The sequence below is a fragment of the Populus alba genome, chromosome 14 (genome assembly GCF_005239225.2).
Source record: "Populus alba chromosome 14, ASM523922v2, whole genome shotgun sequence".
Classification (NCBI taxonomy): domain Eukaryota; kingdom Viridiplantae; phylum Streptophyta; class Magnoliopsida; order Malpighiales; family Salicaceae; genus Populus; species Populus alba.
Window position 1 is genome coordinate 16,586,103 of NC_133297.1, and position 60,517 is coordinate 16,646,619.

General features: G+C 33.3%; 5 protein-coding genes across 9 annotated transcripts; 3 read left to right on the plus strand and 2 right to left on the minus strand.

Annotated features, from left to right (window-relative positions):
- Positions 1-12,348: 12,348 nt before the first annotated feature.
- On the plus strand, positions 12,349-18,882 carry LOC118053904 (flowering time control protein FPA). The gene is made up of 4 exons (XM_035065338.2): positions 12,349-12,554; positions 12,642-12,980; positions 15,100-16,319; positions 17,097-18,882. The coding sequence occupies exons 1-4, from the start codon at positions 12,552-12,554 to the stop codon at positions 18,343-18,345; spliced, it is 2,811 nt and encodes a 936-aa protein (XP_034921229.1). The 5' UTR covers positions 12,349-12,551; the 3' UTR covers positions 18,346-18,882.
- Positions 18,883-19,783: 901 nt separating this feature from the next.
- LOC118053820 (uncharacterized) lies at positions 19,784-29,513 on the minus strand. The gene is made up of 22 exons (XM_035065242.2): positions 29,264-29,513; positions 28,582-29,184; positions 28,270-28,487; positions 28,074-28,163; positions 27,638-27,772; positions 27,396-27,517; positions 26,935-27,099; positions 26,447-26,552; positions 26,005-26,110; positions 25,805-25,915; positions 25,299-25,462; positions 25,073-25,190; positions 23,477-23,701; positions 22,917-23,107; positions 22,389-22,556; positions 22,092-22,197; positions 21,724-21,861; positions 21,382-21,540; positions 21,095-21,301; positions 20,553-20,747; positions 20,388-20,459; positions 19,784-20,297 (listed from the first exon to the last, which is right to left on the minus strand). The coding sequence occupies exons 1-22, from the start codon at positions 29,309-29,311 to the stop codon at positions 20,139-20,141; spliced, it is 3,606 nt and encodes a 1,201-aa protein (XP_034921133.1). The 5' UTR covers positions 29,312-29,513; the 3' UTR covers positions 19,784-20,138.
- A 1,496-nt stretch (positions 29,514-31,009) lies between these two features.
- Positions 31,010-36,747, plus strand: LOC118053688 (uncharacterized). Of its 2 annotated transcripts, none has more exons than XM_035065050.2 (6): positions 31,010-31,872; positions 34,934-35,010; positions 35,131-35,185; positions 35,414-35,483; positions 35,615-35,678; positions 35,997-36,747. In XM_035065050.2, exons 1-6 carry the CDS (start codon positions 31,314-31,316, stop codon positions 36,507-36,509), a joined length of 1,338 nt encoding a protein of 445 aa, XP_034920941.1. In that variant the 5' UTR covers positions 31,010-31,313; the 3' UTR covers positions 36,510-36,747. The 2 variants fall into 2 exon arrangements, with proteins under 2 accessions (XP_034920941.1, XP_034921020.1); XM_035065129.2 differs by having other exon boundaries at positions 35,423-35,483.
- A 394-nt stretch (positions 36,748-37,141) lies between these two features.
- LOC118053602 (transmembrane 9 superfamily member 12) lies at positions 37,142-40,167 on the minus strand. The gene is made up of 2 exons (XM_035064937.2): positions 39,897-40,167; positions 37,142-39,462 (listed from the first exon to the last, which is right to left on the minus strand). The coding sequence occupies exon 2, from the start codon at positions 39,433-39,435 to the stop codon at positions 37,471-37,473; it is 1,965 nt and encodes a 654-aa protein (XP_034920828.1). The 5' UTR covers positions 39,436-39,462; positions 39,897-40,167; the 3' UTR covers positions 37,142-37,470.
- Positions 40,168-54,216: 14,049 nt separating this feature from the next.
- LOC118053424 (elongation factor Ts, mitochondrial) lies at positions 54,217-57,788 on the plus strand. Of its 4 annotated transcripts, none has more exons than XR_012167816.1 (8): positions 54,217-54,374; positions 54,596-54,908; positions 55,013-55,185; positions 55,304-55,393; positions 55,562-55,736; positions 55,937-56,121; positions 57,150-57,271; positions 57,482-57,788. XR_012167816.1 is itself a non-coding variant. In XM_035064706.2 (8 exons), exons 2-8 carry the CDS (start codon positions 54,617-54,619, stop codon positions 57,602-57,604), a joined length of 1,164 nt encoding a protein of 387 aa, XP_034920597.1. In that variant the 5' UTR covers positions 54,217-54,374; positions 54,596-54,616; the 3' UTR covers positions 57,605-57,786. The 4 variants fall into 4 exon arrangements, 3 of the variants coding, with proteins under 3 accessions (XP_034920597.1, XP_034920678.1, XP_034920746.1); XM_035064706.2 differs by having other exon boundaries at positions 57,146-57,271; positions 57,482-57,786; XM_035064787.2 differs by having other exon boundaries at positions 54,218-54,374; positions 54,615-54,908; positions 57,146-57,271; positions 57,482-57,786.
- The last annotated feature ends 2,729 nt before the right edge of the window (positions 57,789-60,517 follow it).

Below are 60,517 nucleotides of genomic sequence, written 5' to 3' on the forward strand. Positions count from 1 at the left end.
CAACCTATACTGGTTCATGGTCCAAAACTACCATCTCAAAGTCAAATAAGCCACCTTACAAAAGAATAGCTCATAAATATAGAAACCATTTCTATACCAAAATTGAGTCTTACTATAAAAAGACCATAAAAACACCCATAAAACCTTTCTAGTAAAAATCAAAACCCAAGCAAAAAATTGACCCTGAAAACATTACATGTTACAAATATGGTAAAAAAAAAAAAGCCATACCTTTAGATTCTATTGGATTAATATAAATTTACATGAACTACAAATAAAAGAGGAAGTCATTCACCATATCCAAAGCCTTTTGATTGAGGCATCTGATACTGATTACAACCCATTAGATCCTTTTGAAGAACTTTTCTAAATAGATGAGTTAGCAACATCCAGTTCTAACTTAAATGCATCAAACCACATCACTTTAAAACAAATAAATGTTTTAACCCAATACCAAAAGTTTATTCTTAAAGCTATCAAAAAACTTGATGACCTTCAGCTACAAAAAAACCTACCTAGACAAACTCTTAACTTCCTTTAACATTCTAGAAACACCACAGCATGTCTAAAGACCATAACTATTGCCAATAACTAGTAAGAACACTTATGACCTTACCGAAATTCTTAACAAAAAGAAAAAAAATCTAAACTTCTTGTTATTATCCCAGATCTACAATTTGAAATCAAAACCCTTAAGACTAAACTATAAAACCTCAAACAAGCTCGACAAAATGACTGATATTTTACAACATCTTTTCGCAAAATTAGAAATCCAATCTGATTTTGAACCAAAAACAAAAGACCAAACCTTAGAGAATCATGCATTGTCAAACATTAAGTATGTTCCTGAAGATTTTCTGCATGTTTTAACACAAATTACTTCAAAAAATATATCATAAAAATTACATTAATTTTTTCAAATTATTTTTAAATAGACATTATTGTCTTGTTTGATATAGGTGCAAATTTGAATTATATTAAAGAAGGAATAGTTCCAAAACAGTTTTTTACAAAGCACTTCTAAAAAACTTTATGTAGCAAATAATACTAAATTAGTTATTGAATATAAAACTAAAGCGTCAGTTTTTAATAATAAGCTTTATCTTAAAAAATTCTTTGTTTTTACTAATGATATTAACCATACTATTATTGTTAGCACTCATTTTATTAACATGATTACTTCTTATAAAATTAATCATGAAAATATTATTTCAAAAATCGATAGTTTGAAACTTGTTTTTCCTTTAATATAAAATCCAAAGACTAGGAATTTAAATTTAATGAAAGCATGTTCTATTCACACCTATTACATCAATGCATTTATCTAAGGAAAAAAAAATCATCTCATGCATCTTAGAAAAGATGCCTTTTTAAATTAAAAAACTAAGCACCAGTTACAAAATCCATTTTACAAAAAAGAATTTCAGAATTTCAAAGCAAGATAAAAAAAAAAAAATTGTTCTGATTTACCAAATGCTTTTAGAAAAAGAAAACAACATGTTGTTGATCTTCCTTATGATGATAGTTTTAATGAAAAACAAATTCCTACAAAAGCAAGACCTATTCAAATGAATGCTGAATTAGAATAACATTGTCGTCTTGAGATCAAAGATTTAGAGTCTAAAAGTCTCATGCAAAAGTTTAGATTACCTTGGCCGTGTATAGCTTTTTATGTTAACAAAAATTCTGAGATTGAATTAGGCATATAAAGGTTTGTCATAAATTATAAACCTTTAAACAAAGCTTTAAAATGGATTAGATATCCAATTCCAAACAAAAAAATATTTGTTACAAAAATTATATTCTACATTCATATTTTCAAAGTTTGATATAAAATCAAGAATTTGGCAAATTAAAATTCATCTAAAAAATCATTACAAAACTATATTTACAGTTCTATTTGGTTAATATAAGTTGAATGTCATGCCATTCAAAATAAAAAAAATGCTCCTTTTGAATTTCAAAGAATCATGAATGATATTTTCAATGCATATTCAAAATTCTGTATAGTAGACATTGATGATAATCTTATTTGCTCACATTCTGTAGAAAAACATTTCAAACATTTACAAATATTCTTTTATATTGCAAAGAAAAATGGTTTTGTTGTTTCAAAAACAAAAAATTCTCCTTTTCAAACTCGTGTTTGTTTTCTTTGTCATTATATCTCCCAATAAATCATTGCACCTATAGAGAGATCCCTTATTTTTGCTAGTAAATTCCTAACAAAATTCTATATAAAACCCAGCTATTAATATTTTTAGGAGGTTTTAATTATGTTTTATACTTCTATCCCAATGTGAGCAAAATAACAAAATCATTACATGATAAACTAAGAAAGAACCTTGTTTCTTAGTTCGATGAACATAATAAAATCATTCGACAAATTAAAAACAAATCAAAAAGATTCATTACCCACATATTGCCAATCCATTAGCTCCCAAAATAGTTGAGACAAATGCTTTTGAGTTGGGGTATGGGGGTATCCGCAAACAAATTAAGGAGAACAAAGAACAAATTCTTCAATTTATACCTACATATTACAATGATTGTCAAAAGAATTACTCTACTATTAAAAAATGAATTATTCCTATTATGTTCTGCATTACATAATTTTAAAGTGATTTATTAAATCAAAAAAAAATTTTATGCATTAATTGTAAATTTGCTAAAGAAGTTTACAAAAAGATATTCAAGAAATTGATTCAAAATAGATTTGTGATCAATCACAAGTTATCTTAAGTATTTTTTATTTTGATACAGAATATATAAAAAAAGATACAAGTTATATTCCTGATTTTCTAACTAGAGAATTCCTCCAGAACAGGTCTTGATACCTTCCATATTCAAATTCAAAGACCCACAAACAAAGTCTGAGTCTTCAAAATCTTAAAAATATCAAAACCCTACAAAACTACCTATATCAACAATTTACTCTGCAAAACCAATCAAAAGGTTTCAAAAGAAAATTTTGGTTATATTGAAAAACCAAATTATCAAATTAACTATAGAAAATAGATTTTTCCATCATGATCCTTCTAGTACAACCACAAAAATCATTTTCAATATGCCTACTCCACATATATTATCCAAAATATCCTTCATCATTCTGATTGGAAACAACCCCTTCACCAAACAATCTATTTTTTTTATCAGAAGCCATGTCAAACTTGGTGATTCCATTGCGTGTTCTTATTTATACTAGGATTATCAATAAGCATGATTCAATACCTTTTTCCTTCAAAATTATAAAGGTAGCCACTCCAAACTATTCTATTACAGCAATCTTATTAAGACTTCAAACTTACCAAACTAGTTTCTTTAATGGTGGGATTGCTTTGGTTGTATTTACAAAGTAATAAAACATTACCCTTTAATTGAAAATGGCTACATTTACTTCAAACATGATTTTAAATCTTAAGAAAATGAGAAGAAACTAACACCAATTCTCATGTTCTATTCTAAATTTTGTCCCTTAAGTTTGTTTGTGGTATTTTGACTATAATACCTAGCATGGGCATCCCATCCTCATTAGAAGAGACAAAGTAAAATGATGGGACTCCTTTACAGCAAAAAATAAAAGTTCAAAACCTGTTGTAATGGAATGGATTCAGTAACACTAGAAGACCTAAATTATAGATCTAAATCCTCAATCCAAGTTTCTAGCCCGAAGATCTCATGTTTTTGCTCTTGTTGCCTAAGCAAAATCTAAAGAAGAGCATTTTAAAATCATGAAATAACTCCTATAAAGCATAAAAATAATGATTCCCCTCCATCTTCATCATCTTCAGCTTCTATGGTAGGCCTAGCCGATGAAAATAAAGATGATTGTTATGAGATTCTTTCTTGTATACCAAAATTATAGGCACTCACTGACCAAAAAAAAAAAAAGTATTTTTCTAGACCTAAAATATTGTGGCCTATTCTTAAAACTTGCAAGCCTAGCTCCTCCCGTTGGTGTAAGTGGTTAAACCAACAAGATTTCAATTCAAGTTTTCAAAATGTTTATCCTCCACTTATAAGAGTGATAAACAACTTTCAATGCAATAGACAACTTTTCTAACTTTTCAAAAAGAAAATCATTTGCTTTACAAAATTTTCAAAAAGTCAATCTCAACCTCCTTTATATAAAAAGCCTCCTCCCAAGCTTTCGATGCAGAACTACATAGACGAGTTTCTTTGCAGAAGACATCAAATACTATCCTTTTGTAATTTCATGTAACCTTTTGTATTGCCATCTATTATCCTATAAACATATCTATATTTTTGGATCTAAACCACATAAAATATATCTCTCGTATTGGTTTTTATACAGATTTAAGTAAGATTCCTTTAAATCTCATTTTAACATATATATATATATATATATATATATATATTTTGTTTGTATCCAATATAATATATAAATCAATACTGACAACATAAAGCACGTGTATATGTATAATATTTCTAATTTTATCATTTAATATAAATATACATGCTTTAAATATTTATTACTATTTATTTTTTATTGAATAATAAATAATAGTCATAAAATATATATATATTTGGATACCCAAAACCCAATGAATAGGGTATAAATATCTAATTTTTTTACTTGATGTTTAATGGATAAGGTATAAATATAAAAAAAAAACTTAAACTATAAGTACCATTTCCATCCTTAATTGTCATGTTCAATATAAAAAGTCAATCTCAACCTCCTTGATATAAAAAGCCTCCTCCCAAGCTTTCAATGCAGACCTACATAGATGAGTTTCTTTGCACAATGCATCAAATACTATCCTTTTATAATTTCATGTAACCTTTTGTATTGCCATCTATTATCCTATAAACATATTCGTATTTTTGGATCTAAACTACATAACATATATCTCCCGTATTGGTTTCTATACAAATTTAAGTAAGATTCCTTTAAATCTCATTTCAATATATATATATATATATATATATATATATATATATATAACATTTATATTTTTTTTGTATCCAATATAATATATAAATATATCAATACTGACAACATAAGGCACATGTATATGTATATGTATAATATTTCTAATTTTATCATTTAATATAAATATACATGCTTTAAATATATACTACTATTTGGATACCCAAAACCCGATGGATAGGATATAAATATAAAAAAACTTAAACTATAAGTACCATTTCCATCCTTAATTGTCATATTCAATATCAAGGTTGGGGCTACTAAAAAGAAAAGGGAGTGTTGATTGATGTTTTAAGACCAAAGGATCATATGACCTATCACAAGTATTAAAATTTGAGAAAACCTTCTCGTGAAAGATTGGTATATGTTGTGACTTTTTTAAGGCCTTGTTCCTGTAATTTTAAAATTTTATAGTCATTTAATATGGGGAAGGCCTTCAAAAAAGGCTAAAAAATTATTGTTCAGGATTTTTCATATTTTCTTAGATGATTTAGGATTCTTTTTCATATTTGATTTGAAACTCTTTTATTATTTTTCTAAATTTGTTTAGGACATTTTTTTAGTATATAAGTAGCCTAAAAGAGTTGAGAAAATATTCAATAATAAAATTTTAAATTGAAGTTTTTGTGTAATGACCTTTATCGCATATGAACATGCGACGTCGAGGGGTCGTTGGGAGTTATCACCTAGTTATTTGGTTAAGGGTCACTAGGAAACCCAAATATATTGGTCTTATAAAAAATTTAAAGGATAAGAGACTGATTATAGTTAGGGAATGTATTAGCACCTTACCTAAGGTAAGCTGTATTGTGTGGTTTGAATGTAGTTTAAAGGTTTCAATATGTTTCTAACCGATAGTCTATCTATGGTTTAGGATTGAGATTTATTTGTGTGAATAAATATGATGTTAAGAATTTATTATGGTTCGTGTATCCAATTAAATTCATATGAAAATGATTCATGTAGGTGCTCTGATAGGGTTCATCTATCTTAGAAGACAAAGGGGTATTTTCATAACTCATATGTTGTGGTGAAAAGTACTCCCAATTAAAATTGATAAATATTTAGGATAAATTTGAGAATTTTCTGGTCAACTCTTATATTTAAATATTAGCCTCACTTGTAGGTCCAATATTTATACTAAAATATTGACCAATAATTCATGAATTAAAATTTTAGTGATTATTGAAATATTGATAAAATTCTAATGGATTAAGTAAACTGATTATTAAATCTAAAATACATGCAAAGAGATATTTTTTAATTTTATAAAAAAAATGATAAAATACCATATATATGTGCAAAATATAATTTTTTATTTTTTCAGAGACCTAATTTTATGCAATTTAAAATGAAATTGTATTCTTTAAATTTATTTTTTTTGTTTTTTTTTGAAGTTTAATATTAAAAAACACCTCACGTATAGTTCACCATTCCATATATTAAACATGAGGGGTAAAAAAGATGAGTAATTCTAAATTAATTGTAAAATAAAATTTTTAAAATTTTTTAAAAATTAAATTAAGGTTTACTAGTTACATGGGCTGGGCTTCCTAGACTAACAAAAAGAAATGGAGCAGGCTTGAATAAGACTAAGCAGGCTTTAAAAAAAAAATGGCCGAGATTCGTTTATTTTAAACGAAATGGAAAGGCTCATATTATTGATGTTAATTAATGGATAGCTTGCAAAATGAAAATCTAGAATTTCTTCATATTCTCAAAAACCACAAGCCACAGTTATGGGTACACATAAAAAGAGAACAGAAAGAAAGAAAGAAGGATACAGGTTTACCTTTTTTAGTAACATGCGAAATACTGAAAGCAAGCAAGAGAGAGGTTCACATGATGAGGGTTAACAAACTTCCATTTCTAAAACAAAGCATGTCCTTCGATCATCACTCATGTGCATGGATTTTTCTATGTTGCTACAGCTATGATTATCAATGGTTGCTTGGGTCTGGTCAAGAATCAGCTGGAGCTTGCTGGATTAAGTTGTTGGCCTTGGACAAACACTGCTGAAGTTTGTTGCATAAACTGAGAGGAGCTGCGACTGCTCACGGTGCTGTTGGACTGAAACTGGTGGTCTACTGCTACTCAAGTTGTTGGCCTTGGACAACAGAGGAATATCTACTGAAATTTGATGCTCCTCGCAGTGACTTTGGACAGCTGAGGAATTACTGCAAACAATGCAGATAGCTTGCTGACAGGAGCCGGTCTTGCATAGGAAAATGAAGAGTAAATTAAGGAGCTGTGGATCTAGGATGGGAGCTGATGGTGTTATTGGAGCGGGTGGTCAACGCTAATGGAGGGTTAGTTGTTGGGTTAATGTTGTTCATGGTGCGGAAAAGAAACTGGGCGTGGCTGCTGCTGCTTACAGTGAAGTTAAGAAGAGCTGGCTATGGCTGATGAAGAAAAACTTTTTCTATGGAGGCTGTTCTTCGCTGAAACAGGAGCTGAAGTTACTGTGATTGAAACAAAACTAGTGGTCTGCTGGGAGAAGGTTGCTTTGATGAGAGGAGATGATAGTTTTGGAAGGAAATATTAATGGCTAATGTTGGCTAATAACTAGTTTAGTGGTGAGGGTGGAAGAATGGGACTGTAATTTGGGAAGATCTGTCGTGCATGGTGGTTGAAGAAGTGAATGGCATCTGGGTGTGGTTGTCACTGGTGCAGAAGGAGGAAGTGCTGCTACTGCTTTCTAGAGTTCACCGTGCCTGTGGAAGAAGAAGTTGCAGTACCGCTGGAGGAGAAGAAGCTACACCACTGGATTTTAGGAGATGACCTTCTTATGGTTGTTACCGTCGTGGTGCCTACAGTGTTGATGAGGAGCCGCCACCCTTGCTGGAGAACCAACGCTGGTCTTTAATGGAGGAGCTAGTGTTGGGGAGAGCAGAGTGAACTATTTTTTTCTCTAATCTTCATGTTTACTGTGTCTCTTTGTTGGAGAGAATCCTGTAGATGGTTTGGACTTTTCTTTTTCCTCTTTTCCTTGTTTTTTTTAACCAATTCTTTCCCCTTTTCATGTCTGTGGTATAACCATATTTTTATAAAACATTTTGGCTTGAAAGGGAAGGAACATCAATTATTAAATTTTAAAAATAAAATCTTAACTATTACTTGAGACAAAAAGCAAAGAAAAATGGACTTTGAATTAAAATAATAATTGTAAATCATTTGATTTAAAAAATAGAAAACTTAGTAAGAGAGTTTTCAACTTTCAAATTAATCATCCCTCTTCCATGGTTATAATTAGATCACTAAAAATTAAATATTTTTTCTTTCTTTTTTTAATTTTAAAATTCTTTAGAAAAGACATAAAAAAACAACACAAATACTTAAGAACATATTTTTTGGGTTTTTTGTTTTTTTTTTATTGCAATTTTTTATTTTTTTTAAAAAAAATTCAAAAATAAAGTCAAAATTTAGGTAGCAACAACCTTACTTGGCAAACTTTTATGCTGCTTGTACTTGTTTTCTTTCTTGTTTTGTTTTTATTTATATTAGTTGATATTAGAACTCAACGATTCCTAATGATTAATTATTATGTTCTATTGAATAACTATAGCTGGAAAAGATAGTATAATAAAATGTGATCATGTAGTGAGGGATAAAGAGGTTTTTTTTGGGAAAGAGATGTTCAAGAACTTGTGATAGTAATAGATATGTAGAGATATATAGCAAAATTCACTTGTCATATAGTATAGATGAGAACCTGTAAGAAGAGTGATCATGGATTTATATGATTAACTCTGAAAACTTGTTTTAAAAGTGAAAACAAAAGAGATGGCCTCTTGATCGGGATATATCATAGGGATTTAGATTTTCAAATAAAGCTTCATGAGTTCACGAGGACCTTGGAGGCATGGGAGTTATTGTTTGGTTAGATGAAGTAGAGAGGGTTTTAAGTACAAGAAAGTATTGGGAAAGTTAAAGGTGAAGTTATTCATCATCAGATTGAAGGTGTGAGCTTCTGCTTGGTAGAAGTAGTTGAAAAGTTCTTAGGAAAGACAATGCAAACAAAAATTAGTGACCATAAGAAGATAAAAGGAATAATTTCTCTTACTAAGACTTTTTACCAACTATTTCATGCTTTGAGACAATGTTAGAGGACTATTGATGAGTACACTAATGATTTCTATCAAATGATAGCTATGAATGATCTATCATAAATAAAAGAGTAATTGGTTATCAAAGTACTCAACTAGATTATGGTGATCTATTTACGGGGTGCTATGTTTGCAATATTTGTTGACAATTTTCAAAGCCTTCAAAGGGCTTTAACTATGGAGAAATAAACGATTCCTATGAGACAATAGGTTCAAAGGTAATTAGTAGAGGCAATTTTTAGTCTAAATAGAATAATAAGGGGTGCACACTAGCAAACATAAATCATTTGTTTAACTTGAATTAAAAACTAAATAAATTATAGATTAGAGTTCTGGATTTGCTTTTTTTTTTTTTTGTTGATATTTTAGAAGTGGTGAGTTGGGGCATCTGATTTTTTAGTACCATAAACTAGAGTCATTTGGATAAAAATCTATTGGTAGAAGAACATGATAAGAATGTGGGTGCTCTTGTTTATGATGTTTTAGATGATAGTGAGGAGGTTTTGCAAGGTGATAATAATGCTACCTTAGTTATCTAAAAGAACTTTCTTGCTTCCAAAAATAATTTGAATGAGGATTGACTATGTAATGGTCTCTCTCATTTAATTTGTGACATCAAAGATAAGATATGTAATATAATCATCTATAGTGATAGTTGTGAGAATAATTGTTAACAGAAAGAAACAAGTTAAATGAAACTATTGATTTCCTTTAAAATTTGTGGTATATTAAGAAGTTTGCAACCTATTAATTTTCTTTAAAATTAAATAATTGTTGACAAAAAGAAACAAGAAACTTGATGTTAAGCTAAAATTTCAAAATGAAAGGTTACAAAAATAGCTATGATGGCGGTGGTGGCAATGCAGGAGATGGTTCTAATGGAAGTGGAGATTGAGATAGTATTGCTAGTGGTACAAACACACACATCCATGCATGTTTATATAATAAATGTGACTGCTTAAGTAGCCTATTGAAGCCTAAATCCTTATCGTTGATCTCTTTTTCTTTTTTTATTTATTTATTTATCAATTTGAATATGTAGTTTTGTGGTTGCTTTTTTATGCTTATACCAACTTCATCAAATTTAACTCCTTTCCCACCATTCAACTTTTTTCTAGTACTAGCATCATCCACCACCATTCCAAAATCTATAAAATTTGATAAGCTTTCTTGGTTAATATAGCCTTTTTAACTTCTTTCCCACCATTTATCTTTTCTTTATCTTTTTCTTGATTATTTTATTTTTTTAATTTAGTCCCCATTATTTTTTTTTTAATTTAGTTTTTATATCAAATTTGATCCTTGTTGTTTTGGTTACTATTTTTTTTTTTCAATTTTAGATGATTAGGAACTTCGTTTCATGATTTTGTTTTTGTGCATGCCTTCTATGGGTAATCTCAACCCTATAACCCATGTCATGAGTTTCAAAGATTAGCTTGATTTAACTTTAGTTTTTTTTTTTTTTTTTTTAATTATTTTTTTTCAATTTCAACATTTTATATTAGGTTATCGAGCCTTGAACTTTATGATTTTTTTTTTCATTTTCTTTACTATGGGGTTATCCTTATTTAATATCCCAAGTCACGCGTTAATCAAGTTAACTTGAAAGTTGACATCCATTATTTTATTCAATTTCTTTTATGCGAGATTATCCCAGTCCTAGAACTAGGTTGTAAATTTAGCATGCTGACTTAAGTAAGGTTTTTTTTTTTCTTTTTTTTTCTTTTTTCAAATTGATTTTTTTTTATGTTCATCCTTAAACATTTGCTTTTCTAGTAACTAGGCTTAGGGTTTCTTTCATTTTCCTCTTTATGAGGTTATCCCGTCTCATTTAATTTTGTTCTTGTTATTAAATAAGATGTTTGAGACCTTTTAAAAATACTTAGAGGGCATATTTTAGTAATATTAGCAAGCATTAATTTTCTTTACTAGTCATTGTCTTTTTTTTTTGTGTTTTTTTTTTATTGTCGTTGGAGTTTTTAATCATATTGTTAAATTAAGGGACAATTACAAAAAACCTTTTATAATTTTATTTGAAATTCACTTTCCCTCTATACTTTTATAAAGTATAGTTTCCATCATATAGTTTATATGTTCAATAACAATTTATATCCTTAACAATGCATTTTATTTGAATTTTTTATTTGATCTAGGAAGTGAAGTGTAATTTATGAAAGTCTGAAGGGAAAGTGAGATTTAGATCAAACTATAAAAGAGTTTTTTTAATTAACCCTTAAATTAATCAAGATTGTTGAGCTTATTCAAATCAATAACATAGGTACCATATTTTTCTTGCTCCTTTAATTTTTTTAATTCTATTTTGATTAAAATTATGATTTATATTTAGACCAATTTATTAGGAACCTAATGGGTAACGTATATTAAAAATTATTAGTAATAAATTAAAATAATATGATTAATCAAGTGAGACTTGATTGTGAATAAGTTTTAAGAAATTGAGGTTCATAATGTAATTTATAAAGGGAATTATAATTCTAGATTTAAAAAAATCAATTAGAGATTTGATTGCATAAATTTCTAAGACTGATTTGGAATAATATGTGTGATATTTTCCAAGGTTCAAGGTGATATTTCTTATTAATAAGGTTATCAGGTTATCCTATAAAAAGAATATTATGCCTTATATTTCTCTGATGATAACTTATCAGAATATTTTTCTTTATACATACTTTAGACATCATATACACCTATAACATATAGGTAGAATAAAGAAAATAAAGAACTGGCACTTAAGACATAACAATCCAATCCCTTTCTTTTAAAAATATTTTAGAAGATTATTGATATGATGGTTCGTGTGAATTATTATTAGAAACTAAACAATTAAATGACTTGTGATTTATGATAATTCAGCATTGAAGAGTTGTCAAACCCAAAAAAAAAGATCTAATATTCAAATAATCTTTGCACAAATTTAAATGATCTTAGATTGTTTGATAGGATCTTGAGAATTCCAAAAAAATTTAAATTTTTTTTATTGCATTTATAGATTTCAAGAAATCTAATATATAAACTCTTATGAGCCACCAAAGAGTTAAAAAGAAATATCTCTTTCAACTGCAGATCATCTCTTACACCAGAAAGATTGTATTTTCAAAATTATTTTTTAAGAAATTGAAAAGAAAAATAAAATAAAAATAGATTTAGCCCAAAGATATAAATTATTAGTAGATTTATTATTGGTTTTTATTGTTTAAAGATAAGAGGTGGAGTGACAGGTTGCCACGTAGCACGTCATAGTGAAATAAAGGTAAAAAAACTTACGATTTTGTGGCGGTGATGTAATTGTTTGACAGCTAAAAAATAGAAGAGCAAGAACCTTTCTGATTTCCGAACCCCAAATAATACATATAAATTTAGAGGCATAGGGAACCCTCTCGATGCGTGACTGATTGTTGGTTATCTCAATATTCCAATTCCCAGACCTCTTATACACCGCCGCCACTGCTGCCGCCACCACCACCGCCAGCATGGTCAGTTTATCTCTTCCTCGCCAGCGTCGATCACAGAATCCGACTCCTTTTTATCACTATTGCTCACTAATTTATACTGTTTTGTAGACTAGTAGAGGAGGAGGAGTTCCCGGAGGAGTAGGCAGAGACCGATTTCGAAGAGAATTTACTTCTTCTCGATTCGAATCGAGTAATAGTAACAGTAAGAGAGGGAATAACCCGCCGTCGAGGCATCTATGGGTGGGGAATTTATCTCACAGTTTAGAAGAGACCGATTTGACAGATGAATTCCTGCAATTCGGAGACCTGGATAGCGTTGCATTCCAGCCGGGACGCAGCTATGCTTTTGTTAATTTTAACAAGGAAGAGGATGCGATTGCGGCCATCAAGTCTCTCCAGGGTTATCCTCTCGCCGGCAACCCTCTTAGGATTGAGTTTGCTAAGGCGGTTAGTTTTTGCCACTTTTGTTCTCCTTTTTATTTTCTAGATTTCAGATTCCTTGGAATTCTGCTCTGCTTTTGTATTTGTGCTAAGTGGGGTTTTTTCATGCTTTAATTAAGAAGGACTAAACTCCTCCTCCATATTAATTAGTTTTCACCATCCAAACAAAGCTGAGTTTAAATTAGATTAGATGTAAGTAAGGCTTGAATTGCTTCAAGATAATTAAAATTGATGGGCAAAGGCTTAGGATTTGTAGTTTTTCTTAAAAAAAGAAGAAGAAGAAGAAGAAGAAAAATTCATGGCTGAAAGAAAGATTTGATAAATAAGGTGAAAAAATTCTCCAAACAGAGAGAGAGGTAGTACTATACGACAAACAATCAGGAAGGAACCACCAGGCACAATTACAAACAAAGAATGTTCCACTTTGCACATTTCTCTGCAGCTTTCCATCACTAGCAGATAAGGTTCCATTCCAATTTTCATGCCCCATTGTTGTAGCTTGAAGTGGGATCCTGTATTCAATTAAAGCACAAACACATAGTCTATTGATCATCGCACTTCTGATAATTGATATCCATAAATTGTTATATTAATTAATTCAATGACTTATCATAACACATGGCTAATGAGTTTCATGTCAGTTAAAAAGAGTCTTTGCTTTTCCAATCCAACAGTTTCATTTGCTTATCTTGAGTCGAAAGTATACCATCCTAGAAGATCATTGAGCTCGTTTTTCATTTGGCATCAGGGGATCTTCCACACTGTTAGTTATCAACTATAAAACCAGCTTTGTTGCTTTTCATCTGCACATGAGGGTCTGTGCAGATATAGCAAACCTTTAGTCCAAGCTGACAGCCATCCAATTTTGAGTTCTGTGCTTGCTGGATCTGGTAATATGAACATGATAATCGGAGACCAGTCTTCTTAAAACACCTTTATTAATGCTTCAGGGAGGATGGTGAAGTTAAAATTTCTGAAATTGGGATTAAGAACATATGAATTCGGTGATTCGATAACAATTAATGATTGTTCACTCAATCCTCCAAGTTCATTCCTCTCCTTCTCTCCAGATGTCTATTACAGCAGCTAGAACAGGCTGAACAGCAACAATCAAAATGAAAAATTTATCTGATGGCCTTGCCAAATACTTGAAAATAAGATAACATGAGGGAAGCAGAATCTAATGAACAGTCACATTGTCTTGCACTAATACATGGGGATGTCTCATGGATTTATCCCAGTTTGCAATCTTCATGCACGGCCTTCATAAGACTGGTTTTTAGGCGGTAAAATAACAGATAATAATTAAAAAAAATATTCTTACATGGGGCATTCAAATTCACATCAATTAATAACAGTCATGCTCTCTGCAACTCTGTGGCAACTTTTCGACCTATATTGAGAGCAATCTGTGTGAGTCTACTCAACGCAGTGGAGTTTGCTTTGTTTAAAATGCCCAGACTCAAGGGTTTGCATGTTTCATGATTTTGGTAAAGTGACAAACTGCGAACCATTTCTCTCCATGCCTCATTTAACCGAGTAAAATTCGATTCCCAGGGTAGCCCAACAGCAATAATGATGTGATATTAACCAAAAGTCTAGCAGAACATTATAGCGGGTAACTGTAATCTCTATCCCCGCTTATTTGTCTGCTCGCATTACACATCCTCGTAGCAGCTAACTTCTTGTGAGTAAAAAAGAGAATTGAGTTTACCAAGGTTGCAGAATTAGTCCAGGAGCTTAGTCTTTCAATAACTGGTTAGCTTCTTCCCTGAATCAATTACGTATCTGGTGTTTATGAAAATTGGTTTTGCTTGTCAATCATCCGAGACCCATCTCCTGATGCTAGAATTCTTTTGATCAGATTACGTTTTCTGGGATAGATGGGGTCTGTGGATCTCATAAAGGTTAATTATGGACGAGAGTATATTGTTCTCATTTCTTTCTCTTTACGTTTTCCGATGATGCATTTACCAATGCTGTGCTTGATGATTAATTCATGAAAGCTTAGTTGCTTTAAACCTATCAATTTACTTTTTATTGAATTCCAACTGGAAATTAAGATAACATGACTAGTTAAAGAAAGGACTGGTTCCAACACATCTTGATGAGATTCTTATCTCAGGACAAGTCATCAACACCATCACATGATGAAGATTACTTGCAACGGCGAGATGAACAACGCCTTACATTAAGGGGATCCCCTTTCTTGCAGAGGGACTCTAGAGTGCGTAATGCTAGCCCTGAAACTTTTTACCCTGATAAATCCAAGATGAGCGATAATAATGCAGAACCTAGTGAGGTGTTATGGATAGGTTTTCCAGCTTTACTAAAGGTGGATGAAATGATCTTACGGAAGGCTTTTTCACCATTTGGTGAGATTGAAAAGATCACTGTATTTCCAGGTCGTAGTTATGCTTTTGTGAGGTTCACAAATCTAACATCAGCTTGCAGGGCAAAAGAAACTCTTCAGGGGAAATTATTTGGCAACCCTCGTGTGCATATTTGTTTTGCCAAGAATGAAGCTGGGTCTTCAAATAGTGGAAGGACCCCGCTCTCTCCGCATTACAAGCCAAACAGTCGCCAAGGAGGCCCTGAGAACTTCTGGCAGGATAGGAATTTTGGGAGCACAGCTACAGATCCCAGTATCAGATCTCCTCGTTTCAACTCAGATTTGGATCCTGCAGATTCTGATGTCTATGGCCTTAACAGGAAGGGAACCTTGCACCAGGTTGGAAACGGTGCATTTGATAACTGGAGGTTTGGAGAAGAACTAGGACCACCACCAGATGTGTATGAACGACATGGTAGTCCTACAAGAGGGAGGGATGCCCACTTCCATGAATTTGCTAAAAAAAATCCTCAGAAAGGTCCTTTTTATGACGAACCATGGGATTTACCAGAAGATTCCTATCTGTATCATGAAGCCAAGAAGTTGAAGACAGTCTCCTTTCCTCCTGAGAAGGAACTTCCAGAGTATCCTTACTCTGATTTAGAACAGGAAAGAAGAGCTTTCCCAAGGGCATTTTCTGATTTGCCCCAACCAGAGGCATTTGATAAGAACTTGGAGGCTGGACCTTTTGGATACACACCAATCCAAGACCGGCCAAGCAATTTATCTCTTCCTCATGGAGAAAGAAGTGAGCCCTGGAAAGTATCTTATGACAACTTCCAGGCTGGCTCTGGTTCTCTGCCCGCAAATCGTGCTGAGAGGAAAAGATTCACCCCTGAACCAGAACCATCCTCTTTGAAGTTATGGAAATGGGAAGGGACTATAGCAAAGGGAGGGACTCCTGTCTGTCATGCTCGCTGCTTTCCCGTGGGAAAAGCGCTAGACTTTATGTTGTAAGTAGTAAATAACCCTTCTCTTCAAGCTTTCACTTATGCACAGATTAGCTTTGATATCAGCGAAGTGGCTGCTTCCTTCTTGCCCACATGTTCTATTTGTAGTGATTATGATGTCATTGAAACAGACTACCTCCTGCCATCCTATGAATGAATTACTTTTTCATTATTTTGTTCCATTTTTTTTAATCAGTGTTGTTAGTCCACGCATGGTGCATTAAGGAGGAAGTACAGGAAACAGAGTGATTCAATTTCTGTCCCATGACCACAGCATACGAGGGCATAATTTCACGAGTCCATGCAAATTACAATGCATCTTTAAGTCTTGAAATCCTCTGTCCCTTTCTCATAATTTTCAGTTATTGATCTATGAGCCCACAGTAAAAAAATCCAAATGTTGTTTTTTCCTACCCAACCAGATTTGGTTCAACTACTGCAATGTCTGCTATGAGGCAGATTTTGAAACATACGAGGCAGAATTTTTCCTGATATCAAATTATTTTCGTGGATATCATCTGACTATGAACTTAATCTGATGGTGCAATTCGTCATATTGATGTTTCAATATATTTGTTACATGACTCTTCTCAAAACTTTATGTAAAGATAATATATCTCCAAGAGATGTTCTAAAACTGTACACGTGCAGTTTTTTGTGGGGAAACAAAATGCATTTTTGTGATAATTGACAATTTCATCATGTAGCTGAGCTATTTTTCCACCTGCTCAGTGAACTAGTGTTCTAATTTACTGTTTAACATTGACATTGATTCTACAGGCCTGATTTCCTGGATTGCACTGCAAGAACCGGTCTAGACATGCTTGCAAAACACTACTATCAAGCAGCTTCTGCTTGGGTTGTGTTCTTTGTCCCTGCTAGTGATGCAGATATGGGATACTACAATGAACTCATGCACTATCTGGAGGAGAAGCAGCGTGCAGCAGTTGCTAAATTGGATGATAAGACCACCTTGTTTCTTGTACCTCCATCTGATTTCTCAGAGAAAGTACTGAGAGTACCTGGCAAATTGAGCATATCTGGTGTTATTTTGAGGTTAGAGAATTCTGGTTCAAATCTTGGGCCTCTTCACCATCCAAACGAAAAAAGGGATATGAATATACTGCCATTTCACAGGGATCCATCGTATCCAAAGCCACCAACACATTCAGGTCAGTTTCCTGCAATGGCGTCTTTTTCAGATTTGAGTAGATCAGGAGGTGATCCAGCTTTCCTGGGGAATGTGGCTTCAACAGCTCCACCTGTGGCATTTTCGGGTCTGGCCCATCCTGCTGGAAGTATATCTGATTCCTACAATGAGAGTAGGCATCATTATCCTCTCCAACAGCAGAACTCCACATTGAGGCCCAACTGGTCTCCTCACCATTCGCAGAGCATTGTTTCTGGTAATAGAAATGTACCATCACAAGCATCCAATACTGCTGTTGATCCTACTATTCCAGAGCATTACTCAGTCCTGCCAAGGACAGTGCAAGAAAATGGCCCTACACATTTTGCAAGTGGAATGTCAACGAATCCAGTGTCTGGAAACAGCAAGTCGACCTTTCAGGAAACCAAGCCTTCTGTTCCAGTGTCTTTGCCTATTGCAGGTTTGCAACCACAACAACTTGCACAATTAGCATCATCTCTTCTAGGGCAGCAGAGGCTATCGGGTAATAATTCAAATGGATCTTCTAGTGAGGATTTTAAGCCGACAGTGAATCAGTCTGACAACCAAGTTGGAATAGCACAGGCACTTGGTTTGCACAAAAATCAGGCGGGCTCTGAGATGCTGACATCTCAGTTTAGTCAATTACAACAGATGCAACAGCAGCAGGTATCAAATGTGGCTACTTCAGTGCCACCCCCAGTTAGAAAAGAGCTTCAGCCAGGGGCTCAGGGTAATCCACGGGCGCAAAGTGCTGGCACACAAGAAGAAGCAGATGGAGATCCACAAAAGCGTCTGCAAGCAACATTACAGCTCGCAGCAGCTCTTCTTCAGCAAATACAACAAGGGAAAGGAACTTGAGTGGTGCCTGATTATGTTGATTCCTCCACTACCATGTGAGTGAAGTAGGTAAAATAGCTTCTCTTCAGATGATGCTACAGAATGTCCCAGTAGTAGCACACTATTAACCAAAAAAGTATTGCTGCAATTGAGTAATGCCAGTGCTGTATTCTGCTATATTTTGTGTGGCGATGATATGCTGCTTTATGTCTTCTTTCTTTGTTGACTCGAACGGATGAGTGAGGACTTGTAGCTGCATCAGGGCTCCAGGAAATACTAAGCTCTTATGCAGGTCCATTAAAACTAGATCCATGATTCATCTTTAGTCCCTTTTTTTTTCCCCTTACAGTTGAATAGAAGAACTATATTAGATCTCTGCATCTGGTTTGGAATATATCATTGCACAGCTAATCTACTCTAAACTTCAAGTGGAAAATTGCAAGTAATTCCACTGATGTTTGTTGCTTAGCCGTGCAAAAATGCTGTTTGTTAAGCAGGCTATGTAATGAAAGCCTTAGAAGAGCTGATTAATGGACATGCTTCTCGCTTTTTAAGCCCTTTAATCTTGTGGAGGAGTTCTTTCAATCTTGGTACTTAAAGGCTGGTCGGAGAGCTGCAGCTCCGCCAAGGATTTATTATGGTGTGTGGTTAAGTTGCCCGCAATTTGATTAATTAACCAATGTACAATAATTAGTGTTGGATTCAGTACTGATGACTATAAGAGTGACGGTGTCCTCAATTTGAGGATTAAAAGTAAATGATGCCTCCTATTTTTATCAAACTATATGTTGCAGCAAACTGTGGAGACTCTGGCTGATAATGTAAAATCGAGTTTAAAAGTAAATGTCCATGGCACGAAACATAAGAAAATAGTGAAATCTCAATGATAAAGACACAGCAGAGTTAAATAACTTGATCAAAAAAATATCAAAAAAATTCTTTTGCGAGTTTCGAAAATTTGATTAGCTAACTCTGTTCCGGTACAGTCCGCACTAAAAAATATCCATAATTACAAAAAAAATCTTGAAGTAAAAGATCAAAATACCATCGAAACCAAGTTTTAATTTTCTTATCAATTTATTGGACATGATTAATAAAAAAAATATTTACTCATTTTTGCTAGTTTTATATATATAAAAAAAATATTCTAGAGCAATTGCATCATTTTATTATGCTTAAAAAGATTAAAAAAAAAAAGTATAATAAATAATATCTCATGTTTTTTTTTTTTTAAGAGCAAAATTTCATTTCACTGTTATATTATATTATAATGAATAATCTAAGTGCACAGTGTTTTTACTTTCCATTTAGTGTTTTTTTTTTTATTAGTAAAAGAAAGCATTCGAAAATTAATTGCTGCAACTTGCCAACATACCATAGTTGCTGGGTTATCTTGTCAAATTTGGTTTATATTTGTCTGGATTAACTATATATATATATATATATATATATATATATATATATATATATTATTCCTTAGAAAAGGTATAAAAGAATCCTACAAAACACACAGATAGCAATCTCACTTCACTACTACATCCACTACTTCTGGTTTGGCCCTGCAGTGGAAGGGAGGGGGAGAGGGAAAAAAAACAAATGAAAAGCATGGACGTGAGGAATTCTATTGCCTTTATTCTATCAAGTAAAAAAGAAATACAACCTATGTGGGGATATAGCTCAAGTTACTAACGAACAAAAGAATATGCACTTGCATGCTGACTAGTGTGGTCTCTGTATAGCTTAAAGTAAACCACAGTACTTGAATATAGAAGGTTTGTTGCCCTGCTGCTGCTGCTGTACAGAAGTTTCAACCGCTAAACATAGAAGTAGGTAGATGTCTCTGTTGCGTTCGCCGTGTCTCTGCAAAGAATAGATCGAGCTTCAATTACTGAGCGAGGGGGCTCTAGATCCTTCTCTTGAAGTGAGTTTCCTAGCAGTCGCTGCATTTGCGAAGCAAATGTGTCATCCAGTATCTGCAAAAGAAAACCATGAAGAAACTAGCATGTGAGATGGTCAGAGTTGACAAATCATGAAATGCCCCAGAAATGATCTCCAAGACCTACCCCAAGTGCATAGCAGGAACCATTATACCACACTTTGTTTTCCTTCCTGCTCTCAAGAAACTTCAAAACGATCTAGAACATTGCATAGTTAAAGCATCAGGATGGCGGATAGAAATAAAATAACCCCAGTGAAGTGCGGAATTTAGATAAAAATGTTACTCTTACCTCTCCCATCCTATCCCAGAATCCACGACATGTTGCGACAAATATCCGGCTAGCAAAAACATCATGCAAATTGGATATACAATCAATGAGCTGTGAACTTAGAATTTGCATTCTTTCACGGACCTCAGCCTCTCCATCTTCTTCCCTTATGTCCTCTAAAATTCTTTTTAGTCGTGTGCTTCGACTAGCTTGCACCTGGAAGAATTGTGATTTCATTCATGTTACAGTTTCTCTTTTTGCATTCTTGAAACACCAACCACGGTAAGAGGAAGAAGGATCCGTTAAGATGATTAACCAAGTAAAATTATCATCAACTAGTAAATGATGAGCATGCAAAATTCCATAGTATTCAGGAATGCAAGTAATACACAACATATCCTCAAATGCAATGTTACCTAATGATCAGGCACAAAATCAATCCCTTGATAGCAAATTGACTATTGAATAAATGACCAGCATTACTGATCATCTCAAGGAAATTAGATTGTAGATTTACAACCACCACTAATACAATGGAACTCAGATAATGGATAGAAGCTTACATTGTTAATGAGCTTCTCCACTGTTGCCTGCAAGTAATTTTTGTGTCTTGTTCTCAACAGAACAGTAATTCCATTCATCTGCTCCCCGCAAATTGACTTCTTATCTCCCACGAGAGGTAGATAGGAAGCCCAGGACTTAAAAATGTCCTCCACTCTACAATGTAAGACATCAAGGATTCTCTTGATTGTATTCAGAAAAATTCCCAACTGCCACAAGAAAATATTGGTGAGTTGTAAATGGACACATTGGAGTGCAAAACATCAGTGTTCATGCTTGCACCACTCACTTGATTAGGTACAGAATAAAGTGTTGTTGATTGTCTTCTTGTCAGCTTTTGGACATGCATATTAAGCCTCTTTGGAATGCTATCTTTCAAAGGAGTCAAGATGTCATTGTATTGCTTCTCCAAAGCTTTAACTATTGCTCTTTCCACATCAGCAACGGCCTTTGAGAAGATTGAGAAAAAAAAAAATGAAAATTAGCTGTGATACAAAAATTAGCATACAAGCGCAAAAAAACATCCATGTATTGGTTTCTAGACATGCCTAAGTGAGCACATGTGGAGAAGAGGAAGAGCAAGTACTAAAGGCTTCTCTCTAGTAACTTGCAAAAGATAGCCAATACTTACATTTTCCAAAATCAATGAGTACCGAGGCCATCGGTTGATCACCACTTCATACTCAATAAGTGCATCTTTGATTCTCTCATACATTTCTTCAGCAAATGGAGAGGTGGAATGATTCGTCATTACTCCAGCCCATGGCACCTGCAAAAGGTAGTTAATGGTTAGAGCATAGAAAGAAAATCCTCATTTTCAATTGAAAGTACAACTGGTTTTACTTTTGTTTCATGTGTGTGTGTTGGGGGGAAGGGGATGAGAACAAGAGGGATTATGTTCTATGAACAAACATAGGACAATTGCTTTGAACTTAAATTTGGAGACCACCCTCGCTTCCACAATTGTTCACATGAAGGAAGAGGAAGCATGACAGGTACCTTTTCTGCTTTGCAAAGTTCAAGCAAGTTAATTTGCATATCCTGCACCCAGACCATTATGTAACAATGAAACAATCCCCTCGAATCCACGCCACCTTGCACTGGACTGAAACAAACAAAATATAAAATATGAGAGAGCTTCAACTTCTACATCTACAGTGGGTTGTAAATTATTTTGATAACATGTTCGGACTACATTATTAATGACACTTCATCTTCAATTTTCTTTGTGGGAACATATTAAAACTCGTTCTACTTGAAACCAAAACATATTTGGTATTTTTTTCTATCACTAACCTGATATTCCATAACTCAAGATCCCGTTCAAAATCAGCAATTGCTATCAGTAGTTCATTTACATGTGGCTGCGGGCTAGATGGAGGACATGCAGAGAGAAAAATTCTAAGCCTGTTACACAACTCAGTGCTATAAACTGCAGCAGCGATGTTTGACAAGTCGATTGAACTGAAAATAGAGAAATGTGTTAAGATAAGCATAAAATGATCAATTAAGAAATTCATTGCATGCAATATTTGCTCAATACTTTGCCTACAACTAACTTGAGAATGAAAGTCACAATGACTAGGGAAGAAAGTTTCGAATTTGTCGCGAGTGAAGAAAGAACGATATAAAAATCTCTAGTTTGGTGAAACTAATCTCGAGCAAAAGGGAGCAAATTGTCTTTTGTAAGGTTTAAGGGTTAGGGTTTTCATAAAAGCAAAATACGTAGTGCTCATTAGCTAGAACTTCAACTTAAGATCATTTTGGGTCATATCCACTAATGAGGGGATATAATATTCATGTAAGAAAGAAAGATACCAATACCTTGGGAGTAAATGCTGGTTGTGGATCCTGATGTCTGCCTGAATTTCCTTCCCAATATTCAGACACAAATTTTTCATTTTTAAATAGGCTGTGGAGATAGTTATAGAGTCTAAAAGGAAGCCTTCAGAATTGCCAGAAACAAACTCATCAGTCTCTACCATGTGTTTCCGACATCTCTTCTTCGCTGCTGTCTGTAAAAAAAATTTATTCAATTTAGAGTTGTATCTTGCTAATATGTTATATGTTGCGAAAATAAGAAGAATAGACTTCTAGTTCCAACACATGATTTCAAAGCACAAATGCAGTCAGTGGACAAAAATCAGTGCGAATTTGGGTACCATAAGACACTTTCTTAGCTGATCTCTAACATTCATGTAACTCAAATGTGAGAGTGTCTTTGTATGAGGACATTTACTCGATTTTTGTATGAGAATATTACATGCAACTTTTGTGAGAAGGTCTAATTGAAGACTTGGAAGATTAAGAGGCTGAAGATTGCACAATAAACATCCCTATGCTTGTTAGGTTCATTGAGAACATTGATGTCAAGTTTAATTTACCTGCAAATAGTTCCTCAGCATAGTCTGCGCATCTTGAGATAGTATGTCATGGAGTAGGGTGTAGACTTTAACAGCTTCACCCAGAGCTGGTGCTGCAGACTCTTGCATCAGGTTGAACAGGTCTACCAGCCCTGTGGATGAGTTTTCATCTAGTGATTTGTAGTTCTCAAAAACTTGTGCCAAGAGACTCTCAATTCGTGTTTCGCAATCTAAAAATATACTTTTCTGCAATAATACAATGAGGACAGTAAGAGGCATTTCTTTGGTGCACTGGGACAATTTATAAAGCATAAAATATGAGGTGAATTTCAGATAAGATGGTAGCACCCATGCCATGCTCTTCCTATCATTGGAAGCCATGCAAGCCAATTTCTAGAAAACATTAACACAACAAAGCAAAAAAAATAACAAGATGTCAACTAGATTGGTCAGCAATGGATATATATATAAAGAAAAACCCTCAACAACCACCCAAAAACTGATGACCGAGCATAACATTCAGATTCTTACTAAATTCTTTTCATAGCATCTTCATATTTATGTATGATTCATGTCAAGCGTTTTCTTTCTTCATTCTTCAAACAATTACCTAGAAAGCTAAAAGAAATAGAAGTGCTGCAGGGTGTCCACTACAATCACAAACACAAACACAAACACAAACACAAAAGGATGATCTCGCCAAATTCATGGACTGGTCATGGTATAGAACCAACCTTTAGCAAGGGAAATCCTCTGTGAACTTGCTTCTTCCATGTCCCAAAAAAACCATAATTGGAGTGGCACAATCCATTCTCATCAGTAAGCGAACCACAAAAGCTTTTATGCCTAATTATCCTTGCCAAAATATAAGGCCTGTTTAAACTATTTGAGAGTTTAGCTTTGTTAACTTGGTTTCCAATTACTATTTCAGCTTTTGCTTCTATTCATTTTGTCACTAACAGTGAAAATTAAATACAAATTGTACTTTTATAGCATATAAATTATCCTATGTGAATTTGCTTCTTCCATGTTCCAAACAAACCATTATTGGAGTGGCAAAATCCTTTCTTATCAGTAAGAGAACCACAAAAAGGTTTTTTTGCCTAATATACTTGCCAAAACCTAAGGCCTATTTAAACTATTTGAGAGTTTAGCTTCGTTAACTTGCATCTAATTGCTATTTCAGCTTTTGCTTCTATTCATTTTGTCACTGACGGTGAAAAGTATAAATTATACTTTTATAGCGTAAAAAAAAGGGGGAGAGAGAGAGGCAATAGGCTTCATCCAAATTAGCATCAAAAGCAAAGTTCCCTCAATTCGTTAACTTGCATCTAATTACTATTTCAGCTTTTGCTTCTATTTATTTTATCACTGACGGTGAAAAGTATAAATTATACTTTTATAGCGTAAAAAAAAGGGGGGGGGGAGAGGCAATAGGCTTCATCCAAATTAGCATCAAAAGCAAAGTTCCCTCAATTCGGTGTGTTGAGTGCCAGCTACTTAAATAAATCATTTCTCATTTTCTGGTTTGATTTTGAAGTTAATAGAACGCTTGGATATGCATTCAAGAGATTATTTGTAAGTAGTGTGTAATCTCAGCAATTATTAGGAGCCTACCTCTTGCACGGTTAAACTCTTCTCACTCCTGGCCTTCATAATGGGTACAAGTAACTCATTGACAAGCTCCAAGCAGTCTTTCTTTGGAAGGGCCACATCCATGACCCGTGAAAGATATCTAGAAAGAAATTTAGAAAAGTTAAGACATGTAAGGAAATAGAAAGATGAAAGTAAAAATGAACAACTAGATCCACTGAGATATTCAATAAATTTGCAGTATAAGCACCTCAATTTTGTATATGAATCAGAAACTCCATAATAATCTGCAAATTCAATCAACAGCCACTTCCAAGATCCATGTAATCTCAAATTTCGAGAATGAAAAAGCTGTGCGTGCATAGCAGCCTCCAGTAGTAGATCATAAGCTATTGTTTCCACAACAGGACCACTCTGTATATTAACAGCACAAAAAAATGAAATTATGGAAGTAAAACATCACAAGCACTGCATCATGGAAGCACCTTGTATAATAGTAATAAGCACACACTTGTAGACCACATGAAAGCACTTGACAATGCATGCACACTGCAGCAAATGATATGCAAGAAGACAGCCTGCACAAGCATTCATTTACATTCACATGCTCGTAATTCTAGCACTTGAACATTGAATTTATACTAAAAATGGAAAAGACAAAACAGCATAATTGCTACCACAAAATTATTCCAAAAGAAGGCATAAAGATAAATAGGTATTATCTATTCGGCTAATTTGAGTTGAAAGAACTGAAACCTTAATATTATTAGTCTCATCCTGTGTAATAGTACTGCCAATGAAGAGTTGTATCTTCCCAACACATTCTTGATCTTCATGGTATAAGGGCCACCATCGAATTCTATCACTCTGCATAATTTGAATAATCACATCATCTAAAGTAATTATTTATACTTACAAGTACCTCATGCTGGAAGATACAGGAAAAAGGTACATACAGGATTATCATTGAAAGATGAAATAGCAATTGTTGCTCGGCCGTGGAGTGACTTTTTTGTATCTTGTACCTCTACCAAAAGTGCTTCCCCTTCACTTTCTGGAAAACTGAATTACGTAAACATGTGAGATTTTCCCATTCCATGTAGAACAATTATACCGGAAATTATACATAGTCCTTTGTTTTGTGAGGGTGATCAATGGTTTTACTTTGTCAACCATATGATTTTCATCAGCATAAAATTGATAGATGAACAGAAATGAAAATCTTTTGGGCCATATATCATATTACAAGGTACATTAATGGCCCCATCTGCTAGCCTTTCAATTGAGACTGAGCTGTCTACAATTTTTATCATCTCATGCTAATATTTTTTTTGTTGTAAAAAAAAAACCTCATAGCAGCCAACTGTATGACAAGTTGAAAGTAAGTTCAGAACTTACAAGATGTGGTAATCCCCACTTCCTGGGTGTAAACAAATAGCAGAACCTGGTTCAACTTGAGAATTTTCAGTAGTACTCTTCAGTTGGAATAAGCATGTCAGTTTCTCTGCAAACCAGAAAAAATAATTTTAACTGTCCATCAAAATAGTGCAGCAGAGAAGTTTCTAAAATTTTGCACAATTCAAAATGCCAAAACAAGTGGAATCCACATGATCGACGTGCAGCAGAAAAAATAATTTTAACTGTCCATCCAAATAGTGCAGCAGAGAAGTTTCTAAAATTTTGCACAATTCAAAATGCCAAAACAAGTGGAATCCACAAGATTGATGTGATTTAAGACAACCACTTGCAGTATCTTCTTTAGGATATAGACAGAATTCATTTACCCTAATGATAATCTGAAAATGTGATTATAAGTGAATCTGTCGTTAACTTGCTACACATATATGAGCAATAGACTTTGCAGCCATTTTAATGAAAACACAAACCTGCTGTTGGCACTGGAAACGAAGCCATTTTAAGAGAATTCATGCCAGTTTTCACTAGCGATGAAACATGCTGGACATACTCTTTCCCCATTTGCATGTAGATTGCACTACGCTGGGAGTAAGTGCTCATAAGTTTCCGCCTTGGTATTATCCGGAGTTTCTTAACTGCCAAAGTCAACAAGTGTACTTTAGTTGAATTAAGAAACAATTAAAGCTTAATTTTGGTGGAAAACTATTTTTTCTCATTATTGCATATCCAGTTACTCAGCATTGGACATCCTTTTTGTCTGTCATGACTAAATAATGAATATCCTTGATGTGAATCTACAGATGACTAAATTATGAAAAAAGAATGGAACTGGGAATTTAAAACATGACAACCAAATTAACAGGAAAGAAATTCCAACGCTTCATTCTAATTATTTGACTTCCTTATGTAGCAATGACACAAGAGATCTTACCTTCAACTCTTATCTTCCCAACAACCTTTTTTGCCTTCAAAGGGCATGTTTGTTCTGCAATTTTAGTTGAGTTGACTGCTACAGGTTGAATACGGCGTGGTTGCAACAAAAATTTGTGTAGTCTACAATATTAGAATAGGAAAATAAATACCAATCAGAGTTGCATATTAGCCATAAATTAACAAAAAAAAATCACCATCTTTAGTAGCTATATTATATTTTCACCGTATAAGGAATCCTACCCAAAAGCACTTCTAAGAATCAGACACTCATCACGCAGAAACTCAGGAGCCTCAGTGCAACCTCTAGCCCAGGCATATAGACATAAGCGGATACATGCATCATAAGCAATCATAGTTTGCCATGCATATTGACCGCTGCAACAATTAAATTAACAAGCCATCAGAACACACGCTGGCAATGATAGTTGTGTGCATGAAAAAATAAAAAAAACCTGTTCAGACGGATATCAAACAGACTCATAATCCATAAAGGGCAGAAAATGAAAATGTTCCAGACACATTCAGTCAAACATCCAGAATTTAAAACAAACTCATTTAGTTATTATATTCAAATCCTAAAGGGATCAACCAATAGCAAACTTAGAAATTAAACTCCATTAAAATAACCAAAATATCACTATAGCATTAATGAGTTTGAATTTAAATCAGATCATACCCCGTGTTATAACAAAGTGAACGGTCTGATGAACTAGTCTGCCAATAAGGCATCTTTCCTTCCATTTCTCCAGTCATAAAGCTATTTATTCTGCGCCAGAAGATAAAGCAGATTAGTAGTAAGTGACTAATAGAACAAAGAAATGATAATTATAGATGAATTATTAAATGCCTAATGCCACTAATAATTGCAATACCTTTCATCACATTCGGTACTTTGCATAGATTGTGATGTTTGATCAAATAAACCTTCCCCTGATTCTCTTGGCTTGCCAACTCCATACGCAATTTGCTCAATTTCTGTGTCAAACGTAACATTCCCTTCTTCTCCGCCAATTTCAATTATTGGAGGAGCACTTGGAGTCCCCATCTCCTCCACCGGTCTAAATACATTTGCTTCATTGCTAAAATTATCCTATAATCACAATCACAACCAACATTAATCACCAGTACTAAAAAAAAAACCCAAAGAGATCATCAATCAACAAGCAAACAAGAACCCAACATACCAATTGTGCATTGCGTAGCTGAACTCTCTCTCGAAGCGAAAAACTACCACCCGGGCCCACCGAATTCTTCTTGGGTGTTCCAGATTTTCTAAACCCTAGATCACCATCAACTTGAGTAGTACTCTTAAGCCTTATAAAGTGACCAGGCAATTCAATCTTCAAATCCTCCTTCAAAACCCCTCTATTCAACTTGGTTTTAGCAGTAGGCCTATTTCTAGTAACCCCAAAAATCTCCTCCTCATCTTCATCCTGATAACTTTGCATCACAGGCTTCTCCAAGTAATCAAAATCGGAAGGACCTATATCCTCAAAACCATCCTCTTCAGTGTAGTTTCTACGACCAATCTCGTAATCAGAAACTGAAGCCACGCTCACATTATCGTCGTCTTCTTCTTTGTTCTGAAGGCACGGAGAGACTATACTGTGAGGGGTCAGTAACCCAGAATGGAATTTAAGCGGAGGCAATAAATGGGAAGAGCTATTGTAGAAAAGTGGAGATTTCGGAAATGGGTTTTCTGCTGCTGCTGGTGGTGATAGCTTCTCTGCTGATAACGGAGATAGCGGAGATCGAACTTTAGGTTGAGATTCTTCTGCATCTGATCCCTGCAAAAACATGAATTACTACTATCATTCTCATTAAATAATAAATTTTTGAAAAGAAAGAAAGATCAGCATGCAATACCCGCTTGATCCAGTCAATGGCGGATTCATCCAGACCTTCAGTGAACATTCTTATTCTCTGCTTTTGAGCTTTCTGCTGCCAAGAGAAAGAATCAACGTCTCAAAGATAGAATTAATCAAAAGGAAAAAAAGAAAAGAAAAGGGTGGATATGAAGAGATTCAAGGGGCTGCTATTTCCTTTTCCTGATGAGAGAAGAGCTTAGAGAAGAAGGTAAAGGAGAAGGGAAGGGAGCGTTTTGAAAAGGCAACGGCTAGTTTGAGGCTTTCTTTTTTATATTTAAAAGAAAGAAATAAAAGAATATTCGGAAAAAATCGAGTGAGTTGAGTTGCCATCCCTCATCGGGTCCCAGATAGAAAGGGAATTATTCGGAAAGTGCGTTGTTGTGAAGGGTCAAAAAAGGGAGTTTATTGCTTTGTAAATAAATCGGATATTCTGCTGCGCAGGAAAATTTCATTTGCTTTTTAAAAATATTTTTATTTAAAATATATTAAATTAATTTTAAATAAAAAAAAATTTATATAAAATATTATTTGAGTTTGAGCCATGTTCGGAAATATTTGATTTTTAAGTGAAATATAAATTAAAATAACTATAATTCATAATAATTACCTTTACTAGGTATAAAAAAAAAATGTAAACTACACAGTGTCATGAAATTACATAAATAATTAGAGAATTGACATAAATAATCTTAATTATTATTTAGAAACAAAATAATTAAATAAATAAAACGGAGAAAAATAGTAAAAGAGGAATTCAAAACAAGATTGATCGAAATTAATATTGTTCACGGAATGAATCATTTTTTATCATGTTCTTTCTTTCATTCTTCAAGTTTTTAGTTTAAATATTTTTATTAAATAGTAATTTGAATGTATTTTAAATAATAATTATTTAGGGGGTGTTTGGAAGTGTAATGATAGCTATTTTTCAAAGTATTTTTGCTTGAAAATATATTAAAATAAAATTTTTTTTTATTTTTTAAAATTTATTTTTGATATTAATATATTAAAATAATTTTAAAATACTAAAAAATATTAAAAACTAAAAAAATATTTTTTTAAAATAAAATATTTTTTAAAATAAAAAAAAAAAAACTAAAGTTAGTTATATTGTGGGATTGGGTTGAAAATGGAAGAGTGAGTGTTTTATTTATTTATTTGGTTTTGGTTATTTTTATTATTTTTTTCTGAAAAGTATTAAATTGGTTATTAGTTATTTTTTTAATAATTGATGTAAAAAATAAATAAATATATTTTTAATTAAAAATTGAATTAACCTATAAAGTATAAACTCCAATCCGACATGGAAGGAAACCAATTTCCCTAAAGAGAGAGAATCTCTACAGGATGCGATGAATCCAGTTCCAGATAGCTGCAAGCATTAAGCCATGTCGGAAATGATCCTGAAATCTAACTCTCTGCGATAATGACAACTGAGATTATTACGATGACTCTTTTTAGGAAAGGAAAGGAAACGATGATAAGGTTGACTGTGCTCACTTCACCCAGAGAACAAGAGAGCCACATCGAGAGAAAGGGCTCCACGTTTCCCTTCATGCGCCAACACAGAGTGACAGGCCAAAAGGTGAGCTTCTCAGTCACACAGCCGAGCACAATCGCACAATGCCACCTCGCCAGCCCTGAACTACGTACGGAACAATCATGGTTGCAGTGCACCCTCTCTCAATTCAACCCAATTACTCCGTTGTCACCCTCTCCAGGCAGGTACGTTGGGGGGGAGGAAGAAATTCGCTCCTTCTCTTCTCCTCGGGTCTCAATTGCGTCGGTTTCATCTCCTTGTTGCAAAAGTCTAACTTCCGTTCTCTAATGCATACAAAGTGGCTGTTGTGTGCATCTTTGGACTCTTCTAGCTTTTTATTTATTGATGTTTTGCTACTGTTTCATTTCCATGGGCCCCACTAGATTAGCGGTGGGGCCTACGTGTCAGCGAATTTTGGGGTCTGCTCTCTGTATTTCTAACCCCTGTATCTTGCTCTTTGGGAGTGCAAATGCAACAAGGAAGATTTTGAGCTGTGAGACAGAGAGAAATGAGTGACAAGAAAGGGGGTCATGATGATGATCGTGAGGATACGTTTCTTGGAGGAGAAATGGGGGGGTTTTCAGTGGAGGGCCATCATTTCTTGGATGGTTTTGACAAGGAAAAGGATGGGAGATCAGGGTTTCTTGAATTTGGGTATGGGTACCCTAACCATCAGTACTTTGAGCTCAAACTCCCACATGATGATACTCAACTTGGTCACCTCAGTCCACTTGGTGACTCTGATGAAAATGATGATCCGTTTCTTGAACTCCAAGAAACTCTAGAAGCCCCGACTCCTCATCATGTGTCTCAAAATGGAACTTACCACCCTGCTGTTGTTTCTTCTAACGAGGAGGTCGGTGGGGTGGTGGTGGAGAAAGAGGAGGAGGAGGAGAACAACAAGGAGGGCCTTGTGCAGCAGCCTCCATCTCCTCCTCGTCCTCCACAAGAAGTTCATAATCACCTTCGCCTTAGTTTTACTTCTGATCTTAAACCTCGCCTTAGATGGACACAAGACCTCCATTCATGTTTCGTTAATGCTGTCAAAGAGCTTGGTGGACCCCAAAGTTAGTCTATCCCCCTCTTGAAAAAAAAAACATCGTTATCTGGTTTTTCTGTTTCTTTTATTATTGTGTTTTAATAGTACTTTTTCTCAGTGCATGTTCTGAAATATTTGATGATTATATGATCATCTTTCTGCTGCTTCTTTTTTTTCTGCATTAATTTCATCCGCACGCTTCTTTTGGTATGCCAGAGAGGCCTGGTTGTTGATGATTATAAGATCATCTTTTTGCTTTTTCTAAAAAAATAAATATATTTTTACAGAAACCTCTACTCGATCGAACAGGATATATGCCTCTTTTGATATGCCAAGGATGACTAGTTGTTGATGATTTTATGATTATCTTTTTGCTCTTTCTTAATTTTATCTGTACTAAGATCTCTACTGATCAGATAGGATCTTCATCTGCATGCATCTATGATCCGTTTTTCGTTTTACTAGAATTCATAGTTGTTTACATCTAGATCTGAAGTTTGCCTGGTTGGATCTTTTTTTAATAACCTTCTGAATTTTCCTTTGCATGCGCTCCTTGAAGAAAATCATTTTTTTTTCCTTTTCTTCTTCTGTTAAAGATTTCTTCTTTGAAATGCTTTTTACTTCAGCGAATTTGCCTCTCTCTTTTTCTTTTTCTTTTTCTTCCCTTCTGTGTGCATCATATTGTGTTTTCATCTAAAGAAAACAATTGCATAAAGCACTACGGTCTCTATCTGCTATGTGACCTTTTCTCTCAAAGAGATGTCACTCTAATTTATGGAAATTCTCCCTCAACTGTGTGGCTTTCTTATTCTTTGTCCTCTTACCATGCAGGTGATTGTCTGTGCTCTCTGTTTATTATCTGGTGTTCTGTTCTTAGTTTTTATTTTTCATCTTTAATATTGTGTAGATTAGTTTAATGCAAGCCATTGTGATGGATAATGTTGTGATGTATGATTTCTTTGAAACAAATTCAGTATTTTGTAATGCTCTCTTAATGAGTTGTTTTTATTAATTAGTTTCACCAGATGCGATTATTGAAATATTATTGAGACCAGTTTGGTGCTCAAATGAAGTTATGATTTACTCATAATTTTTTTTCTATGTTTGGTATTGTGAAGCATGCATGTCGTAGAAGTTCTGTGGATGTGGTTTGTTAAGGATTTCTCTTTGGGTAGCAACACTTTTGTTCGATTCTGTTATCACTATATATGTGATGGAAATCTAGCAATCGCATGTTCTTTTGGTGGAAGATCTTTTTTGTATTGGTTAATGGATTAAATGTCACACTATTGAATCCCTGCTTGGAGATTTTGGTATTTCTAGTGGTTCTCATAAACTGCACTTGGGATCATAATTGATCCTTTGCCATGCACGTAGAGCGAGCTTGTCAGTATCGCAAATTTGTCGACTCGGATTTCAATTCTAACTGATTTTTTGTTTCTTAATGTTTGTCGTGTTCTCGTAGTTTTGATAAATAGGAAACCATGAGAAATTTGTTGTTCAAAATGTGTTTGGTGGACGTTTATGCGTATTTGTTGGTTTCGTAAATGTTCCCCTGGTTTGATTGGATGATTTTAGAGAAAAATCTGGCAATTCATGGCTTGCACCAATGAGTCTTTACTGCAAATAGCCGTTAGCGCTCTCTTTTTTGTTTTCATCCTTTTTCCGGTATTCTTTGATTTTCAGACACGTGCACGGCTTCAATTTGTGTTTTCCTTTGGTTTTATGTGTTTCAGCAGTTATTTGAGCTTATTGTTCCTAGTTTGAGTCACATTACCAACTGAGAGTTCCTGCTGGTATTCTTCACCTTTATCATAAATGGCTTAGGATGCAGTCGTTTTGAGTGCACAGATGAGAATTTACCATAGAAGTCCATTAGTGCACTCCTTTCCATTTTTACTCTAGCCAGCTTTGTGTTTCTTTTATTTTTTTACCATAGAAGTCCATTACCAACTCATGTTTTCTTTTCTTTTTTTGTGTTTCTGTATTTAGAATTGAGCTAACTATTACTACTTACTAGTCTCAGTCAGTCACATGGTAATGCAGAGTTACTATTATTATTTTCATTTTGTAATTTTATACTAAATGTTGCTTAGGATATGTGCAGCCATTTGTTGTGTAATTCACTATGTTTCCTTCTTCAGAAATTACTGTTTCAGCTGATAATGCTAACTATCATATTCAGCTATATGGTTCAATACGTTGGTCTTAGCATGCATGGGAATATAGGCGCAGAAAACAGGGAAAGCACAATAGAATCATTTGATAGTAAAAGAAGACGATGTGGACTCATCTAAACCTTGTGGCCTGGGGGGCTCAATCCATATATTCTTTGGGATTTAGTTCCATCAGACTGAGATGCAGTGGGAAAAAGATAGTATGCTAGGAGGGACTGGTGGGAGGAGGGATGAGAAGTGAAGGATGGGGTGTTTCCTTGGTTTGGCTAGAAGGATAAGAACCCAAGGACGTGTCGGGAGGATCCCTCAAATCCTTCTTCATTTATAGTTTTTAATCATCCCAATTTGTGTGAATTAACTAATATACTTATCGCTTTATTACCCAAACAACTATATGGATGGTAATGAAACTGTTTGCCTAGTCAACTTGTTGGACAGCTAGGGTTCCTTGGGTGATTTGGGTTTTACTGTAAATTATATAACCCTATTTCAATATAGTGAATAAAAGCTCATCGCTCCTGTGGATATAGGTATATTGTCAAACAACGTTAAATCTTGTGTTCTTTCTAAGTTTCTCTCCTATTGTGATATTCATCCCTGAATTAACTTTCCATGCATGATATAAGATACAATTTTATGTTTCTTAAAATTTATTAGTTTACCTAGAATGTTATACCATTCTCATCATTAAGCAATTTACTGAATTTATTTCTAGTCAAGACCTCATATTGTCTTTGGGTCTCTGGCAAATGAATCGTGTTGTATTTTGTTCCAAACTTTGAAGTATCTAACCATGATAGCTCAAGAAATATTACATCATTTACTTTTTTATTTTGTTTATACCACTACTTTTAGGTGTTTCAGTAGCTCAAGCATCTCATGTCATGTATGATCTGTGAATCATATTTGCAGAAGCGACACCAAGGTCTGTTCTACAGTTCATGGATGTTGAGGGATTAACCCTTTTCCATGTCAAGAGCCACCTCCAGGTATGTTTATTTCAATTACTAGAGTTGAATGTTGGCACTTCATATTGTTAACATTTCAGAATAAAAGTGAAAATTTAATTTTATACGAGGTGTTGATTTATTCATACATGATCATTGCAGAAGTATAGACAAGGCAGACGTTCGGTAAGGGAATTCAACGAGCCACTCAGAAATGGTGAGTCTTTCTAAACAACACCTAGTTGGGAATCTACCCGTCATTATTCTTCTATCTAAAAATTCAAGGTCATCAATTTAGTAAAGTGAACACAAATGACTTCTATAAGTTTCAGCAACATCCTTTTGTGCTAACATTTTAGAATCATGTAAGTATTTTTCCAGTTCTGTAACTTATGAGTAGAGAATGTCATCATGAACCTGATATTGTATTCTGAATGAATGAAAGGTATCTCAGCTGCTCAGGGATCCGAAGGCCCGAGTAGCTCTATGAACTTGCCCCCGTCGCAAGCAAAGAAGTATGATTAATATTTTTGTTGTCATTTGGGAAAACCCTTGTTCTGCTAGTATTTGGGATTTTATTTTCATTTTGCAATCAAGCTAACAGCTCTAAATTCGTTGTTTCCTGGTGCTTCCATGTCATATATAGCCGACCCAAAGGCAAATCAAAGATTAAGAAAGAAGATCGAGGCAGCCTTTATCTGAAGATTCAGGCAAGCTTCTTCTTCTTTGTTTAAGAATTATTCTGGTTATTCTTTAAGTTGAAAGGATCTCACTGTTCATTATTGATATTCAGTTCTAAGCATTACACATGTTTGATCGATTTTGTAGCCTCTACATTTGGAATGTTACATGGACAACTTGGTTTGTGGTTGTCTGCTGCAGATCAAAACAGCAATCAACAAGCTACTCCTATGCTTGTGGATTTTGTATTCATTTCTTAAGGAAATGGATATAATTTTTATTTTTATTTTTATTTTCCTTTGAACTTCATACCAGAGTTGAAGTTCATCTACTTTCATCGTGTGCAGGCCCAGCAAACTATACATAGGTATCTGCATGCACAAGGGAGTTACCTCAGCATAGCAATAAATAACGCGTGTAAGTTTGTTTCTAACCAGTGCGTTGAAGGCGCAGCCCTGGAGAATGGCAATTACTACGGGCACGGCTTCACCGGATCCCGATCAGGAAACACTGCCCTGCTGATGCCATATTTTTACCAGAACCAGCTGAACGCGAGCTATGCATGTAATTCAATGGAGGCAGTTAATGCAGGTATTTCTGTTGAAATGCCATGGAGTAGTTTTCAAACCCCAACGACAGTTCAATCTGGGACTGAGAACAGCTCCCTTCCAGTCGGGCATTCAGCAGGTTCATGTCTGGAAGGTTCCAAAACACTTCCTGTACAAGGAAGCGAGGAGGATGGGGCATCATACGAGGACCCCGTGGACGATTATTTGAACTGGGATGACACCTGCACAAACATCCTAGCTATCGACTATGGTCGCTTCGATCTCGACGGAGGTGTCGGGACCTCTAAATGATAGGCCGGAATCAATCATCAATCATCAGAATTTGGTTGGTCTGGCCAGTTTCAAGAATTTCTACCCTTGAATCAGGAGTAACCTCCTACCTACCTATCTGTGATGTAATTAACAGCAGTGAGACTGGATTGTGAAGACTTTAAGCAGTTGGTGTTTTGGTTTTTATTTATGAAGTGAGTGCTTTGAATGTTTCAAGTAAATATTTCCATTCACATACTCCTGCATTATCTATCTGCTAACGCCCGTACCTTCTTCTAGGTCGGAATTTTGTTTCCTACTGAAATCTCTCAACCTTGGGATTAAGGTATTGCAAGATCCAGATTTAAATTCTTTGTTTAAACAAAGGTGGATTTTGGCACGTGCCTGACGTCCTCCCCACCTTAAAAGCAAGGCAAGTTTTGATCTTGCGTGACAAGGTGTGCAAAACGAAACTTGATCTTGCATTTCAAGGCAATTTATCTATAGATCAAGAGTTACTGTCTCTAAAGTGCACTGGCAGACAAATGATAGGAGCAGGCGGCGTTATTGAGGCCTGAGGGTACTCCTAACCTGCTTGGACAATGTTACCAATAAATATTTCTCCAGTTTCCATGAGAGAGCTAATTAATGAATCTATGGAAGATGCATTCAAATTGTTTTGAAGATTTTTGGGAATTGCATTGCCTGCCATATGTTCTTTTATAAAAAAGAAAGGGATACAACAAAGTAAATCAATCACTACAACATTTCTAGAGCAACGGAAATGATCAAAACATTTTACGCGCCCCAAATGAAGCTGCAAACTACTATCATGTCTTCTAACCTGGAAAAAACGTATGAAATATAACAGGCCTTGATGGATTCAGGATATCATCCGAGTCTTTAATACAGCACAAGTTGATCAGCTAGAATTTAGCACGTGCGAAAGATGTGAACCAAGAGAATTTCCTTGTACTACGGAGCAGACACCAATGGCAACGTTTTAGTCTATCTTTACAGATGAGAAAAGGTAATGCACAAAGTAGAACGATGTAAGGAGACCAATGGTGCCAGTAGACAACATGATTGCAATTGCCATGATCAGTGAATAGCCCAGATAGAGTATGGCTGACACAGGTCCACTCAAACTCTGTAGGTCAAAGACCAGGTAATTGATGGAGTACAGAAAGACAAAGATAGAAACTGAACCGGAAGCAAAGAAAGCCTTCCACCACCACCGCCAATCCTCCACACAAAGATGCATGTAGGTAAGAACCACAGATACTTCAGCACAGACAATAACCAGGAGCAGCAGAACTATCAGCAAGAAACCGAATACATAATAAAACCGTCCAAGCCAGATGCTAGAGAGAATAAAAAACAGTTCAATGAAAAGGGTCCCAAAGGGGAGGGTTCCGGCACCCAGGACAAGCACCCATGATGGCAATTTACGTGCAGGAATTTCTCTTGGTATCTGGTTTGTTCTCACTGGGTATTGAATTGCCTCAGCTCGTGTCCCCATGAATCCTCCCAAGAGAGTGAGTGGCACTGAAATGCAGAACCAGAGGGCCAAAAGGACAAAATACAAGGAAATAGGAATAGCACCAGTACTATGGCTTCCCCAGAGAATGAAATTCAAAATTGTTAGGATAACAAAGACAATCCCAGGGAAGAAGGACGCAACTGACCAAGAGATGGACCTCCATCCTTCTGAAGTTCCTTTGATGGTTCTCCACATGCGTACTGCAGCATAGCCTGCAGCAATACCTAGGAAAAGATACAGAAGAATCATCCCTGTCAGCAGCATTCCTCGTGAAGCTGGTGACATGAAACCAAAGGCTGCAAAAACAATAGTAACTACTGCCATCCCTGTAATTTGAACACCATCTCCAACCATCACACAGAGAAGCTTTGGGCAATCTGGTTCTCTGAACACATCACCGACAACAAGCTTCCATCCAGAAAGCTCCTCATTCATCTGTGCTTGAGCTTCTTTGTCTAGTTCCTCGTACCTAGTCAAATCCCTTCTCACAGTCCTTAAGAAGATGACGAAAACAATACCAGCCAGGAAAAAGATCACCATGAGTGAGTTCAGGATTGAGAACCAGTGAACACGAGCACCTTCCATCTTCAAGTACGCATCCCAACGAGATGGCCATCTAATGTCACTTTTCACAAATTCAACCACATAGGTGAAGGATATCCTCTCTTGCTCCCTTATGATCTGAGACTTGTCAAGATCCGAGGGGCAGTCCACAGGTGAGATGTTGTCATAGATATGGTGCTTTGTCATCACTTCAGGATCATACTTAACACTGCAAGGCACAACCACAAACCCAACAATCTCAAAACCAGATGCCTTCTTCTTATCAGATTCAGAAATCATACCCAAGCCTTCTTCCCCAGTACCAATAACCTCAACACCACTCCCTTCATACTCATGAACCAACACAGTGAACTTGAGGTGATTGATTATATAATCATCATTACTATTTTGTGGTGTATACCCAACAGGGAAACCAGTCCACTGAATGTCAATTCCATTTTGCTTGGCATACCTCATCACAGGCAAATTATCCAAAATCATGTTCACTTGATATAGATCACGTGTTCTCTGCTTCAGAAGCTTAACCTCATGCTCACTCAAAGGCTTGGTAGTACAAAGGTAAACAGACTCATTCACATTCATTCTAAACCTGTAAGGAGAGTTATCGATCTGATCTCCCATAAGAAGCTCTCCAAGATTCTCAGCACTTTTTTTTATTCCACCATGGGGTTGGCAATAAGGGAGACTGTAGTAGCTAAAAGGAAGCTCGGTTTCAATAGAAGTTAAGGAGTTAACCTTGGCAAAGATTTCATCCCCGGTTGAATACGTGTGCATATAGCTACCAGGCAAATAAAACCCATTGCATGCTTTGCCAAACAAAACCAGAAGAAGGAAAGCCCAACAGATCATGGGCGTCCTCATTTTCAATACCAGCAAAAAAAAAAGCCACTGGATTAAACAAAACAAATTTAACTCAGTACTCAACACAATCTTATGCCACAATGCACATCAAGCAAACATGATTGGATCAACACGCACGCCACACCAAAACAATAGAGTCATTTTCAAAATTCCACAACTCTTAGCCAATGATAGATCCATTAATTAACCATAAACTCGTACATCTATCGATACGAGCATCATCTTAATACAGTTAGATCTGATTAGGAAGCTTTACTTTAAAAAAAATCAATAGCGGATCAGATAATTAGAACTACAGAGCAATGCAATTACTTATTTAAAATAAAAGAGTGAAAGCACATTCCAGACACCAAAACCGAATCCACCATGAAACAATACTAGCAACGCATCATACCTAGATCTACTAAAATCCATAAGTATAGCATTAAATTAACAATAAATTTGAGGAGGAGGTTCGTTACCTCAATCAGATCTAGAAAACTCGTAAACGGTTCGGGTGGAGAGAGATCGGATCCGGATTCGGAGATGCCCAGGGCGTTACGCAGAGCGCTCGCTCTTTCACTCGCGAAGTGGAAGATTCTTCTGTGGGTTTTTTTTTTTTTTTTTTTGTCTTGTTTTGTGCGTGGGTGAACTGAAGATGGAGAAAGGGAAGAGAAATCACTGAAATGAAAAGGGAAAGCACGAATCGGGTGCGTGTGATGTATGGAGAGAGTTACAGGGTTACTTGACGAAGGGTGTCTTTTTTATATAAATAATTTTAAATAATTTTTTATAAAATTTTATAAAAAAAATATAATTTTAATTGTATTTATAAATATACATAAAATACTTTATAAAGAAATTGGGTCGTTACGGCTTGCCCCGCATGGGACGGGTTAACTTAATTGGCTGACCGACTTGTCGGTATTCAAAAATTCTCATAAATCCCCCGACCGTTGGTGAAGATTAAGGTAACCGATATTTAATGAGAAAATAGTGCAAGGACTTATTAAAAAGTTAATTTTGATGTGTCCCTTGTCGTAAAATCAAAAGAGTTTTTGAAAACTAACCTTGCAGGAGGCAAGGTCGTTATATCATTTTGATTGATGATGAATAAAATATAAATAATTTATTTTATTTTTAATATATATTATTATTAAATTGGCATATTTAAAAAGTATTTAAATGTTATTTTTTTTATTTATAGTTTATATTGAGTATTGAAATTAATAATAATATAATAATTCAAGTTATAATATATGGTTCGTCCTGGCAAGTTGACTCGAGGCCTAGACCTAATCTAGATTTAAGAAAAAATAAGAGGAATAATTAAAATAACTAGTCTTGATTAAAAACCCAGGTCGACCCATAACTAGGTTAACCCAAGGTAAAACCTAAGTTAAAAAACCATTGATTTTTTTTGTCACAACAATGTCATTCTGATCATTTTAAAAAAAATAGGATTATTCCCGAGTTAACCCTCCTGACCTATGACTCCGGCATTGTCTCAATTTGAACCTGAGTCAAATCTTAAAACTATAACAATAATTATTTTTATTTTTATATTTTTAGTTGGATGATTTTAAAATTAAGAGTTTTTTACAAGGATATTTTAGAGATAAAAAATTTAAAATAAAAAAAAAACATTGTCGTTGGAGATACATCCACTTTATACCTTTTATTTTGAAAGTGTAAAAATTTACTATAAAATTATTTAAGAAGAGGTTTATTTGTATATTCTTGTCACAGTCTTTTTAACCAAGCATTTGTATTTTCACATTGTCTCAACTTATTTTATAGGAGTCATTAGTTTTACTTTTTGTATTTTAATAAAAAAATCTAAAAAAATATTATGTTATTTTATGTCTAAAAATTTTGAAAATGAAAATAAAAAATAAAAGGCAAACAATATTAAATGTTGCTTGTGCATTATTGCAAGAGTCATATTGATTAAAAAAAAAAAACTACAAGGTATAAGCAAATCATTGTGCCCTGAACTTATTGTATTGTAAATTAGAACATCATAATGATTATTTTGCCCTATTCAAACAAAATTAACTAATTTGCTATCAGAAATAATATAGTCTTTCCCATATGATCCATGAGTTAATGTCAAATTGATTTGGATAAATCAGTCTTATCATAATTTTTAACACACTAAAATAACTTGATTATTATTAAAAGCAAAAAAAATATTAACCTTGATCAAGGAGCTTTTTCATCTTATCAATTTTTAAAACACAATGAAATGATAACAATACTCTAAAAATCAAAATTTCTTTAACTTGCATCAAGGGGCATTTTAATCTTTTGTTATGGTTTTTTTTTTATAATGAGGTTCACTTAAGTGCTATTTGATAATTTAACAAACATAAATATTATTAAAACAAAGAAAGTAGTTGATGCTTTTGCCCTCCATTCCTAGGTAGCATGTGTGGTCACAAAATTTGGTTTGGTGGCAGTGATCTTTTTCTTCTTCTTTTTTTCTCCTCCATGATTTTCATGTCTAACCCTTAAAATTTTCAAAGCAACCCTTCAATTTATTTTTCCTTCAAATTTAATCAATGTTCTTTTGATTACTGTTTGTTTATATGAAATAATTTATAAAATTGGAATTTATTTTTAATTTCATCCTCTTTTGAATTTTTTTTCATATAACAAAATTGGTCGTTTTTTTTATTACTATTTGTTTAAGTTAAGGTAATTTTTAAAATTAAACCCTTTTTTATGATTTTATCATTCTTTGGTTTTTTCCAATAATTTTTCATCCTTATTTTTTTGATTGATAGTTTTTCTCCTTTAGCAAATTTTTTAAGTTGATTTTTTTTTAATTCATCCTTCAATATTAAATTAGTTGGAAATTAAGTTTCTTGATTAAGCTTATATCTAGAATTTCATGAGTTATGAGTTTAGGAGATTAACCTAGTTTTAAAAGATTTAACTAAATTTACATGTTTTTTTTTCTTTTTTGAAGCTCATGTTTTTTTAATTTTATTTTCTAGCATTTATTTAATTGGAGATTGGCTTGTTATTTTTATTTTTTTTCTATTGGATTTTTCACTGATTTTGAAAATGGTTTAAGTTATCTCACCCTTCAACATTGAGTTTTATAATAATTAAGCTTCATAGTTTTATTTAATATGTTTTTGACAAGATTACCATTGTATCACAATTAGGTCGCGGATTTAGCATTTGAAAGTTTAGGTGAGCCTAGGAGGGGGTTGGATTAGGTTACTAGTTAAAAACTTCTTCATAGCTTAAAGCATAATAGAAAACAACCTAGAGATTAAACCAAATAAGTAACTTAAGTATCAATATAAACAAACTTAAATAAACATTGAAACAATCAACACTTTAAGAAGATCATAAATAAATAGAAAAGAGAGTTAAGAGGTTATGCACTGAGTTTATATAGAGGTTCGAACAATCGCCTACTCCTTTCCCTAAATCACCGCGCAAGAGTTTCACTAACACTCATTTGATCTTCTTCATGGGTGAAACCAAACCCCTACACAATCTTTTTCACATGTTAAAGATTAAAACATTTCTCAATTTATTTTGGGATTTAAGATAAAACTCAATTATTTTACAGGTTCAAAATCAAATTCAATCATTTTGCACAGGCTAAGGATCAAACTTAACACTTAATCCTCTAATGAGTACAAGATTATAAAACATTTTTTCTCACCAATACTTGTAAATGGATAAGTATTAAACCATTTAAATAGTCTTTAAAAGGCTTTTTCAAGTGTTTAAGTGCCACTTATACTTTCCACAATATTACCCTCTTAATAGAATTGAATGGAATATAAATAAAGCACTAGAAGAAATTTTACCAATAATAATTCAACCTTGTTTCTAGATAAATCAAAAATAAAGCTATGATGTAGGAGGTTGTTAAGAGTGATAATATGATCATAATTTTACCTTAAATGTCTTTAATCCTTTTGTTGAAGTAAGGATATTTATAAGGCTAAAAGATCAAATTATCCATTGAGCACACTTTTCAAAATATTTTTATCCATTAAAGAATTGGTTAGATCATTGCTAAAACCGGCTAGATCGATTTAGCTACTAGAAGAATTCTCTTGTTTTGTGTACTTTGGTATTTTCTTGGTTTTCTTATGTTTTTTTGGGTTTGTTAAGGTTTTATAGGTATGAAAAATGATTCCTAAACGACTTGAAAGTTATTTAGCAAAACATTCTTTACAAAATCTTAATCTTTTAAGTTGAAAGTCGTTACAGTCTCAAGATTCTTGTTTGAAGTCAAAAATCATCATTACATCACTTTATATATACATGTCTTGATTCTTTAATGATTTATGTTGCACTCGACATCGCAATGACCTTTAAAAATTAAAAAGAAAAAAAAAGAAGAATAGATATATAACATCTTATTCTTAAATGGAAAGATCTTATTTAAGGTGTTATCTAGTATTATGATCACTAGGAACCCTAACTGATCAACAAAGATTCTATGATATGAGACTAGTAACACTAAAAAAAAAAATATTATCACTCCTAAAGCATCCTACCTGAAATAAGCTGCATTGCTGGTTTTGTCTTAAATTGTTATGGGTTGTTGTGCAATATATCAATGGTTTGCCTATATTATTTTTACTCTGGCGTCAATAAATATCATGTTTGATATTTTTTACTTTGGCATCAATAAATACCAAGATTTATATTTTTAATTCTAGAATCAATAAATACCAGGGTTGGTATTTTTAAATGTTAATAGTGAATATTTCTGACTCTGATGACAGTTAATACTAGTTGTGAATCAATTTACCATGAACAATCTTGGGTTGAGTTCTGAGATGGACATTGAACCTACGATAATAGCAAAAATAGAATTTGAACCCTTTTAAAAACCTTCTCATTGTTTATTTTCAAAACATAAAAAAAAATAAGTTTGAATTTATTTTTTTATACATAGACCCAATAAGCCATTTATTTTTTGGTAAGCTTTTAATGGACTTGATAAACTTGTTATCAAGACCAAAAACAATACATCTTTTAATGCTAAAAGCACAAACATCTAATTTTTATGCTAATAATGATATTTTTATGTTAAGTTATACAAATAGATTTTTTTAGTCTTGGCAATATGTAATTTTTTAAGAAAAAATGAATTTTTTTGGCATTCTTTATTTGTTCTATTTTTTTTATGTTAGTTGTTCTAACATAAATAAAAATAATAATAAAATAAAATCATGCATAATACATACACCCATTCTTTACCAATTCACTCTCACACATTTATAATTACACATTTATAATTTAAATCACAAGCAAATACACAATGAACACATCAATGTAAATAAAATCCTTCTAAGCTCCAAAAATCCACCTCTAAAGGCAAAATGAAACTACTAGAATTAACTAAAACATCATTGGAACAGTAGCAGTATATTGTGGTGTGTGGGTGACACACACAATCATGGATAACGGCACATGTAAATGGTGCTCTAATGTATTAAGGCACGTGATGGTGTGGATTGGGAAGCTTTTCCTCTCCTTTTTACTACTATGCTAGCAGTAAAGTTCAATGTCACCTGCAAACAAAAACATCACACAAGCAAAGTTTTGGATTTTATTTTTTACACAGATCTTGTTCTTCTAGTTTAGGAGGAAAATAGAGACTAGCTTGTGAAAATCAAAGGAACGACAGTGGAGATGAAAATTTGCTAGTTACTGAATCATGTTTAGTTTGTGGGTGGTGTGTAGGTGGTGTCAGGTTGAAAGTTTGAAGTAAAGGATAGAGAGGCTATCATTAGATATGTTTTAGCTTCAGGTTTAATGAGTCTATGGTGGTTTTATGGGTCTTGATCGGTCTATCTTCTGGTGTTGACCAAATTAGAAGGTTTGTGTTGGATCGTTACTGGTGATGGTTCAACCATGTGTGAGTTGGTGGCAATTCGGTGCTAGTTCAGTCAGTTGAAGGTGCGATGAAGGGAAAAGTCGTGTTGGGTGAGCTACTAGTCCATGGTTGAGCTGCTGATACGGTGGTGGAGTTGAAGTTGTTACTTATGAAACAGAGGTTGACTTAAAGAGGAGGAGGAAAGCTTGGCATCGTGGGTGGCTTTGGTTTTAAAAAAAAATGAGGGAGAGAAAGGGCAGGTGGTCTAGGTAATAGTTGAAAAGAGAAAAAAACAAATAAAAGGCTTAGGATTTTTATTTGGTAGTCATAATGAGGAGTGGCTGACTACGGGGAGGGAGAAAAAGGAAAGGCAGTCGATCTTATCTTCTTCTTCTTCTTTTTGTTTTTTGAGAAAGAAAATGAGCAATATTTTGGGTCTTTTTTATTTATTGTTTTTTGGGTTTTCACTCTCTCATAATTTTTTGGTATATATTCTTTTTTTATATCATTTTTTTATATGCTCCCTCTCTTTTTTTGTCATATAAGTTATGTATTTATATTTGAGAGTTTCAAAGTTCCAAACAAACACAAACTCTTTTTTAAAAAAAAAATTGTTTAAAATTTAAAATTAAAAGGGTTAACTAAAAATATTCTGATAATCATTTTCAAACTGAAGATAAAGAGAAAAGGGCAAAAGCACATTATAGCCTCTATTTTTCATAAGTTGACAAATCACACCTCTAATCAAAATTCCATCCCTATCTATTAATATCTAATTTTTAACCCCTATAAAAATTAAATTAAAAGCAAATGGGTCAAAATTAGGTTATAATAGTTTCCCTATCTTTACAATAGCCATTTAGTTTCTAGCCCACTCGAGTTGGCCCACATAAGTTTTTTTCTAGAGTATTTGCAATTGTACACAACTCAGCTTTTGTAGTGCTCATCTCGACCCATTTACTTGCTATAAATTCTGTCTTATTGATTAATATGAGGGGATCATTCATTACTTTTTTATCTCATTGCTAATTATATCCAGTGTCATTTGTTATCTTAAAAGGTCCAAACTACCTCTTTTAAATAACAATGCCATATTGTCTCGTTACTAGAAGAATTTCCTTTTCAATGTTACCTTGAAGGAATCAAATTGCCTTGTAGAAACAACATTTCCCTCTTGTTTTAACCATTACTTAGTGAGCTTTATTAGTTACTCGAAAAAACAATGGCTTTGAGTAACCCCTCTCTCTTTATTTTTTGCTTAGTTTCAGTAAAGAAATCTTTTATCCAGAATGAATTTTGAAATTTTGAACATCTTGTTTTTAAAAAAACAAAAATTATTTCAATGTGAGTTTAAAATAAATTGCTTTTGAAATCTTTCAACTCTTTTGGAAATTTTTAAAAAAAATTGATTTATTCTTGTATTAGCGAGATTGAAATTGGTAAAGGAACATGATGAGATGATCTTCTATTTTTATGGGTTTCAAAGTAAGAGGCTCAAGTAAAAGCTCGAGGTTTTGTTTGAGAGAAATTTATCTCTTTTTTAGCATTTATTTTATTAGCATGAATATAACAAGTAGCTTATTCACGATGTCATGACTTTTATGAAAAAGCCTTTTGCATTTTGAGCACACCGTTTATTAATCTAAATTGCTTGCTTGTTTGATTAGAAAGAACTTTTAAAAGCACATAATGTAGGCTAGCTTATGGTTATGAGAGAAGGGGATTCATAAAGCTCAAAAGTGTTTCAAAGTGTAACATCCCGGAATTTTCCACAATCACACATGTTAAAATTCATGTGATTTTTTTTTTTGAAATGCAACCACATATGGAACTCATTCCTCATCCAAATAATTAAAATGACATAATAGAAATTTAATGCTACCTCACATAAAATATATGTAACTAAATTAAATTCAGCATGGTATTAAATTCCTTCATTTATAAAAGTGATTAAATTAAATCCATCATAATATTTAAATTCCTTCGTTACATGACTTTAACAATCCAAATAAAATACCCTAAGGCATAAGCAAAAGAATGCAATACCAATTTGACCAAGACAAAAGAATGGCAAAACAAAAAATGTAAATTATATTCCTTTCCAAAATTATATGTTAATTTTATCATGATTACAGGTATTAATCTTAAACAAAAAGTAAGGTCTCAAATCTACTAAATCCCGCCAGGTGAGGCCGAACCTAAAAATTAATTTAATTTAAGAAATTTTAATTTGAATGACAAATATAGTGACACCATAACAAATACAAATTTAACTGAACTACTATTCTCATTTATAATTAAATTATTGAATAACTTAATTCACTTCCTTTATAAATAAGGATAATTCTTACGATCCAACCTTAGTTGCCAACTCCCAATTCGGGTTCCAACACTCACTGCCCAAACTCAGGCACATTCCAAAAAACTAAGGAATCCATCCATCCAAATGCCTGGAATAGGGCACGAGTCCTATTACACATGGAAAACTGGTCAACTCATTCTAGAACAGGATATTAGTCTCATCACATAGGGCAAATTAGCCAACTCACATCAATCTCATCAAAAAGGAAAAACTGGCTAACTCACACTAATCCCATCAAAACACTAGTCCCATCAAACAAGAAAAACTCGTCAACTCGCACCAGTTTCATCAAACAAGGCAAACTAGTCAACTCACATTAATCCCATCAAAACATCAATTTTATCAAACATGGAAAATTGGTCAACTCACACTAGTCTCATCAAATAGGAAAAATTGGTCAACTTAGCCCAGAACAAGGCACTAGTCTCATTAAACAAGGTAAATAGGCAAGCTCACACCAGTCACATCAAACAGGGAAAATTGGTCTACTTCATGGGTAAGACCAAGTCTTTACATAATTTTTTACATGTCAAAGATTGAAACCTTTCTCAATTTTTTTTGGGGTCGAAGATCAAACTCAATCATTTTATGGGCTCAAGATCAAATTCAATCTTTTTGCACAAGCTAAGGATCAAACTTAACACTTAATGCTCTAACGAGTACAAGATTAGAAAACTCTTTCTAACCAATACTTGTAAATAGACAACTATTAAACCAATTAAATAGTATTTAAGAGGTTTTTTCAAGTGTTTAAGTGTCACTTATGCTTTCTACAATATTACCCTATTAATATAATTGAATGGAAAACAAATGAAGCACTTGAAGAAACTTTACCGATAATAATTCAACCTTGTTTCTAGATAAATCAAAAGTAAGGCTAAGGTTGCAGGAGGTTGTTAAGAGTGAGAATATGATCATAATTTTTCCTTGAATGTCTTCAATCATTTTGCTGAAGTAAAAGGTATTTATAGGGCTAAAAGATCAAATTATCCATTCAGCACACTTTTTAAAATATTTTTGTCCGTTGAAGAATTAGTTAGATCATTGTTAAAACCGGTTAGACCATTTTATCAAATGGTAACCTAATTTTTAAATCAGCTACCGATTTAACTACTAGAAGAATTCTCCTATTTTGTGTACTTTGGTATTTTCTTGGTTTTCTTATGTTCTTTTGAGTTTGTTGAGGTTTTGTAGGTATGAAAAATTATTCCTAAATGACTTTAAAGTTATTTGGTAAAACCTTCTTTACAAAATCTTGATATTTTAAGTTGAAAGTCATTATTGACTTAAGATTCTTGTTTGAAGTAGAAAATTATCATTACATCACTTCATATATCCATACCTTACTTCTTTGGCGCTCGATATCTCGATGACCTTTAAAAATTAGAAGAAAAAAAATAAATATATGACATCTTGTTCTTAGATGGGATTCTTATTTCACCTCTTTATGCTAGCGGTGAAATTCACTATCATCTGCAAAAAAAAATACCACACAAGCAAAGTTTTGAATTTTATTTTTTACATATATCTACTTCTTTGGTTAAAAAAGAAAACAAGGGCTAGCTTGTGAACAGTAGTGGAGATGGAAATCTACTAATGAGTTAGTCGTGTTTGGTCTGTGGGTCATGTGTAGGTGGTGTTAGGTTGAAAGCTTGAAGTAAAAGAGAGGGAGGCTATCTTTGGGTATGTTTTAAATTCATGTTTAATGGGTCTATGGTTGTTTTATGGGTCTTGATTGGTCAGTCTTATGGTGTTGACTGAGCGAGGAGGCTAGTGTTGGATCGTTGTTTGTGGTGGTTTGACAGTGTGTGAACTTGTGGCAGTTCAATGTTGATTTAGTCGGTTGAAGGTGCAATGAAGGAAAAGGTTGTGATGGGTGAGCTACTGATCCATGACTAGGCTGCTGGTGGGTGGTGGAGCTAAAGTTGTTACTTGTGGAAAAGAGGCTAGCATGAGGAGGAGGAGGAAGAGAGCTTAGCATTATGGGTGGCTTTGGTTTCAAAAACAAATTGAGGGAGAAAAGGGGCAGCTAGTCTAGGTAGCGCTGAAAAGAGAGAGAAAACAAATAAAAGGCTTAGGGTTTTTATTTGTCAGTCACAGTGAGCGAGTCTTGGTCTGTGAGGAATGGTTGGCCGAGGGGAAGGGGGAGGAAAGGCAATTGGTCTTATCTTTTTTCTTTTATGTATTTTTTAGGAAGAAGATGAATAGGGTTTTGGGTCTTCTTTATTTTTTTGGGGGTTTTCACCCTAATCTCATGATTTTTTGGTGTATGCTCCTTATCTCTTTTTTTATATGCTCCCCTCCCTTTTTTTTGTATAATGAGGTATGCATTTATAGTAGAGAGTTTTAAAGTTTCAAACAAACACAAACTCTATCTTTTTTTTCAAATTTACTTTTTTAAAAAAATTAAAATCAAAAGGGTTAATTGAAAATATTTTGATGATCTTTTTCAAACTGAAGATCAGAAGAAAAGGGTAAAAGCATACTATAGTCCCTAGTTTTTCCACAAGCTGACAAATCACACCTTTAATCGAAATTAATCCCTGATCTTTTAATATCTAATTCTTAACCCCTCTAAAAGATAAATTAATAGTAAATGAGTCAAAATTAGGTTATAACAATTTCTTTGAATGATTCCAGTCTCTTTAAGCCTGTTTAAATCATCACAAAGCTTGGGCAACATACAAATATAACCTAATTTTGTATCTAACAAGGACTATATTTTCCATGGTTTCTTAAGCACAATTAAAAAAAAAAATTGAATTTTTTTTAACTGGGTCGGACCCGGCAAGAAAAAAATTGGAATTGCGATCAAATTCTACAAATGTTATGTCATCAAGCGATCTCCTTCTAATTTTTTGAATAAAACACAATTAAAAAATAAAAATAAAAATAAAAATTGAATTTTTTTAACCGAGTTGGACCCAGCAAGAATAAAATTGGGATTGCGATCAAATTCTGTAAATGCTACGTCATCAAGCAATCTCCTTCTAATTTTTTGAATAAAACACAATTAAAAAAAATAAAAATTAATTTTTTTTAACTAGATCAGACCCAGTTCAATATATTTAGCTTTAGACTAGACCCGAACCGGCCAGAATAGTGGAGAGTGACTCCATTGCTCATGTGAATAGTGGAGTCACTTCTCCACTGTACAAAAAACACATAGTAGCATGAGAAGCGAGAAAAACTTACTTCAACAAAACCTCACGGTTAAACCTCATTTTTAATGGGTCCTATGAGCCAAACCACATATTCTAATTATAACCAAACACTATATTATTGAGTTTGAAAAAAAAAAAAAGCAACAACTGTTGCAGAGTCAAACGCCTTCTTTAAGCATATGAGATAAATCAAGTGAAGTTATGAGTTTAAGACTAATTAACTCTTGAATGCAAAACACGTCAAATATAGAATTTAAAACATCTTAACTTTTGAGTATAAAACCAGTTAAACATTAAGTTTAAAATGACTTAGCTTTTAAGTATAAAATCAAGTTAAGCACAACTATTTAAAAGTATTGCTAAACCGCTCTGTTGAAAATATAGACAATAAACTTTTAGTGTGATTAAATAAATAAAACACAAAAGATCATTTGATCAAGTTAAATATAAAAAAAAGTGATATAACTCATTAAATATATCAACTTGCATATGAATACATATAAGTAACATGTGTGTCTCCTTTATACAACATGCAATGATGATATAATTGTAATGCTATAAAATATATATCATCATTAAAAGATATCTCAAGACAAAAGATCAACCAAAATAAATTATCTATTTCAAGAAAGTATAATCCATATAAGCATGAGGAAACACTATGTCACATATCATATAACTCTTTTTAATAAGCATATATCACAAACAATTAAGAGGATAAAAGATCAATACCATAACTCTTTGATAAAGGATAATTCCTTATGTTCTCTTTCATTATTTTTCTTTTTATAAAGATCATTTTCAATGAAACTTCACTTATTCATGTAAAACATTATTCAAATCAAAATAGTATTTAATTAGTATTCTTTCAACATAGTAATGCAACAAATAAAGTTAATTAAAACATCATTTTTTATGCTAATTTAAGATGTCAATGCAAAACATGTACATAAACATACATTAAATAACATCAATCACATATTTTGTTATCATTAAAATTTAATACCGTACATAAACATATATTAAACAACATCAATTACATATTTTGTTATCAATAGAGTTGTACAACATTAATCACATATTTTTTTATCATTAAAATCTTAGATGATTGGTGTGTATCTAGACTAATAGCATGTTAACATGGATAAACTTAGGTTAGGTCTTTTCAAAAAAAATTGGATTATATATTTTTTTTTTTGTAATTTTATCTTTTAATATTTTGTTGCTAGAAATTAAGCTTTGAATTTTATTTTATTTTATTTTATTTTTTACTTTCTATGGGTTATCATGTTCTCATTTAATATTTTTACTTCATTATTAGATAAGATCTTTCAACATTTTCTTTTTGTAAAATTTATTTTTTTTATTTCAATTTCATGCTTCAATATTAGATTGATTAGGAATTGGTCTTCGTGCCTTTTTTTTTTTCTTTCTATAGGATTATCTCAATATAAGCCTATGATCGTAGGGCTAACGGGTTAACCTAGTTTAGCTCAAGTTTTTTTTGTTTTTTTTTTTTAAAAAAAAAATCTTCAATATTGCCTTTTAACATTGGGTTGTTTGATAATTGAGTTTCATGGTTTTATTTAATTTACTTTCAATGAGATTAATCCAGTGTCATGACCAAGTCGTATATTTGGCATGCTAACCTGGATGGGCTCGAGTCAGGTTTTTTTACATTTTGTTCTTTGCCAATTTTTGTTTTCATTTTACTTATTGTCATAGTATTTTTTTGTCATTCATATTATTAAATTAGTCAAGCTTATTAAATTTAATTAAGTCAAGTCTAAGATTTTTTTTTAGAAATGCTTGTATTGCCTTAACATTCTTTTTTTATGTTGGAAAAAAATCGGTTAGCCTGTGGTATAGTACGAGTTATTTATCTAGTTAACAAAATACTAAATAATATGACTAAATCATAGTAACTACATGAATAATGTTTCATGTTTTTTTGTTTAGCTTTTTCTTATTCAATTTCACCCCTTTTTTAATTTAGTTTTTTTTTTTTTTTTTATCATTCAATATTAACTTGTTTTGAGAATTGTGATTCAAATGTTTTTTTTATTTCCTTTCTTCTGGGTTATATATCAATCTTATGGATCCATTTTTTTTTTCTTGATTTCAATCTTCAACATTAAATCTATTAGAAGTGGAGCTTTGTAATTTTTTTAATTCGTTTTCTATAAATTTATCTCAATTTTATGACTTAGGTTGTGGGTTTAACATGTTAATTAGGGTTAACTCAGATCATTTTTTTTACTGGCTTTTCTAATTGTTTTTTTTTTATTTCACTATTGAACATTAGGTTGGTTAGAAATTGGGCTTCAAGTTTTTTTTATTTGCTTTCTATAAAATTATCCTTATCTCATGACTCAGGTCACGAGTTTTGTAGGTTGACATGGTTGACTTTATTTATTTATTTGTCCTTTTTAATTAAATATTTTCTAATTTGGCCTCATAAGTTTTTTCCAATTGGTTTTCTATAAAGTTATCTCAATCTAATGACATGGATTACGAGTTTGATATGTTAATTTTCGATTGACTTGATTCTCTTTTTGAATCCTTTTTGTAATTGAATATTGTTTTTTTAATTTCACCCTCCAACAAATCAATCTTATTCTATATATATATTTAATAAATTTTTTCAATTTCATATTTCAATATTAGGTTGTTTGATAATTGGATTTCGTATTTTTTTTTAATTTGTTTTTTTTTAAAGTTATCTCAATATCATTGATTAAGTTTTTTTCTCTTCTCGATTTCAACCTACAACACTGAATATGTTGAAAATAGAGATTTATAATTTTTTTATTTGATTTTTATAAAGTTATTTAATCTCATGAACTAAGTTGTAGTAAAGTAGGTTACCCCAGTTTACTCGGGTATGGATTTTTTGACATTTTTCAAATCTAGTTTTTTCTTTTAACATTGGATTATTAGGAATTGATCTTTATAATTTATTTGTATTTGCTTTCTATAAGTTATCACAATCTCATGACTTAGATCGCAAATTTAACAGATTAACTCAGATTAATTCAATTTTTTATGGTTATAATATTTGAAAAAATATCTTCTAATAAATTGCCTTATCAATATTAAAAAATATATTTTTCAATATATATATTATATTTTGAGTTCATAATTAAAAACATTTTTTATTAAAAAAACATATTAGTAACGTTTGAAATTTTTTCTTTACAATAAAAAAATAACCTGACTCGCAATGTAGCTCATAAAATGATTCTGTAATAATTCTTGATCCATTTATTTTTACATTTTAAAAAAAATCATATAAAAATTTTAAAAAAAAGTTAATTATTGTTTTTGGTTTTTTGGATGACAGCACCTAATAACAATATCTGGTGAGAGTTCTGAGGTTACACAATTAGAGTTGAGCCCGAAACACACAAGCAGTGACCCAGCCCAAAGCATAACAGAAGGCCTCTACTCTCCTCTCCTGTTCAGAAATCATAAAAACACACACAAAATCGATCGAGTGGAATCATCAGCGCCACCACTCCCTTCTTCAATCTTCATTTCCATTTCATTCGACCGCACTTTTTAGTTTCAGGTTAGTTTTTCTGTCTTATATATATACTAAGAAAGAAAAAAAAAAGTCTCTTCAAACTCATATTGTGGAATCAGCAGCGCCACCACTCCCTTCTTCAATTTATTTATTTAATATATATGCAAAACCCTACTCATTTTGTGGGCAGGTTTTTGGGCTATTCTAATATTTTCTGTTCTTGAAATTGAAATAGTTTTTCTCTTTTGAATTTTCATGTTGTTAAGACTGTATAGGTTTCTGTAGAAATGGCTCTCTGTAGAAATGCTAAGGGTCCTCTTTCAAGAATGCTAACTACTAGGCCGGGTGTTAGCTATGGACAAAGATATTCTACAGCAGCCACCGCCACTCCCATTTATCAGTCTGCAGATGACAAAACTGCATTTAGATATGCATTTGGAGTGCTTTCTCGGCGATTTAGCTCTCAAACACCTCCTGCTGCAGCAGTCCAAATGAGTCTCATTAAGCAATTGAGAGAACGGACTAGCGCTCCTATCAAAGATGTCAAGGCTTCTCTTGTCCAATGCAATTGGGATATTGGTAAGAGAATGGATGAAATAGAAATTGGAATTATTTTATTTTATTTCGTAATTTTTGTGGTTTTGAATTTGGGATGTGGTGGATTAATTTTTCTGTATATGTAGAGGCGGCACAGACGGATTTGAGGAAAAGAGGGAAAGTTTTGGCAATGAAAAAGGCGGGTAGAGTTGCCACTGAAGGATTGCTTGCATTGGCTCAGAATGAGGGGAAGGCTGCTGTTATTGAACTTAATTGTGAAACTGACTTTGTTGCCAGAAATGAAATTTTCCAATACTTGGTTAGTTTGTAGTTTTTTTCACTTTTCGTTGTACTAGCCTTCTTTGGGGATTTAAAGTTGCCTCCAAGTTCTCCATGGTTAATGTTCCGGACCTTATTCTGTTATTGTGATAATGCAGGCTTTAACTTTAGCAAAGCAGGCTTTGCTGGTTGAAAATGCTTCTCAGCTGGTTTCTGGGGTCCATCCTGTAGGTCTCGAGTCTCTGGAGGTGAGATGATACTTTTTTGTTTACAATTACTTTTCCTGGGATAATTTTCAGTAGCTCATACTGTGTGGTATATGACTTCAATTAGGTTTGAGTTCCCCAACATGTTAGGATCTGTTAGTGAAATTGGGTTTCTTGGATGTTATGAGTGAATAATTTTATCCTAATCAGGAGTTGAAGTTAAATCTTGAACATCCAAAAATAAGTGGAGATACAACTGTTCAAAATGCAATTACAGAAGTGGCTGCAATGATGGGTGAGAATGTAAGACTCAGAAGGGGCTTTGTGATGTCTGTGCCTTCACCCGGTGTTCTTTCCACTTACCTTCATACTAGTCCTCAACCAGGTACAGTATTTTCGAAGTGCCTTTCTTTCTTTTCAAAGAAGATTTTATTCTTGTATGCACACACAGCACACACGCCCTTGGCTCATACTCATAGAATGCTCAACAGAACATGCTATGATTTCTAAAATTTCATATGAGCTAGAGGGTCTGGGATACCGAAGGATCTCATTTGGCTTGCAACCTTATGTGCATGGATGTAGGTTTGGGCCGTATTGTGGGACTTTTATCTCTTGAGATAGAAGATGGGAATTCTCCGTTGGAGGCTCTCCAGTGTGTTGGATCAGAATTGGCTGTGCATCTGGTAGCAGCAAAACCATTATTCTTGACTAAGGAAAGTGTTTCCTCTGATGCATTAGAGAGTGAACGTGAAATTCTTAAGTCCCAGGTAAATTGTAACTTGTGAATCCATGCTAGCTCTGTCAGTAGATCTTAGAAGTCCATCTTGATTTGTTCTGTTTCTCTGTTGTCAGTTAACCATGATGTTAGATCTGAGAAGCCCATCTTACTTTGTTCTATTTTTCATGCCTGTTTTTAGTCATTTGTTTTGAACTTTCAAAGATCTCTTTCTGAAGTATTTTCTTGTTATATCGTAGTTCCGACCTTTTTCTTTTGGGCTACATCTAAGACATTTATAACCTAATTTAGCTTTGTGGATGCATCTCTGCTTTGATGATGGTACCTTTTCCATTTGAAGGGTTAGTTTGTGGTTTTAGATGTTGCATATGTGATGCTATCCACCAAACTGAAGCAACAGGGTACTGCAAGATATTATGCTATTGGATCCTAGGCAGACGATGAAATATAAAAACCAATGAGAAATTGATAAAATCAAGATGATGACATGGGCAGTATCAAATCTTTTGGTATGATGCATTTCTTAGGAGTTAAGTGTATTGCATGAATATTGGTTATGTTATGACAAAAATATGGGTTGAGGTTTTCTGACAAAAAAGGATAGATTTGGGCTGTGAAAAGTATTGATTTCACTAATGATTGGACATTAAAGGAACTACAAATACAAAGGAATTGGTGCTGCTGATTCCAAGGTTCATCTCAGTTGGGTTTGCATCAGACAACATTCATTTTGGAACTTCCTGCGGGAGATGCATATTTTTCTTGTTATGTTTAAGCCATCATTGACCAATGCTATTTCCATTACAATTTTTCTTTGGTCATATTGCTGCATCATTATATTATTGTGTAAAAAAGATGCATGTCAGTTAATGTTAGATTAAATATGACATAGGCAAACTACATGCAGTAACCTGTACAATATAGATTGATTGAGGCATGCTAACATGTAGATCCTTCTGTTGTGAATATTGTTTAATGTACTTTACAACTGTTTTCTAATCAATTTATTTTTCCATGTAAAGATTTTTATTATTAATAATGGATTTTTATGTCAGGCAGAAAGTACAGGGAAGTCTCAAATGGCCATAGAGAAAATGGTGGAAGGCCGTTTGCGTAAATACTATGAGGAAGTTGTTTTGGTGGAGCAAAAATTTGTTATGAATGATACAATGAACGTAAAGGTATTCCAGGCCACCATCTCTCTCCATCACACACACACACACACTCTGCACAAGCATGTGAATGTGTCTTGTTTGTGCACACTCTCTCTCTCTCACTTACACAGACACTCACACTCAGCACAAGCATGTGAATATGTGTCTTGTTTGTGTGTGCATCTATGATTTATACAATGCAATTGTAAAAAAAGTGTCTTACATGCTGCCTCACAGACACTGCTCAGCAATCTATCCAAGGAAGTGGGTTCACCTGTGAAGATAAGTAACTTTTTCAGAATGGAAGTTGGAGAGGGAATTCAAAGGTATAGAATGCTTTTCACCTGGAAGAAAACATAGATCTAGTGACTAGGGAATAAGGATTTTTTTAACTATTATGTCTTCTCCTCTCTTTGCAACTTGTTTGGTATTTCAATATTCTAAAGGCAAGGAATAACCATCTTTGTACCCATAAATTTACTCAGCCTTGATGACCGCGGGAAACTATCCCTATCCTGGTACGAGCCTTTGATGCCATTCATGAAAGCCTGGTGGCATTACTGCAGTTGTTAAACAATGAGCCTGCTAACAGATATGAGTGTGTGGATATAGCTGAATGAGCAGCAAGAATACTTGTTTGAACTTCACAATTTTAATGTTAACAATGTTGTTCTCTTGAGTTTATAACATATTGTTGACCACATGGCTTTTTTTACCCTTGGTGGAGGGGAAACTAGAAGCGAAAAGTTAACCCATATTTTGAAAAAGTTAACCAGAAAGTTAACACATTTATCTTTACGAGTTTGTTTAATCCTGCACGTAAGCTCCCTTAGAGCTTGTTAACTTGCATGAAAAAAAAAAAACCGATTAAAAAATAACCGAAAACCGAATTTAAAAAAAAAAAACCGATGTTTCGGTTCATTTTACTCTAAACCCTAGCCGCCACCCATGCTCAGCCCTCACCCTCTTCACTCTTAACTTTTATTGCCCATGTTTCTCAAAGCGTGCGCCTTATGTCTCGTAGCACTAAGGATTGCCATCAGATGCCTCTCATTCTGCTCTGGCATGGCAAGATTTTGCAGCAGAGATAAGTTCTAGGAGAGGTTGGCTGATCATATCATTCTTCATGCACGACTCAAATAACTGCTGATGAACTCATGAAACGCAGCCACCTCAAAAGAAAGATCAACAGAACCATCCTTAATGTTTCTCAACCAAATAGCAGCTCGGGAGTCTCCCTCTCTTCAATCTTTCTCTTAATTTTTATCCTTGTTTATTTATTTTATTTTTTTTTAGATCTGTTATGTATTTATTTTCTATATTTATTTACAAGAATGTTGATTTGCTATTTATATTGTGATTACTATAATGGATGTTGTGATAAATATTTTTTTAAATTTTCGTTTGAATCTTGTTCTTTTTGGCTTTCTAATTCAGAAAACTTGCTTGATATGCTTGGCCAAGATGAAATCGGTTTTTTCCGAACCGAACCGAACCGAAAATGCTCGGTTTGAACCGGTTTCGGTTCGGTTTTGGTTTTAATTTAAAAATAAATAAATAAATCGGTTTGGTTAGTTTTTTGGGTGAAAACCGGACCGAACCGGAAATGCTCACCCCTACCTCAGTGTATAAATGCAATAGTCTATAGTTATAAACTAGATAGGTAATCAGTGCCGCACCAAGAGCCAACCAAAAAAATTTTAACATAAAAAAGGGATTTTTCGGCAACAATAGTATTTTTAAAGAAGAAAAAATTAACACTTGAGTCATTAACTTGACTAAATCTAATAAAATTAAATTATGTTGTAATCTGATTCAAACTATAGATAATGATAACAGACAAAATATATAGAAAACATTTGGCAACAATTAGCTAAAATAAATGAGTTACTGATATCATATCAGAAAGAAAAGGAAAGAAAAAATCATTGAAAACTCATCATCATTTCACTGCAGACATCATCCACTAGCAAAAGGATTGAAGAGACGGTTTAAACCTCATTACAAAAGGCTACACAACGATATCAAAAGAAGTTGCATGAGTCATCAAAGCAACACCTTAGGAAAAAAAAAAAAAAGGAAAATGAGCATCCGAAAATTCATTTAAAAAAATAAATTTAACAAAGAACAATAAATAAAAACTCGAGATGACTCAAATAAATAAATAAATAAACAAAAAATGTGGCAAGTTGAAAAAAAATAAAGTCCAACCTCCAATTAAGTAAATGTTAAAAGATGAATCTGAACAAACATTATCTAAAAAAAAGATTAAAAAAAAAAGTAATCTCAAGTGAACCTCAGAAAGTTAGGTTAATTTCCAAAACTTTCAACCTGTGAAATTCTAGACAAGGTTTTAACCAAAAAGTTTAAATCCAAACCAATTAAATGTTAAATGATGAAATAAGGCAAAAGAAAATATCAATCTAAAAAATATTGCAAGGAACAAAAATAACAATCAAAAGAATAAGGATGAAATCTAATAGAAAAAAAAATAATAGAGGGTGAAATCACAAAAAATAATATCAATTCTAAAAATTATCTTAAATTCTATAAATAACAATTAAAAGAATGATGATCAAATTTGTTAATTCAAAAGATTGAATGAGGATGAAATAAAAAAAAAATTAAATTTAGAAATTATTTCAAATAAAACAAATAACAACCGAAAAAATAGGAACTAGGAAAAAAAAAAAAAGGGGAAGTTTAGTGACTGATTTGAAAAATTATAGAGCAAGTGCAAACACAAGAAGAGAAAGGAAAGAAAGAAGAATAAAAAGAAATGGCCATCAACTTTAAACCAAAGATCATTTCTGATGCGACACCGGATCATAGAAAAAATGTTGAGATGAACTAGATGCCACCCCGAAATAGTAATTTTAGCCATTGGAATCATTTGCACGTGTCGTTTAAATGCAGTAAAGCGATGCGCGCATCAATGTTTTTATAATTATTTTTTATTTATGAAAAGACCAAACTGCCCCCACCCCAACCCATTAATTACAACAACAAAAAATAGCTTAACGTAAAAACACCCTCTGACCAAAGGGTAAAAATTTAAACTTCAGGGTAGCTAGGTCATTTTAATATACATATCAAAAGAAAAGAAAGATACAAAAGAGCCCTCCACTTTTAGTTAATTTTTTATTATTATTATAAGGATTAATAGATTATTTAACTCTACACATTATGTAACCCTCAATGACAACTTGACAATTTATTTATTTTAAGAGCAGTGATATAAACTTATTGTGCCATCAAAAAAATAAAATACCA

Coding starts and splice junctions, on each gene's coding strand:
- LOC118053424 (XM_035064706.2), top strand. CDS start 54,617: ATGGCTCTCTGTAGAAATGCTAAGGGTCCTCTTTCAAGAATGCTAACT. Junction 55,186..55,303: donor ATGAAATTTTCCAATACTTG/GTTAGTTTGTAG, acceptor GTGATAATGCAG/GCTTTAACTTTAGCAAAGCA. Junction 56,122..57,145: donor GTGAAATTCTTAAGTCCCAG/GTAAATTGTAAC, acceptor TTTTTATGTCAG/GCAGAAAGTACAGGGAAGTC.
- LOC118053602 (XM_035064937.2), bottom strand. CDS start 39,435: ATGAGGACGCCCATGATCTGTTGGGCTTTCCTTCTTCTGGTTTTGTTT.
- LOC118053904 (XM_035065338.2), top strand. Junction 12,981..15,099: donor GGATTGAGTTTGCTAAGGCG/GTTAGTTTTTGC, acceptor TTCTTATCTCAG/GACAAGTCATCAACACCATC. Junction 16,320..17,096: donor AAAGCGCTAGACTTTATGTT/GTAAGTAGTAAA, acceptor TTGATTCTACAG/GCCTGATTTCCTGGATTGCA.
- LOC118053688 (XM_035065050.2), top strand. CDS start 31,314: ATGAGTGACAAGAAAGGGGGTCATGATGATGATCGTGAGGATACGTTT. Junction 31,873..34,933: donor AGAGCTTGGTGGACCCCAAA/GTTAGTCTATCC, acceptor TCATATTTGCAG/AAGCGACACCAAGGTCTGTT. Junction 35,484..35,614: donor CCCCCGTCGCAAGCAAAGAA/GTATGATTAATA, acceptor TGTCATATATAG/CCGACCCAAAGGCAAATCAA.
- LOC118053820 (XM_035065242.2), bottom strand. CDS start 29,311: ATGTTCACTGAAGGTCTGGATGAATCCGCCATTGACTGGATCAAGCGG. Junction 27,518..27,637: donor ATTCTTAGAAGTGCTTTTGG/GTAGGATTCCTT, acceptor CTAATATTGTAG/ACTACACAAATTTTTGTTGC. Junction 22,198..22,388: donor CTTGAGTTATGGAATATCAG/GTTAGTGATAGA, acceptor TGTTTGTTTCAG/TCCAGTGCAAGGTGGCGTGG.